At 42.0% G+C, this 72,089-nt stretch overlaps 1 protein-coding gene across 1 annotated transcript; it reads right to left on the reverse strand.

Moving 5' to 3' along the window:
• Positions 1–21,063: 21,063 nt before the first annotated feature.
• Positions 21,064–45,122, reverse strand: LOC142397195 (uncharacterized). Its single transcript, XM_075480538.1, has 13 exons — positions 45,020–45,122; positions 44,813–44,916; positions 44,445–44,717; positions 44,153–44,246; positions 43,985–44,052; positions 43,658–43,876; positions 43,500–43,559; positions 43,295–43,420; positions 43,144–43,206; positions 42,992–43,057; positions 42,724–42,846; positions 42,599–42,641; positions 21,064–21,128 (listed from the first exon to the last, which is right to left on the reverse strand). The coding sequence occupies exons 1-13, from the start codon at positions 45,120–45,122 to the stop codon at positions 21,064–21,066; spliced, it is 1,407 nt and encodes a 468-aa protein (XP_075336653.1).
• Between the last annotated feature and the right edge of the window lie 26,967 nt (positions 45,123–72,089).

Here is a 72,089-nt window from a genome sequence, read left to right on the forward strand (position 1 = left end):
AACTCGATTTCTTCTTATTGGCATTTTATTTAACACAGTTTACCCCCAACCACTAGGGGGCAGTAGTCTTTATTTGACTATGGAGTAAGCCGCAGCAGTAATATTAAACCGCTGCATTCTACCTTAAATATAAAGGTATTTATTTGAATATTAAAACTTTTCTTTATGCCATAAACAGTAAAGTTAAAGCTGCTATAGGCCCAGACTGCAGGGGGGCCTCATCTGTCCCACCTTTCCTCACTTTACTCTCTTTTTCCCCGTTTAACTTCTCAAATGATATTATGTACATGTGACATTATTGTGGTCATTAACTCTTGTTTCCCTGTTCCAACAGAAATCCTTGTTATCCTTGCATTAGCTCTGTTTAGAATTAGAATTGGATTATTTTGAAAATGAATTAATTGGATTTCATTGATTACAGTGAATTGAACTCCAATTGGCTTGAATGGACGATATTATTTAAGTGCCTTGAGATGACATTTATTGTAATTTGGCGCTATATACATATATATATATATATATATATAAATAAACATGAATTGAATTGAATTAAAATCTACAATGATAATAAAATGAGGCTCGATGTCACGGCAGGTAAATCATGATAAGTTTCGGTCTAGAAGTTTGGCATTTGCCCATGTTGTCAGAGTCCTAAACTGCTCTGTAATCGCTCTGCATCTTTTCTAACAAGATGTCGGCTCCAAGCTTATTTAATGAAAGTTAAAAGCTGAATGCACACGGGCACAATAAACACAGTAAATACATGATAAATGATGCTAAGAGCGGGCTGCTCAGGCAAAAACTCCATCTTAGCTTGATTATTGCAACATACTACTGCTATAATAACATTTAAATATAAGATCATAAATAGAAACAAAATAGAACATGTTAACAGCACTCTCAATGGAGAAAATGAGTGTTACACACATTCCCTGAACTGCTTTACACACGGCGTTGGTGCAGGTTTTATTTGATCTGGAAGTGCAAATCAAAGATTAAAAATGCAGATTTCAGTTCATACATCTTACCAAAGTTTCCAAACTTGGAAATCTGACTGAGTTGGAAATTCCAAGTTCCCATTTTTTTTTTTTATCAAATACAGTCACAATAGACACGTGCAACACCAGAACCCACGTTCGGTGGGTTGAGATGTGACAGTCACATAATATGCATAACATACTGAATTATTAGTATTTAATTACATTTAACAGACTTTTCTGTCACATGAAAACATAAAACAATAGTCAGATAAGAGCTGTTCTTAAGATAAAATATCATATATGACTTTTAGATATATAACGGATATTTCTATCCGTTTAAAACACAATTTGTCTCATAACTCTGTAATTTATTCATTCATTGTTTATTTTTCTTTTAGAGGCAGAAAAGAACCCCCAAAGTGTTTAACTTTGACTCCAGTCAAACACAAAGTTTGGTTGGGAACATTCTGGATTCAGCGCTCAGTTAAAGTAATGAATGTTATTATGAGACATGCAGATAAGAAATCTCCACAGGACGACTGAAATGACAGAAACAGCCGGAGTTTCACACGAGCCGTTCTCATGAGAGCTTAATGAGAGCTGCGTGCAGCATTGTGACGGGGAGAGGTTTTTATTTTTGTTGAGGATGAAACAGTTCACACCTTTGAAACCAACTTATTAGCAAACCACCCAGGGTTTAATATTTAACATTTAAAAATACTTCAGTTTTTTTCTTTGTTCTGCAAACAGAACTTCAGTCGGCTCTGCTCTGATCTTACATCTGGTTTTAAATGAAGCTTTTTTTTAATCATTTAGATTTTCTTGATGTGTAAACGCACACACGATCCTGATCATTCTGCGCCGTAAACAGCACCGCTGACCTGGTTAAATTAGAACAATTTTCTCTTGGTTTTAGCCGTCCGCTCAGTCTAAAACTTTAAAAAAAAAAAACCTTTTGAGGAAAAAGTGTCAATATGACTGTGAAACATCCAAGAGGAGAGCAGGTTTTGTAAAGCATCTTGGCCCATATGGAAGCCCATTTCTTTTTTTTCCACTTAGATCTTTAAGCTCGTACAATCGCACAAAACACAATAACAAACAAAGTAAAGAGTAGAAGAGAAAGAAGTAAATAAAAGAAAAAAGAACATTTTGTGGAACAGCTTGTGGGACGAGACATTAATACAGGAAGACATTTCTTCCCTTTCTTATAGTGCTCTTCTACCTTCTACTTTCCCTTGATAAAATGTCCGCTTCTGCCATCTTTTCTCTAATAAACCTTCCCTCAGTCGTAGCACATGAGTCCTTATTTCCTTTATGTTTTGTAGACCAATCTTAACTTTTAATGTCTGAAAACTCTGCAATCCTTATTGTATGGAAGCCCATTTCTACCCATTGAATGTCTAATAATTGCACTAACTAAAGAGTTAACTGCTGAAAGCAGCTAACGCTTGTCAGAAGCTGCATTTGTCTTTCATCTCTTGCAATCACTTGTCAAGAGTTGAAGAAATTTGAATTCTCTCACAAAACACACCAAAGATTTTTTAGCTAAAGGTATGTGGAAAGTGTTTTGGATCATCCAGTCATGATGTGTCCTGCGTATGCTGAGGGTTGGTTGAAGTAAAAAAAACAAACTGCTTTGAGCTGCCTTGATCAAAGAATAAATAAACCAATAGATAACTATATAAATATATCAAATCCAGCTTTCCAGCAGTTTTTCAGCTGATTTCTGATTCATTTCTTCAATTTCAATCATACAACATGAATCATTTTGGGTGTCATTTCAGACCACTGTTATCATACAAAAACTATAATTGCAATAACGGTAATGAAAAAGAGAATAGAAGCAGAAGACCATCTGAGGGGAATATGAAAGTTAAAAAGTTTGAGATAAACAGTAATTCTAACATTTGCTTAGGTGCCAAAGACAAAATCAGGATAAATCAAAGCATTTATGAGGTAAAAGTCTGCAAATGATCCGTGGATCACAGATCATCGGATATTTGTGTTTCAATAAGGAAGTGTAAGAAGTTTACATTGTAAAAAACAACAATACACGTGTGTTTGGTTTCATTTGAATCGGAAGAGGCCTCTTCCAGAAATAAAATCCTGCTGTTATCTGAGTCCCAGATCATCGGCCTCTTCAGCCTGTTGGTTCTCCTCAGAATGAACACTCTGAGGTGGTGATACCTGGAGAACAACACTCCGGTTACCTTTCAGAAGGCAACATAATGAGGACGCATCATTTGATTAAGGCTGACACTCATCTTACTTCCTGCTCCCCAGCACTGATTTTTAGTGCCGGAAACATTCGCCCAGGGCTCCAACAACCCTTTCACCCATTTAAAAACCTCTTCCCTCCATCTGCCCTGCCGCCTCTGACATTTGGATTGAGATTACTTTATTATTGTGGCCAACTCAGTGCATTCTGGGTAAATATCGCAGGTTAAGGTTGCAGAGGGAGCAGCTTGTTTTTACGATGTGAAGCCCGAGGCTGCTACAGCTCTCAAAGCTCTCACTGTACCTTCAAAAGAGGAGCTTTTCAAACTTTTAAAGGCAGCGGCTCGAACACCGATGAATTAGTGATAATAATGTTCGTTTTTTTAAATGTCTGCGCGAGAGTGGAGGCTGTTTCCTAACACAATGTGCAACTTCTCAGGATGGAAAGCCTCTCAAACTTTTAAAAGTTTTAAAAATTAGCAATGTGATATAATGATTTCAGCAGAGCTCTGGTGGAGGGAAAGAAACACGGCTTCACTGAAATCCTGCCGCAAACCCAGCAGAATAGGAAGGCTACGTTTGGGCACTTCAGCACCGAGCCGAAGATAGAAATATGAACACTAACAAGTATGAACAAGTAAAAAAACAACAAATACAAGACGTTTTTGCTTGAAATAAGCAAAAAAATCTGCCAATGGAACTAGTGAAAATCGACTTGTCAAGATTTCTTGAAATAAGATGTGATATTTAGGACTTTTGAGATAAAAAGTGATCTTGAAATTAGCTTAAAAACCTCTTCAAATGTAAAAAAAAAAAGCTTGTTTCATATGAAATCCAACTAAAAAAAATTGTTTTCAAGACTTTTTCATTTAACAAGATATTCCAGATGTATTGTCTTCAAACAAGTCCCTATATCTGGCTGAAATAGCACTTGTTAGGCAGTTGTGTCTTATATTAAGTGTAATGAGATATTTTGACTAGAAATGAGACAAATATACTTGGTAAGACTTTGATTTTTTCCAGTGAATCAGCTGCATGTATTTCTTACTGCTCCGGGCTCCAGTCCCTGTGAGGACTGCTGGTCCTGATAAGGTCAGTGTTTGTATCGGAAAAGGTCCAAAAGGAGGAACAAATATCGGTGTTTGCACACAGACAGAGTCGGGCATCAGCTTCCAGCTCCGGGTCTGATCGTGGGTGAAGCCTCGCTGTGTGTCCACACCTCCACAGCTGGTTGAATTCTACCGGCTCGGGCAGCAAATAACAGTTTAACACACTCGAACCGCTCCGTGTGTGTGTGTGTTGATGTCGCTGCATGTTTCACAGTGTGACCAAACAACTGGGCTTTCTGTTTACTGGGAGGATGCACTGTTGTCAAAGGCCAGTCGCCAGCTGCCACGCTGCTTTTCATTTGACTTCCTCTTTATACTCTGACACCTGCCACCGCCGCCACCTCTTCAGTGGGAGGTTTGATTGAATTTTACAGGGAATACTGAAAGCATGTGGCCCTGATTCCCCACTCAATGTGACAGCCTTGAGCATCACCGGCATCGCATTGCCCCTCGTATCTCTTAAAGAGCCCGGACCATGGCGGTCTCGGTCTGCCGCTGGCAGGATGACATTTCTGAGGGCAGAGAGCGGCGTTGAGGGTCAGGGGGAGAAAGAGGGAGCTCCGAGGGGAAGGAAAAGGAGAGAAAGGAAAGGAAATGTCAGGCCGAGCGGCGGGACCGCCGCGCCGCAGGACGTCCTGAGGGACGGAGAGGAAAGAGCTGGCAGAGAATGCAGGGAAATTTCCTTTGTGTGACATTTTGTCAAATCCTCTAGTTTGCATGTCGTGTCCAAAATCAGCCGAAGCCGTTTGGATGGGTCCAAGATTAGCCTGGTTCAGCATGAAGACTGGAAGCAAAGGGAGACATTTCACCAAAAAGAGAGCAAGTTGTATGGGAAATAATTCACTAAATGAATGAATGTTTTGCCACCTGTGCAATTTAGATACAAATAATCAAACTTGTGGTTTAGTAAATTCATACAGAGCCCTGCATTTGGTCTACAAGGCACCAAACTGCTACACAAAGGGAACTCGTGGAGGGAAAAGAGTCTTTTTTTTCTCACTTAGTTTGTTGTAGCTCTTAACTCGTGAGCATGTGATGTTTGATTGTAAATCCTGTTCAGTAAACAAAGTAATTATTACATTAAATTGGACTTTTTATTGCATTGCAAACATCCAATCCAACAACCTCAGTTGACCAAAGTGCTGTACAGAAAAATAAAAACAAAAAAAATTAAAAGAATAAAATACAAGAATAAATTAAAAGACATACAACAGCTATATAATTTAAAACGATAATAATACTAAACATGTGGCTCCTTTGGCTCTTTGCTCCGTTTCTTCCAACAAAGATCTGGAACACTGACGGCTCTGACCACAGCGCACGTTTCCACCGTGTGACGCTCCATCCCAGACGCCATCTTGCTTCTATCAGCTGTTAATGAATGAGGGTTCTTGATGCAGCGCCGTCTGAGGGGTCAGAGGTCACGGAGGTCCAGCTTAGGCTTGCTCCCTGGTCCTTTACACACTGAAACTCCTCCAGATTCCCTGAATGCTTCAATGATATTCTGCTCTGTAGAGGGAGAAATATGCAAATATTTCTCTGAGGAACATTGTTTTTAAACACGTCATTGTTTTTCTCCCACAATTGTGGACAAACCGGAGATCCTCTGAACATCTTTGACCCTCAGAGACTCAGCCTGTCATGGAGGCTGCTTTTGGATCACAACCACATGTTGACACCTCTTGTTGTTTTTCCTTTAGTCCTCATTACTGGTGTTCTACTTACTTTGGAATATGTTGCAGCTCTGGCACCCAAAAATGCTGCATATTAGCAAATTAGATTAAGTTAATGAGAATATGATACAAAACATCTTGGGTCCATACTGTCTGCAATAGAATTAAAGCCCAATTAAAGGCCCGGTCACACATCCCTCCACGGGCATATCGCGGCCGAATCACGGCCAAAAATTTCTGCCCGTGAAGCAGACGCTGTGGAAAATGTGCAAAATTGGCTTACCCGCGGTTTACCTGTGGTATGCCCGCGGAACAGACGCCGGCGACTGTTCCGCGTCCTTATCGCGGGTGAAGCGCGGCGGTACCACGGCCTACCACGGGTATAATAAAGCAGCCGAACCGGGCTGTAGAAATCATAACCGCTCAAGACACAGTCCCGTGAAGATGGCACCGAAGAAGAAGCAGCGTGCGAGCAAGAAGCCGAGGGCAGCTCAGGTCTCCTGCCAATCCAGTCGCGCACCCAGATGTTCCGGACCACCATCCTCCTCCTCCTTCGTCTTCTTCGGTCAATGAGGAGCTGATGGATCTGTAACACTTGGTTCTGATGCTGCTGGAGCAGCAAGACGAGGTCATTACTGTGACGGGGATCCATGTTCACCCCTTGACGTCTGGAGCACAACTGACGAATGCTCGGCAAATCGCGGAGAAAGGCGTTTGTCCGTGCTTACACGCGGTACACACGCTAATGCACGTGATAACAACGCGGTACAGACGCGGAACAAACGTGTTATGACCGTGCTCCACCCGCGATTACCCGCTGATCCTACCGCGTGTAACCACGTCTTAACCGCGGCCGTAGCACGTCCCAGCACGTTCGTTCCGCGTCTGTACCGCGTCTTTACCGCGTGTGTACAACGTGTACCGCCCGCGATTACCCGCGGTCTAAAGTTTTGGGCAGCCCAAAACTTTTTCGCGCGGCCAACCGCGTGTGAATTTCTTACCGCGTGTAACGACGGGTGAAGTACGGCTGTATCGCGTCTCAATCGCGACCTCAAAGCGTCCAACAGCGTCTACTTCACGGGCAGACAGTTTTGGCCGTGATTCGGCCGCGATATGCCCGTGGAGGACATGTGTGACCGGGCCTTAATGGAAAGAATCAACGTTATCTTATATGTGTATTCATATTTATGAGTTTTATACCATACTGATGACTGATATTTTGCCCTAAACACACAAAAAGATACGATTGTTGTTAATTTTGATGGGAAATAAAGAGTAAGATAATGTTATCATCTCAAGGTGTAGATACAGTCTATTCTAAATAATCTCCCATGATGCACTTTGATAGCCTCTACCTGCTGGGCTCACAGCTCAAAATCCTTTTGTGCCCCTCGCTGTCTGAACATCTCAGATGAAGGGTGTTTTATGTGGAAATACTTAAAGCCCTCATCGCCGTCTGTCAGGCAGGAGAACACTTTGCACGGCAGCGTGCACTTGTTCGTGTCACGGTGGCGGCTCACGGTAACACAATGGGCCGGTGTGGAGGCTGACTGCGGCGCAAATATCAGCTGCCAATCGTCCAACTCGTGACCTTTTCTGTGATTCTTCTGGCAGAAAGTGAGCAGAGAAAACACCCCTCACCTGGAGTCGTGCTCTGCAGCGTACAGGAGAGCTGAGAGGCTCCCCGGGTGTGCGAGGGTCTAATCAACATAACACTTACAGGTTTTATTCCGAGATACACGTTTAAATATCATCTGAGCCGCTCAACAAAGGGAAGTGGATCAAGTTTAAATGTTACATTAAAATACATCACAAAGTAAGATTCTGATAGTTAATGCTCCGTACAAATAGAAGTACCTTTTGCCTGATAATGCAGGCAGTAATCCTTTCATCCTTTCATTCATTCAGCCTCGTGTTTTGTTAGTTTGTTTTTGCATTTTCGGTCCTCTCTTCCATCCCTGAAGAATCTTTTTTTTATGATCAGCTGAATATAAAATGTAACTCTTCAGTTCAATCAGCTTTATTGGCTTTATGAACATCAGTTTACGAAAGGCTCAGATGTTTCCACAATGAGTGAATACGTAAGAAAATATATGTAAACACAACTTCCACTTCCTGGCGTGATGACATCATGGCTGTGATCGAAACCGCATACTTCTCCTACTACTCCTACTAACTTTTTGAGTTAGTATGTGAGTTTGAGTATGCGAGAAGTTCCCGGATGCATACTAGATTCTCCGAAATGTTGGGTATGCATCATGAGGTTACTACTCATTCTCAAACTACCCAAGATGCAACGTAACGTGACGTTGACGATCGTCATTTCCTGTCAAAACGGCAGTTTCAAGCTAGCTACAACGAGGGTAGGTTCACTTCCTGTTTTCAAAACAAAAGCACCAATTGTATCGTAATGGCTTTCCCTATGATAAAAGGCAACGGGTATTTTATTTTGTGAAAATAACCGGAAGTGCGTTGCTCACTGCGGCTAGCTTTAGTAACGCCGAATTCGTGGGAACAAAATTGTAAATAGCCGGTATTTTGTCAGGTTTTCAACACGTTGGGGATCTAAACGACTACTTTCTCGCCTGTAAATGTTTCAAATGTTGCTTAAGTTTACGGAGTTTAGAGCTTAAGCGAAATCAGCTTCAGGCCGGCTGATTTCGGCTCGGGCAGGAGCGAAATGCATTGTGGGTAAACGCTCTGCATTCTGTCTGATCGATGAGTATGCGGTTTCGAACACAGCCCATGTGTAACTGTTCAGCTGAGCTCGTTTTTTTATTGCGTATTGATGCATTAAACCTTAGAATAGTAAAAATGTTTACTTTTTTTTTTCACCGGACTGTACATGACTCTGCAAGATAAGAAATATTTTGAAGAAAGGAAACACAAAGACATTTATTTAAAAATAGAAGGATGTGAGTTCAGACTAAGTTTCAATTTAAGGTTTAAGACCCTTCGTCTTTCCTGGAACAGGTAAGTAATCTGTGGAGGTTCCCAGACTAAATAAATCAACCCAGTTTGGCTTTATTTATTTATCTTAATATTGGTTTGATTTTAGGTTTAATTTTCTTTTTAATGTCTCTTTTGAATCCATTTCAAGGACGAACGTGCACTGATGAACAAGAGATTACTTTTTTAGTTCCCCTTTCTTTCAAAGTTCCTCATTTAACGAGCCGTTCTGATTTCATTTCAAAAGTACGTCACTCCTCAAGTTGACTCCGCCTCCTCTGCTAAGCCCCGCCCACTCACATCCACCCTGCTGTTCTGATGAAGCCAGCTTCTGGTGGAAATGTTCTGCTGTCAGCTGCACTGAGGAGCATGCATCTTCCATCGAGCAGCAGCAGCCTCAGAGGATATAAGAGCCCAGAGGATAAACTCCATCTGAGGCTAATGTTCCAGCAGAGTTAGCTAAAGACTGTGGATGTGCAGCAAACACTTTTCATCCCACTGTTTTAACAACTCGGTCCAGTTCGGATCAGTTCCAACTCTCAGAGCCTGAACTTCTGGAGTAGCTGCTGAGCTCACCTGAAGCGGGGGAGTGTGGGTAGGTAACAGAGAGCTGTAAAAACAGGGCTCAGACAGGGAGCCACTGTGCTTAAATTTTTGGCTACTCTACCCACCTCTGTTTCCTCCTCCTATCCCTCGCTGGCTCCACCGCCCCCCCCGTTCTCTCCACCCAGTTTTGGGAGAGTAACTGTAACTCATGAAGGAAATTTCTCACCTGAAAGCAGAGAGTCGTCCAACCAGAGCTGCATGTCACCGGTACAAACAAGACGGAGAGGGATGCTTCAGCTGCTGCGTGACAGCCATGACCGGGGATGGATGGGTAGCTGCTCCTCGGATCCAGATTCTCAGGTTTAGCTTCGTTTCCCCTGCAACAACGAATGAATATGATTTGTTAGACCACATTAGAAAAGTTGGTGAGAAGAGAAAAATTGTTGGAGTGTGAAGCCCCGCAGGGACGACTCTACCTGAGCGCTTTGGTTACTTCTTTCTTTAAGCTGTCAGTCAGAGCAGAGCTGGAGGTCTTCCTCTTTGATATGTATCCAACAAAAACAAAAACACCTCTACATATACAGCACAGCTTTTCTCTTGGGAAACAGAGCCCCCAGAGATTAAGATCAGATTTATTGTCATGTACATGCAGGGAAACACACAAAATGTGTCCTCCGCATCCCATCCAGGTTGGCACACACATGGGCTGTGTTCGAAACCGCATACTTCTCCTACTACTCATACTAACTTTAACTTTTTTTAAGTTCCCGGATGCATACTAGATTCTCCGAAATGTTGGGTATGCATCATGAGGTTACTACTCAAACTACCCAAGATGCAACGTAACGTGACGTCGCCAATCGTCATTTCCTGTCAAAACGGCAGTTTCAAGCAAGCTACAACGAGGGTAGGTTCACTTCCTGTTTTCAAAACAAAAGCACCAATTGTATTGTAATGGCTTTCCCTATGATAAAAGGCAACGGGTATTTTATTTTGTGAAAATAACCGGAAGTGCGTTGCTCACTACGGCTAGCTTTAGTAGCGCCGAATTCGTGGGAACAAAATTGTAAATAGCCGGTATTTTGTCAGGTTTTCAACACGTTGGGGATCTAAACGACTACTTTCTCACCTGAAAATGTTTCAAATTTTGCTAAAGTTTACAGAGTTTAGAACTTAAGCGAAATCAGCTTCAGGCCGGCTGATTTCGGCTCGGGCAGGAGCGAAATGCATTGTGGGTAAACGCTCTGCAAACTGTCTGATTGATCAGTATGCAGAATGCATATGGTATGCAGTTTGCAAGTATGTAATATGTAGCATGTGGTTTCGAACACAGCCATGGAGACCATTTGCACTGGAGCGGTGGGCAGCCAATCACAGCACCCAGGGAGCATGTTGGTGCCCTTGAGCCTCGGCTAGCACAGCCAGCATGTCCATGTGGGGCCCATAAGGTTTAAGTTTGGGCTGCAGATAAGGGTCCCAAGTGGGTTTGTCCGCAGTTTCCACGGGGGCCCCACCTGTGTTTGCCCATAAGGGTTTCAAGTTGCTGTGTGGCTTTAGTTGGACTTTGCATTTAACCAATTTGAATGTGACCATTTTACTTTGTGTGATGTGTTTATCTGTATTGCCTTTGGAATAATTTAAGGGTTAGGGTAACCCTAACCCCTAACCCTTCAAGTTGCACTTTGAAACCCATATGGGCAAACACAGGTGAGGCCACCGTGGAAACTGCGGACAAACCCACTTGGGACCCTTATCTGCAGCCCAAATTTAAACCTTATGGGCCCCACATGGACATGCTGGCTGGAAAGTTCACCAATCTTTTCAGTCGCGAGAGTTGGAATCAAACCACCAACCTTCTGGTTTATGGACGACCACTGAGCCACGGCCGCCCCATCTGAGCTATAACCTCTTGAAGTTAAAAACACCTTTCAAACTCAGCATAAAGGTAACGAGACAAACATTTAGTGTTCCGTTCCACGTGCGTATGAGACAGATTTAAACCTTTAATTCTTTTTAGCAAGTTAGAGATTTCTGTTCCAGAGCTGTTAGAAATCGACACTTATCAGACTCACTTAACTCAAATAATCCAGGTGACGTAAACTATTGTTGAGCAAGTGGATGACTTCACTTATCTTGCTTATTTATCAAAAGTCCTTTAACCAGTCGCACTTCCGTTCTCTGAGTACACTGCGGAGATAAATGAAGGCCCCATAGTGCCACTGATGTGTTGCTTTCACCCCGAACAGCAGCAGAGACGGTATATAAAGGCTAATGTGTGCATGTCATGAGTTCTCCTGCTGCTCCCGAGTACGTTTTTCTACTTTCTGTAGAGTTGCACTCAATTCATTTAGCCAATCTCCCTTTTCTCTGAAGTCGCCCCTGCACCATCCAGCAGCTCCTTTCCCGATGCATTTACATTCTCTTACAGTCTCAATTTCTTTTTTTTTTCCTTTCCTCCCAGAGTCCAAAATCTGGATCAGCAAGAACACCCTGCGAATTCTCAGCACTGAAAGGATGTCTCCTGCTTTTTTTTTTATCTGTCTCTACACTTTGAGTTTCACCACAAAGGGTCACGTTTTGTGGACGCTGTATGAAAGACACGTGTAAATTTGATTGGATCTCAGGTTCTTCTCCGGCACGGAAATCTGCAGCGGAGACAGTTTTAACGGCGACGTCGTGTTTGAAGCTACGATTTGAAAAACAAGTAGTTTTTTTTTTTTGCAGAAGAAGCCAAAAGTAATAAATAATGAAAGGAGAAAACTCAGGGCTGCCATTGTTCCACTTTGGGCTTGTCACAGTTTCATCAGGACTTATTGTATTGAAGACAAAACCATCGAGCCCATTGATCAGTAAATCAGATTTCTGTGCCCCGCGACACAAACACAGATCCATTGTTTGTCGGGACAATGTGGCAGTGAATGATGAGCTGTGTTGGTAGCAGCACGGATACACAACAGTCTGCATAACAATGGCCTCACAGTCGCAGCTAAACTGAAAGAAAAGAGAAGAAAAAACTCTCCACAGTCACATCACAAAACGCCGAAAAGTTTCTGAGCACAAATTAGACGTCAGAGAGCAAACGTTATAATTAACTAAATACTCCAAGGCCATGAAATTTTCCATTCTCAACCTCTGCAGAAAAATAATTGCGGTTTTATTTTCAGCCTTAATTAAGTGGCTGAGGCTTCTTACAAGTGTAAAAATTTAATCCCTTTTTCTAAATCCTATATAATTTAATGTGAGAGAAATCAAATAAATAAGAGGCTCCGGCTCTTCTGTGAGAGGGTTTGATATGGGTGATTAGGTGAGCAGGGCGTGAAGAAGCCCATTAGGATTGCACGGTGTCATCACAGCAGCTCCGGGCGGCCCCCCTAATCCACTCCTCAACCTCCGCCGCCGCTCGCCATTTTCCCTCCGACGGCAGCAGCGGCCTCACAGAGACGGGCGGCCATTGATTGATTTTTATCCCGTTAAGGAGACGGGAGGCAGATAAATGCCGAGGTAATGAGAGGCAATTATGAGCCATGAAAAGCTTTATTATAGAGTGAAAGAGTCCTCGTGGTCAGAAGCAGAAAAGCTGAGTCTTCAGAATAATGAGCGTTCACGGCATCGGCGTACAGGTCAGGCGTTATAAACGTGTTTACTTTGCAGGAACTCAGGTGGATTTTAGGCTGAAAGAAGATTTGTTTGAGCGTATGAGTTTCTCCACAGCCGAGGACGACAGTCAAGGATAAGGTGACAGGATTTGAATAAATAAAAGGGTTTTAGGGGACTGTGGAGCAATTCTGGTGTTGATGACAAGCAGCTTCATGCGACTGTTGCCTTAAAAATCTGCTCTGTTAAAGGGATAGTTCGCCTCTTTTGACATGAAGCTGTATGACATCCCATATTAGCAACATCATTTCTGAACATCTTCTTACCCCCTGCTGCGTCCTGTGAGCAGAGTTCCAGCCTCGTTTGGTGTTGACGAAGGTAGTCCGGCCAGTTGGCTGGGGTTTAAAAAATAAAGCGTTTTGCTTCTCAAAACAATATGCGTTCAAAAGAGTAATACATTTGCATCACAAAATCGTTGTGCAGGAAAAAGTCAGACCTCACAATCGTTTGGCGCTATTTTCTCTCCCTTCGTATCACTGCCTGCTGTGCAGACCGAGCAGCAAACAGCGTAACAGGCGCGGCTGTCGGCAGGCGGCAGCAGGCAGTGATACGAAGGGAAAACAAGTGGAAAACATAAGGCCGTTTCCAAACTATCTGGAGTCCATCGTTCTACAGAGAGAAAGATTATTCACAGGTGGAAAACATTCAGGACAGCTGTCAATCTTCCCAGGAGTGGAAGTCCCAGCAAGGTCACCCCAAGGTCAGAAACCCAAAGAGCTACATCTCAGACTCTGCAGGCCTCAGTTAGCATGTTAAAGGTTAAAGTTCAGGACAGCACAGTTAGAAAAAGATGGCTTAGGAGCAATGAACCAGGTCTGGTGCAGCCTTCAAACCTCAGCTTCTGTTTCTGAAAGTCACGGCTCTCTGTGTCTGAACGGCAGCTCAGATCAGCTGCTAAGCCGAGGTGTTTGTAAATCTCCTCGCTGCTGACGCCCGGACTGCCTGGAGTTGAGCTGCTGAGATGTACATTATGCTTCTACTGTTGTTGTCGGACACCCTCCGGAAATGAAGCCGATGAATTTTTTATTCGAACCACAAAAAAAAAGTCATGAAAGGAATTCCCAACGATGTAAGAAAGCTCAGAAGCACTTTTGATCGGATGTTTAAAAGTTTGATCAGAAGTCCGCGTCGTCAGATGAGCTGGGAAGTGAACAACAGAACATTTGGATCCGGCAAATAGAATAAAGGAGGCTAATACACAAAGACGAGATGAAAGAGGAATCAAAATGTTTCCGTGTGAGAAGTTTGGGATTTTTTTCCATCCTAACTGCAATTTGAATGAATGAATAAATGCGGCTCTGTGTTTGAGGTAAGAACACATCTTTGACTAGACAGGAGGAGTGGAAGTGGCAGCTTTAATTGGCACATCCGACTGTTTTTGTTCTGGATTGGCAGTCGAGCCTGATGGAGTAGAAACCGTCTGACGGGGCGATCAGTTGATGTGGAGCCGGCAGCAGTCAGACTGGGAGCTCGGTCCATTACTGCTGCAGACAAACTGCTGCTGTCAGCCCGACAACAAAACGAGAAAAAGGAAAACTCAGCCGCATCAATCCTGTTCCCAGAAACCCTCACCCACTTTATGGTTGGGACATCTGCTACATAAGACTCTTAATGGTCCGGCTGTGCAGCAAACATCTGAAAGGGAGCCTTGACTCGTCTCCATTGGGTGAAAACTGCATTTAGCATTCATGAAAGATTCGGCTGAATGTTCTCTCAGCTTTAGCTTCTCTTTGAGTTACAGAAAGCGGTTCGCACGCTGTGCATCTGCTCCTCGCAGCAGTTTGCAAAGCATCTCGTGTAAATTATTCTTCCCTGTTTTGACTTTGAAGTCAGAAAAGCACAAGAGACCCAAATAGTTGATTTTCATGGTTTGATACGACGGCAGGAGAAAGTTGAATGATTTCTGCAGAGGTTTTTGAACATCTGGGTTGTAAAAATAACTTCAGAAGCAGAGTGATCATCTACTCAAAGACATTGTTCAGACTGCAGCCGAATCAGAAGTGCTTTTCCACACTTGTGACGCAGCTTTTCAGCGATGCGCTCCCAGTTTTGCCCGCGCAGAAGACTCTCTGCAGACCATTTATTTCAGCTCGTGTTATTCTCCACGCTGTCCTTAATACGTCTCTCCTGACCGTCGCATTGATTCTACTCGGTCAGAACATTTAAACCGAGACGTATCAGTAGGAGCCATTTGTTATTTTGTAATTTTTGTCTCACTTATTATTTAGTTATCTTTTGGGGGTTTAGTTTGGGGAATACACCTTTTTTGGTTGTTTATGATATTTAGTATTGTTTGAGTTAATTTGGGTATTTAATTATGCTTTTATTTTGAAAGCACTGGTTAGCTGGGGCGCACTGGGAGAGTTTACTTATATGGGCGGGCAGTCACAGGTGAGGAGGCACCTGGGAGGGCTGATGTTTTTTTTACCAGGGCAAGAGAGGCGGCAAAGGCCATTGTTCTTTGTTCGTTTGCTTGGTTGGAGCAATAAAGCTAAAGAAACCTCATTTTTTTGCCTGGACAATGGACTCATTTTACCAGCTTAAATTCACTCCCTCTGTGTCTCAGTGGCTGTTTGATTTAATTTAGTTTATTATGGTTTTGACATTTTTTTGTTTTAATTATTGACACAAGAGCACGAATAGCCATTACAGTATCAGTAGAAATATCTTACAAAAACTAATATTTTTCATGCTTCGATAACGTCATCATATGGCAGCACCACCTGCGAGGCCACATACCAAAACAGTTTTTACTTTACAGACTGGTCAAAGTCAAAGTCAAGTTTATTCGTAGCACATTTCATGTACAGAACAGTTCAAAGTGCTTTACATAAAATAAAAGCATTGCAGCAGGGAGTGTAAGAAGCATTAAAAATACATAAAAGAATATAAAGAGAAACAAATAAAATAATTAAAATTAATTAAAACTAGATAAATTAAAAGATATCCTGCAGATTTCATGCATAGACACATGAGAACAGAAATGTCTTTAACCTGGATTTAAAAATGTCTCCATTTGCTGAAAGTTTAATCTCCACTGGCAGTTTGTTCCACTTGTTTGCAGCATAACAGCTAAATGCTGCTTCTCCATGTTTAGTCTGGACTCTGGACTGGACCAGCTGACCTGAGTCCTTGGATCTAAGAGCTCTGCTGGCTTTATATTCTCTGAACAGATCACAGATGTAAACCATCAGCAGGCTTTTAAAATCTATTCTGTGACTGACTGGAAGCCAGAGTAAAGATTTTAAAACTGGTGTGATGTGTTCAGATCTCTTAGTCCGGGTTAAAACTCCAGCAGCAGCGTTCTGGATGAGCTGCAGATGTTTAATGCTCTTTGTGGGAAGTTCAGTTAAATGAGCATTACAGTGATGGAGTCTGCTGGAGATGAATGCATGCATGAGTTTCTCCTGGTCTTTTTGGGAGAGGAAACCTTTAATTCTGTTGATGGTAAAAAGCTGCCTTGGTGACAGCTTTGATGTGGCTGCTGAAAGTTCACACAATGAGTCGATCTATGCTTCGAAACAGTTTGAAAGACAAGGAATTATCAAGAAAAATAAGACAAACTCCTACAAAAAGAAGCGCTACGTTGAGCGAATGAAAACAAACAGAGTCGTTCTGTTCTATTTCACCCTCAGGTATCTTGTGTATGGTGATGATGCTCATAAAAATGAGATGTTTCATTAGCAGAAAAACCCATTCTCACTCTGCTTGTAAGGAGCCTTGATATGCATGACACCAGTTATCCTTCTGATGCAAGGCAGGTTCATCTGTACAGCACAATTCAACAACAAGGTGATTCAAAGTGCTTTACACATTAAAATAGTAGAAATAAAAAGCACGAATTAAATTTTAAACAAAAAATTAAGAAATAAGAACAATAGATAAAATCAGAAGTTAAAATGTGATTAAGTTTTGAAACTCGAGCTTCAGATTTGGAGCTTTTTCAGCAGAAACCACCGCCTGTGCCCTGCAGCTGCAGTCAGTCTTCCAGGTGAGAACTCATTTAGCCTGTTTCTCCGTACGCCGTTGCTGTCGTCTAAGGAACAGGTGAATGTCACTAAGATTATGTGCGTGTTCAGGCTGGGTCCAGCATTCACCGTATGAAGTTTGGGACAGATTGGATAATGTATGTGGGAGTTATAAGCGACTTAATTTTTTTGTGGCAAGTGATGGCGAGTCATCGAACTTTGAGGCCTCGCCACGCCCACACTCTTTAAGTTTTGAAAAAGTTTCTCCATGACTCCCCCCCCCCATATGTCTTAAGAGTAACCTAGCCAAGTTTGAAGCCTGTACCATTAAATCTGTAGGAGGAGTTCGATCATATACAAGGCGTGCAATCGGGCAAAAATGGCACCCTAAAATGCACCGTCCATCCAAAATGGCCGCCTTCCTGTGGACGTGGGACCATGGCGGCAAGAGACTTTTTTTTGCGTCTGGGCATGATGAATGAGTGTACCAAATTTTGTCGTCCCACGCGAAACTAACCCCAATGTGGGGACCATTTTGGACCTGGACAAGTCTGGTATGTTCCGTGTGCCGTTGCTGTCGTCTAAGGAACTTTCAAAATTCACTCAATTTTTAAACTTTGCAAATAAAGTTCAACTTCATGTCTTTTGTTTTTTTGTTGTTGTTTTGTTCAAAGTACGGACACAGAAGATATTTCCTTTCATGCACTTTTGGAACTGATCCTGGGAAAAATGATTGAGTGTCAGGAAACCGAAAAAAAACAACAACAACCGAGCCTTTCAGTGTGAAAAAACCCAGAGACCTAACAAAGCTGAGAGGTGCAGCTGTGTGTGTGTGTGTGTGTGTGTGTGTGTGTTTTCACTCAGCTTTAGTTTTCCCGTTCTGATGCTTTATTTGTTTTCATCTGCCGCCAATCCAGACTCAAGGTGATAAACATGGAAATAAAAACCCGCTTTTGTATCTTTTCATATCCTGTTTAGAAGCTGCGCGGCCTCTTTTCTGTGAGCGCTCACGCAGCTGAAAAACAAGGGCACATCACACAATAATCCAGCTTCTCAGGGTAGATGTGACAACTCGCTAATGGCTCGAAAACATCCATCATCCACGAGTAGGACTTTTATAGGCTTATAATGAATGCAGTTTAAAATAAAAACACATCATTCATAAGGTGAGAACTTTTCAAGGTTTTTTTTAATGTCTTGCTTCGATCAAACTGCAAATTAAAAACAGTGCGATTAAAAGCAGCCGATAAAAAGTTGGCTGTGGTTGAAGAGCCTCACACACACACACACAGTACATTTTAACACACATCTGTCGCATCCCTGGATTGCAGTCGTCTTCTCTTTAAATGTTTCTGAGAGACTGAAACTACTTCAGTTCCCTGCATACTTACAGAAAACAAATGTTGCCTTGTGTGGCCAATCACACCCATAAAAGAGTTTTTCTTTACATTTAAAAATTAAAACAAAGAACAATAAAAAAAAATTGAATTTTTTTATTATAAAACAGATTTTGTCAATCTTTGTTTTTTCTTTTCAACATTTTTTCATTTTAAAGAGAATGAGCATTTTTCAGTTATTCAACATACATATTTTTTCTTATTTTCTTCCCACCATGCTGCCTATACAAAAAAATAAGCTGAATAAAATAAACATAGTGAGTGAAAAGCACACCCCAAATGTTACACTAGAAAAAAAGTTAGACATGAAAATATACAAGATTAAAGTAATAATAATAAAAAAGACAAAAATGATGCAAAATCAAAAATAATAAAGAAAATAAAATAAAGAAAAAGTGGATATTCAGGACAGTACCAGTGATATTTGCTTTCTTTAATGGTCACTACGCAGGTCTTCTGAGGTCTCTGAGTCTTTATTCCCGTTTACTTTTCAGTCATGTGGGAGGGCTTCAAGCTTCTCAAAATAAGATAAAAGTGGGGCCCAAGTTTCATGGAATTTTTGGGTTGATCATCTAGGCAATATTTGATCTTTTCTAACTTAAGGAATATAATCAGGTTTTTCAACCAGAAGGAGGCTTTGGATGGATGCGCTGATTTCCACTCAAGTAGGATTCTTCTCCGGGCAAGGAGAGTTGAAAAAGCACAATTTTTATTTTATTTGTCATTGGTATACCCTCCCCTGGGTATAAAGCCATTTCAGCACTGGGTTGGATATCTCTGTTAAAAGCTTTAGACAACGTTTGAAATATCGTAGTTCAAAAATTGTATAGTTTAGTACAGGACCAGAACATATGGGCCACGTTGGCCTTAGCTATATGACAACGCTCACGTGTTTCACTGACATTAGGATAGATCTTAGAGAGCCTGACTTTACTATAATGGATATGATTGAGCCATTTACTCTGTATAATGCACCATCCCAGGTTGCATCGGAGATATCTATTCCAAGTTCTCCTACCCAATCTGCTCTGATCCTGTCAAGTGTCACTTTGTTGAGTGGCTTGATACTATTATAAATTTTTGAGATAAGACCCCTACGGTGCATGGGAATTTGCAGAATGATATCTATTCCTTTTTTTGGAGGTAAATTAGGGAAACATGGGCTAATGGTACGAACAAACTGGCGAATCTGAAAATAGCGGAAAAGTTCAATTTGATGGAGAAGGCATCAAAAGTAGCAAAAGTTCCATCTATATAGAGGTCAGTAAATTTGCTTAAGCTTACCCTCTGCCACTGAACAAAGAAAGGATCTAATTTGGCTGGGAGAAAGAAATGATTATTGTAGATGGGACTATAAAGAGAGAAGTCTGTCAGATTAAAATTTTGTCTTAATTGTGACCAAATTTTTAAGGTGGAAATTACAATAGGACATGAGGAGTATTGTTTAGGAGAGAGGGGTAGCTTCGAGGTAACTAATGCAGGGAGTGATGGTGATATATAGGCATTAATTTCTGATTTTGTCAATATTAAAATATTATTAATTAAACATTTACTTAGCACAGATGCTACAGGGTTGTCATGTTGTCCAATTCTCCTCTTCATGATGCTCCGTACATTTTCAATAGGAGACATATATACATATGTGTCTATGTATTTGTTCACTTAACTTTCGAAAGCATCCATTTGTTGCTCCTACGGCTGCCCAGAAAAAGATGGACGGACATTTCCAGTATTTCCAGCATCCAGCTGAGCCACAGCCAGTCTGTCTTCCAGCTCTGCTCACATTATTTTATGGCACTCGGCTCGACGGGGAGCAGAATGCCTCAGAGCCAAACTGTACCTACTGCTGGATGAATTTCCAGCTCTGATAATATTACATTTCCTTTGTGAGAGAAGGAAATCAGTATTCTAACCCAAAGCAAAAAATATGATTAATTGCTCTCAGCCCGAGTCCAGGCGCGAGGGTAATAAGCCCAACAGGAGGAGTTTCTCTTTTCAGGCTATTCAGCTCTGCTCGCGTATGTGCAAATACATTTATTTTAATGTATGCACTACATTAGAAATATCCACAGAAAATTGAATTTGGATAGTTACATGTGTAAGTACTAAACTCATTTCAGATGAGGCTAAATGAGACCAGAGAGAAAGAGAAAAGGAGAGTCTGCAGCTCTTTGATACGCTGAACAAATAGCCGCAGTGAAAGCTTCCATTTTTCTCCCGCTTTTTATGTGCAGCGGTCTCAAATGCCATAGCCGGGGAATCTTTTCATTAGTTTCTGGCTCAGACACACTCAAATAAATGCAGCTTTTTTTTTCATTGTAATGTGTGTTAAATATTTCAGAGATTTCCAGGTCCTTTCACAGTGAGTAAGATGGAGGTCAGAGCAGCGAGGAGAGTTGAAGTGTGAGGCGGATCTGCTTGGCTGAATGTTTCTCCCACAGTGTTATCAGAAAGCAGACAATGTGCCAGTGTGCTCGGCTGTCAGCGAGTCCACAGAGCTGCATGTTCAGTGCTGATGAAGAACCTCCTGAAGACAGATTACACTCAAGGTAAGTGTGCCGCTGCACTCTCTACTCCGGGTCACCTCCGATGTACACACCATCAGTTCTAGTGTCGGCTTTAATCTGGCGGTTCGCTGCAGGTGAAAGGGAAGCAACATCCGTCTTCAGGGTTTTTGAGAATTCTCGGAAGTCAATAGCCGCATTCCCACTGTAGGAACCTTTTACAGTTCCTGTAATCTTTTCAGGAACGGGGACGTTTTTTCCCGCATTCGCACATACAGGGACTAGGTACCACGGCCCTCAGTTCCTGAAACCATTTTAGCTCCTTCTCCGAGGCTGGGACTGTGTTCGAAACCGCATACTTCTCCTACTACTCGTACTACTCTGACTTTTTTCCCGGGTGCATACTAGATTGGCCGAAATGTTGGATATGCATCAGGAGGTTACTACTCATACTCAAACTACCCAAGATGCAACGTAACGTGACGTCGCCGATTGTCATTTCCTGTCAAAACGGCAGTTTCAAGCTAGCTACAATGAGGGTAGGTTCACTTCCTGTTTTCAAAACAAAAGCACCAATTGTATGGTAATGGCTTTCCCTATGATAAAAGGCAACGGGTATTTTATTTTGTGAAAATAACCGGAAGTACGTTGCTCACTACGGCTAGCTTTAGTAGCGCCGAATTCGTGGGAACAAAATTGTAAATAGCCGGTATTTTGTCAGGTTTTCAACACGTTGGGGATCTAAACGACTACTTTCTCACCTGAAAATGTTTCAAATGTTGCTAAAGTTTACAGAGTTTAGAGCTTAAGGGAAATCAGCTTCAGGCCGGCTGATTTCGGCTCGGGCAGGAGCGAAGTGCATTGTGGGTAAACACTCTGCATACTGTCTGATTGATGAGTATGCAGTATGTAGTATGTAGTATGCGGTTTCGAACACAGCCTGGGGCTGTTCTGGTTACCATAGGAACAGCTCCATCCTTCGTCTCCTGACTCTCTCTGTGAGCTCTTCCAGCCTCCATGTTAGACGCCCGATGTGATCGTCCATGATTAATATCACCATCATGCAGACCATGAACACGGTGGCCTCCCCGCTCTCCATGTTAGCTTCTTGGTGGTGTTTTCTTCTTCTCTCCTTAATTTTCTCGGGTTTTGTTTTGTTCTGTTTTGTTGTTGAATGTGGCGCCAAAGTAACACGTCGCTGTTGCAGACGGCTGCGCCGCATCAGTCCCTATCAGGGTCCTGACTCATGTGAGAATGCAAACTGAAACAGTTCCCCTGGAGAAGGGCAGTTATCAGAACGGCTCTGTCCGAATGCGGCTATTGATGCTACGGCGATCGAGCAGTCAAAGGAAAAAAAAAGTACAAATTAACAAAGTAACTGGGTCTTAAACAGCTCAGTCTCACAAGTTCTTACATTCCCTAAGTTCTGGTCTGGTTTGTTCATCCTGGGTTGTGTTCAGAACATGCGCTTTGGATCAAAGATTTATTTTGTGAAAATGATTAGAAGCATTTCAGGTTCCCGTTTCGGATGGGGTCCAAATTTAGGTGTAAACTCAGTATTGTTGTGTGTATACTAGGGCTGGGCAATGATTAAAATTTTAATCTATTTAATTACATGATTTCCCTGATTAATCACGATTAATCGCATTTGTACTTAAAATCCAAAAATGAATCCAAAAGTAGTGTATAGCTTTTAGCATTTAGTTTTATTTTAAATGTGCTGCCATATGAATGAAAGTGCCATAACATTTGTTGTGCAAACACAATCAAATACGAGAAAATGCACACCTAGTTCCCAGACCACCATCTCATCGAGATTGTGGACGCGTCAGCCAGGCTACTACAGCATCTCTCAAACCAGAAAGGGAAAGTGTGTCTTCTTCACTGAGGGAAGATCATGTGATCATGTTTGAAAATGTGAGTGGAGCTGCAAACACGTTCATCTTATCAAATTTATATTATAAATAGGGCTGGGCAACGATTAAAATGTTTTATCTAATTAATCACATGATTTCCCTGATTAATCACGATTAATCGCATTTCCGTAAAGAAAATGCGATTAACGCAAAATCCAAAGATGAATCCAAAAGTAGTGTTTAGCCTTTTGCATTTAGTTTTATTTTAAATGTGCTGCCATATGAATGAAAGTGCCATAACATTTGTTGTGCAAACACACTTTTAACATCAGCATCTTTCTGTAGTTTTTATGTAGAAGCCTCGCTCCACTGTCTGTTTCCTTGAATGACTTGCTGCTATCAGTTGTGTGTTTTGCCTTTAAGTGATATTTTAGACTGGAACTACTACGCTGAGAAGACAATTCAACTTGGCAGTGTTTACAGATGACTTTGGTTCTGTCGACTCCGCCGTCTGGAATAACTTTTAAAGGAAAATGGCTGAGTAAATCAAGTAGTGGGTTGAGCAGGCGCCCCATGTACAGAGGCTATAGTCCTCCCTGCAGCTGGTGAGTCCAGCATCGGACGGTCCTGTGCTGTGTGTCGTTCCACCTCTCTCTGCCCCCTGCTTCCTGTCTCTCTGATCTTTAAAGACACAATAGTCCCAAAAAATAATTTAAAAAAAAACAATAAATGCATTAATGCGCGATAAAATATCTATCGCCGTTAAATAATTTGCGAGTTAACGCGATAATAATGAGTTAACTCGCCCAGCCCTAGTGTATACACATTGGAACAGATATCTACCATGTTTTCCATCAGATTTATCATGCAATACGTGTTGTCAGTACATTCAAATCATTGCAAATTGACATACACAAGCTTACATCTACTCCTATCTTTTGCCCCAAACAGAATAGAAAGGGGCTGTTAATGACATGCAACCGACCCATGTTTTTTCATTATTTTAGACTCGGTGTCCTCTTAAACAGGTGTCCAGCAGAGGCCCACAAACATATACTTTCCACCACTAAAGATGGAGGCTCTCAGGCAGGAGACCTGTGTCTGGCTGTTGTTCAGGACTGTCGCCAGGGTCAAAGCGCGCACATAAAGGCGCCAGATTGATTGAGAAATGTGGCACAGCTGTGCCAATCAGCCTCACCTGGCACTGTTCCCTGAACCAATCTGCTCGCCCTGCGTCCCTGCAGCTGAGTGAAAGCCACAACTCAGCAGACAAGTCAATGAAACAATCAAAAATAGGAATAAAGCATGTTTTTTTGCTTTGGTTTGATTCTACAAAGTGTTTCACATCTACAAACCTGCTCAAACAGCACTACTCATTCTACACATACAGCAGTTTTTCCTCTGTTGTACACACGTTCGTACTGGTGAATGCATCAGGGGCATCGAGGAGTTACAAATGAAAATGTGCCATCATTGGTGACCTCAGTTCAGGAATCATGAACAGAAAAAGACTACTGGATAAATAGAAGTAACAGAGACTGCTGATAATGTTCAAAGGACCCTGCAGACTGTGGAACTATAAGCATGTCTGCAAGGTCTTTCAACAAGGTCGAAGCAGCCATCCTCACCAGCCACGTACAGCACAGCAGTGGAAATAAGAGTCCAGAATATTTATAGAGTTTTTTTTTATATATATATATATATATATATATATTAGAGGTGAGTTATTTTTATAATTAATTCTTCACCTCATCATATTTGATTTGTTCTAAACACAATCTGGAGGATTTAGAATTTACACACATCTTGCTGCACGGTCTTCCATTATAAATATCAACCCATGTGGACAAAGGCTTATGCATACATAAGTCAGGGTTGGTGGTTGGAGTGGAGCTGACCCAAACATGGACCCAAACATGGACTTAAACACAGACGAAAGCGGGTGAAAGAATTACGAATGTTTACCGAACTAAATCAAACCTGAAAGTGCTGCACGGGAAGGTACACTCGTGAAAAAACAAGAAAGTACACTTTCCTTTGATTCCAAGGTTTTACGTGTCAGGATATGACTCTTATCAGGTTTTAAAATGAGGTGAGGACCACCTCGTATTCCACTGGGTCATTATTTTAGACTGTTCTCCCAAATATATCCCCATGGGCTGAAAAAACCTATAATTCTGTTTGTAGAATCAGTCACCCTCTAGTGGCCATGAGAGAAACTGCACGTCAAGAGTTAAAACCTGGCAAAAAGAATGTATTTTAGTCCAAACCATGATCGCTTTCTGACTCCAAACAAGTGAAGTTTTCAGCTAAATCCAACCAGGAAGTGAAAAAAAAAATGGTCATATGTCGGTCCTGAACTCATAAAAATGATTGAAAGCGCTGTGCTTTTACAGCTTGTTGAAGAAAACGCTTGAGAATGACGTCTGTTCTGTTAGAGATATGCTCGTATAAGTTGTATTATCCTCATCATACTTAGAAGGTGGAACGTTACATAAAGCGATCGAGATGTTGGGCCACATTTGGAGAAAACCAAGCAGCATATCAGCACAAACACCTCATACCAACTGTCAAGCACGGTGGTGGAGGGCTGATGGTTTGTGATACAGAAAACTTTACACTGGGTGGACACTCAAATGAATACAAAACTAAAAAAGAAAAAACACTACGGAACTTGGCACAAACAATGAAGAATAACTGGCAATGAACAAAGGTAATTGTGATTGTAAGGGCTATATGTTTGGGGGCAAAATGCAACTGGTAGGGGCTACTGACGTAACAGCCTGAAGTGAAGAAGTTATTTTACCCTGAACAGAAAACTGGGATCAGCCCCAACTGTAAGCACTTTTAAATCCAGGTTAAAAACATTATATATATATATATATATTCTTCTTTGATTGCTTTTAACTGTGTGTTTTAATTTTTATTCAATTTTTTTATTCTCTTTAAATAGCTTGTTTTTATACTGCTTTATGCTGTTCTTGTTAAATATTTTTTTGGGGCTTTTATGCCTTTAATGGACAGGTCAGTTGAAGAGAGACAGGAAGCAGGAGGCAGAGAGAGGGGGAATTGACATGCAGCACAGGGCCGTCCGATGCGGGACTCGAACCGGGGCCAGCTGCAGCGAGGACTGTAGCCTCTGTACATGGGGCGCCAGCTCAACCCACTACGTGACGGACCACCCTATGCTGTTCTTTTAAATGCCTTGTCTTCATGTAAAGCACATTGAGTTGCCGGTGGTATGAAATGCGCTATATAAATAAAGATGCCTTGCCTTACCCATGGAGCCTGGCCCTAACCCTAACCCTAGAGAAGACCACAGAACCTGGTTCGGACCAGTTTTAAATGATAACGTAGGGGGTGGCATGTGGTCCTGTGACTCCTAAGGTGAGTCTGGGTTCCGGTTCAGTGCATGGGGGGGGGGGGGGGGGGGTGAGTATACAGAGTAAATCGATACAACATGTGGTTGAGGCGGTGAAACAGATGTAAAATGGACTCTTTTGGAGCAGTTATGTGAGTAACAACACGTATAATGCAGAATATAATTTTTTGGGAACATTCGAGGGAGCATTTTTTTGCGTTTTGGAATATTTATTGATGTTACAGGCTGTTAGAAAATGAGCTGGAAAGCTTCTGGATATCAGCCATCGGGTCAGTGCTCTTGCAGGGCTGGATTATTCACACATTCGACCTCCAGCTCACAACAACAACAAACAGCTCACTGCTCGCCGCTCGCTCTGCCTGACGCTCGGCAGATTGGACGATTACGGGTCGTGACACCGGCGGTTCGGCGCTAACGTTCATCTCACATCTTCTCCGAGGTCAGAAATAGACTCCACGTCTCAATAATTCTCCCTCTATAGAGAATATTTGACATTTCCGTCACACTAACACTCTTTCTTTTCAAAGATTACCTTGTATTACACAGAGCATAGTGCAAGGTGACAGTAAGAGTGAAAGCAGATAGAAAACAGTTTCAAGGATCAATCTGAACATTTCTTTATGTTTACTGTGAGGGATCATCTCTTCCCTTTTCATGCCGAATGAATTCAGACTGAGATACATGACCTGTTTGTTTGATTTAGATTACTTCCATGTGTTCAATGGCAATTTCCAGAGGAAACATTTTGAACCCTTCAGTTTAGTTCAGACAGTAATAATGATAATGTTGAAGCATGTTTTCAAAATGTATGAACAAAGCACCCTTTTTTTTAACCTCTGTAACCCGATACCAACACCATCTTTCTGGAGTTTACCTGGAGCTAATTAACTGGCAGGCAGAGGTGGGTAGAGCAGCCAAATATTGGACTCAAGTAAAAGTAAAAAGTAGTCATCCAAATAATTACTTGAGTAAGAGTAAAAAAGTGCTCGGTGAAAAAACTACTCAAGTACTGAGTAACTGTTGAGTAATGTCTGATTTATTTGTGAACACAAGCATTCAATCAGACAGACAAAAATACTAAATAATCATCTTTAGGCTAATTAGAGTTCATCCAATTGATAAAATAAATTAAAATGAAATAATTAATTACAAAATAGCTTAAATTAAAGTAATCCAGGTAAATTCAAGAACTTCAATTAAAAAATAAAAGAGACTTAGGAAATGTTTAAAACATATGTAACCCATATGTAACCTAAAAAACAAACATTCACCTATCCATGGGGGAAAAAACGAGTTTAGGAAACTTACCGCTACATGTTTCCTCAAGTTAGATGTTGAGTTTCTGCTGAAATGTGCGTTTGTTTTGGTTGACACAGAAGACACATAATGTAGCTGCTGTTTCTCACTCTTTGTAAGGTAAACATGCTTTCAGTATGAGGCCTCGTCTGCGTCTTCATTTCCCACCGTTGGTTCTGACATTTTTCATCTGTTTCTTTGTTTGTTTGCTACGACTGCTAATGCTAAAGCTAACCCGTCCCGCCGCTGAGATTGAGTATGGTCACGTGACCAGACTGCACGGCTGCGTCTGATTGGTGGAACACAGTCAGGTGGTAGAGCCTTTGGTGGAAGTCTCTCTCTCTGTCAGAATAAAACATTAAAATGAGGCGTACGCGGGGGGATAAAAATAATGAGGCGCAGAATACCAAAGAGGTAAGAAGAAAAGTAACCAGCTCATTGTAGCCTAATGTAGCGGAGTAAGACGACAGTTTCTGCTGCACACATCTACTCAAGTAAAAGTAAAAAGTATAGAGATTTAAAACTACTCCTAGAAGTACAATTTTTTCAAAAACTTACTCAAGTAAATGTAACTCGTTACTACCCACCTCTGGTGTCAGGCGAGTCATGGTTCCCCGAGTTAATCATGCACCTTATACTTATCAATTGGAGGAAAAGCACAGACCTTCAACAGGGAACTACACTGCATGCTTATGTTGTGCATTGTCCCAGTCTTGCACTGTACACTCACATAAAGCCCGATTTCAGTGAACAGAGTGTGCAGATGTTTGCAGATGTTTGCGGAACAATTGAAATATATCCGGGCATGCAGACAAAAAATCCCAATGAAGTAAAACTCTGCCGATGGTTCATTCAAGCGCAAGCTTTGTGTGTGCAAAGCAGAGGTTAAGTGGGATTTTTCCACAGTCTGGGAGCTCACACTCCACCTGCCGCCTGCACAAACTTCAGCAGCAAGATGAAGAGCCGAGATCAAAGCGAAGAAGTGTTTCAGCGGCATCGCGCTGGAAGTATTCTGAAAACGTCGACATCAAGTGAGGCGCGGGAAGACATCTGAAAGTGCATCCATCACTCAAGACCTCCCCCACAGCCGGCATACACACTCTGTTGACCCTCCAAAGTGTGTGTGAGTGTGTGTTGTTACAGGCTCACATCCATTTGTTTTCAGTTCAGGTGGGACAGTTTAACAAGAGCCTTTCAGTGGAGCGAGATACTCACTGCTGGAAAAAAAATCTAAATCTTACCAAGTATATTTTTCTCATTGAGTATCTAATTGCACTTGATATAAGACACAATTGCCTAACAAGTACCATTTCAGCCAGATATAGGGACTTGTTTGAAGACAATACATCTTGAATATCTTGTTAAATGAAAAAGTCTTGAAAAGATCTTGTTTTGAGTCACATATCATATGAAACAAGCTTTTTTTTTTTCATTTGAAGAGGTTTTTAAGCTAATTTCAAGATCACTTTTAACTCAAAAGTCCTAAATATCACATCTTCTTTCAAGAAATCTTGACAAGCCGATTTTCACTAGTTCCATTGGCAGATTCTGTTGCTTAATTCAAGCAAAAACGTCTTTTATTTGTTGTTTTTCTTACTTATTTTTGGAGGGGTATTTTTTCCCAGTGCACTGCTGGAAGATGATCCGTGCAAACGTCTCCATGTCAGCTGAAAAAAAACAGACTTGAATTTACATCGCTGTGTATGATTAGTTACTTGAATGCATCGTTATAGTGGTAACATGTTACCGTGGTCCCACTAAAACAGAGTCAGGAGGTTTTTGACTATCTTATGTCACATGTTTTCTGCCATTGATTCTTTTGTTGTGGATGTGAGATGCATTTCATTGCCTATATCAGTGACATGTGCAGTGACAGTACAGTTGAACCTAATCTAATCTAAAGATGGATAATTATCCTCTGTGATGCAACTGAATGACACATTTTCACACCAAGGTGGAGCCAAACAAAGTGACATGGTCTGTAATCCCTTTGACCGCCCAAATATATACCCCCAAGCACAGAAAACGTGTTTTACTTTCTGAAATGCGTTCCCTTTAAACCTCCGTGCTGCTGTATACAGTTAATATCAACAACTGCACACGAGCAGAGAAGAAACCCTTCTGTCGTTATTGCTCTGTTCCTGAGGAATAAGGCTGTTTCCTCTTCCAACACTGCTTTGTCTCTGGCAGAGAGTCACTGAAAGGTAAAGCCTCACAGCAGAACTCCAGCCTTTCATCAGCATCGTAGTCTGAAATAGTACAAACTTCAAGTACTGCTGGATTCCCTGTAGGACGCAATAAAGAAGAAGACGATAGAACGGTTCTCATCTGCACATTGGCCACATTGTTCCGCCTCTTTTCCTCTCAACTGAGAACTTTTACCTGTGTGCAATTAAAGGCAAACACTCAGTCGCTCTGATTTAGGCTATAAACAGAAACCAGAAAATTTCACTATCGAATCTGTGTCCCTTGGCTGCAGTTTCTCTATATTTACATTCAGATATCTGAAGCAAAAGTGTTACATTTCAGGTGTTTTGTCCTGAATCTTAGCTCGACACACTGATGAATAGGTTTAAACTTTCTCTCCTTTGACCTTTCCTGTATTATATGATTGACTTTAACGTCTCTCAAAGAAGGGGACTGAAACATAAACGATGACAAACATTTTCAATAGCTGCTCAACCCACTACGCCACAAACCACCCCTGTTTTATTATTAGGCCCGAGCAGCTAAGCGCTGCGAAGGCCTATTGTATCTGTAGGATTTCACTATTATTATTATTCTTATTCTTTTTCTTCTCCACGCGGTTTCGCGAATGGGGATGCCTGAACGTATTCGAAAACTCCCGAAACTTTACCCAAAATTGTCCCCCGCGTGAAACTGCATGTTTTTAATGGAGTCGAAAGTGGGCGTGGCCAAACTGCTCTACAGCGCCACCTAACGTGAGATAGACCGAACCGTACGTCGTAGAGATCTGAAACTCGGAATGTATGTAGATCGCCTCAAATCAAGAACAAAAGTCTCTTGGAGGTATGCTCTAAAACGTACAAGGAGGCGGCCATTTTGGGTCAAAGGGCAAATTTTGGCCATTTTTCATATTTACACACCTCGCAGGAAAATTTTCACGCCCCAGGGATTTTGAGCTACGGACTTCATCTTTGGTCAGTATGCAGTTAAGGGATGGGGGAACAAAAGTTATCAGAAGACTTGAGTTTTTGAGCATGTTTAGGGGGCTTGGCCAAGCGACGAACTTGGCGTACTCGCCAGTGTAAACGAAACGCTATAACTTTCACCTAAAACGTTCAATCTGCACCAAACTTGGTATGAGTCATCCATGTTGGATGCATGTCAATCCTATGTGGTCATATGCTGACGTCATCTAAGCCCCGCCCCCTCAGAACAGGAAGTCACTTTTTTTACTTGGAAAGTTCCATTTCTTGCCCCCTTCACCTAATCAACATGATCTTGTGTTAGAATACAGATAACACGTTGGTCTAACTTGCTTTAAAGCACCAACAGTTTTCAGTTGAAGGCGTGGCTCTGGCGGCTTTGTGAAGTCAGACATCACGCCGTTACCATACGTTTGGCTCTAAATTCTACAGTTTTTAGCTGAGATGCACCAAACTCACTGGGATTGATCCTCATCCGCCCCCCAACAGGTGTGCAGTCCAATATTTGATGGGCGTGGCCTAATGCCTCCACAGCGCCCCCTAGAACATCTAAAAACATCAGCCCCAAGCCATGCTTTCACCGACAATCATGAAACTCAGCACACCTGTGCGTTTTAACAAGAGCAACAAAAGTGTCTCGGAGCCCTGGTCCACACACAACAGGAAGTCTGCCATTTTCGACCAAAGTCACCATTTTTTCTCTTAAACAGACGTTGTATTTGAGCTAACTCCTCCTCCAGCTTTTAACGTGGACACTTCATATCCGCTGAGGAGAGTCTTGACACATTGAAGAGCAAAAGTTATCAAAGGGTTTTGGCTAGATCACAGTATGTGGGTGTGGCTACGCTTCAAAGTCTTACCTTTCGCCAAGAAACATCATGATGGAATAACTTCCACATGCAAGGTCATGGCTCTGAAAACTTTGTGTGTCTTAACAGACCAGCTGTAATCACATTCACATCGTCTTTGCTGATGTCACTAAGCCCCGCCCCTTTTGAACAGGCAGTGAGATGCGTTTTACATTACTCCTAAATTCCTGCAGGTTTAAAGTACTGTTTGATGACATTCACCAACACGATGCTGAATCCTATCACCACTGGCTTTAGCCTGTGGGCTGGCAAATTCTAATCCCCCGCCATTTGCATACGGTTGGCTCCAAATCTCAAATGCATCATTCGATTTGCACCAAGCTAGATATGAATGACCTTTGTTAACCTCTTAAGACCCCAATAGGATTATATTACAATGTGACTCCAGTGCACCCCCTATATCATGTAAACAGCTATATCTGCACCATATTTTTTTATGTATCATTAGGAGCACCGCCTCACATTGGTGTACTACACTGTTGACGTCACTAAAAGCCTCGCCCACTCAAACTTTTACGACATACTTGAGTGACTTCTAAAACCTCTCCCTGGATATCAGATAGGGTTGAAACCATATTCATTAACTCTTTATAGACACATGATATGTTGAATAGCCTTCAAGAAGTCCTCGCTAATCCGTCGTCACAAAACAGGTACTGACAGTCACTCCATTTTTCAATTTGATTTATTAAAAAGACAGTGCATATTAATAACAATACATCTGTAACATGTCAAAGTTAGCCAAAGGCTAGTTGTCATCTTCAGTCCTGATGAACAGTTTTACAAAAGCACCCTTAAAAAAAAAAAAAAGAGAATGTTAAACAATAAATTCATCAACAATTAAGAACTCCTGTCTGGAAGCTGAGATATCAGTCCAACTTTGAAGACATTCCGCTTGTGTCATATTGTTGTGCAGTGAAGGCCTTTTGAGAGATTCAAATACTCTGCCTCGTGCTCGGGTGCAGGAAAGGCGTGACATCATTGATGACGCCACTGGAGGTGCAGTGTTGGCCCTTTTGCAGTCACAAGGTTGTAGCGTTGTTCAGCAGTGACACTTTCTGTGTCATAACAGACCAGAATTAATCACATCGACACCAACAAAAATCCTACAAGAATTTCTATTATGCTCATGTTTCTCATAACTTCTTTACATTGGCACAACACATATTTGAACGCACACTTTGCCAGTCCAGAATTTAAAGGTTTTCTACTTGTCATCAAAATTTGTTCAAACTTGTCAGCACAAATCAGCAGGGCAACACAGGGATTTGAACCCCGTCCCACAAGTGGGAGTACCAATACCATTGCCTTTTGCTTTTTTTTAATGCTATATGACAAGGTAAAGCAAAACTTGCATTAAGAACAGCATGCTAATTTCTGTATGTTAACTTATATTAAAAGATATTTAACACTACTTTCAAATATATTTCTGTGGAAGTTAAATAAATGCCGTCTTAATGCAAGAAACGAAACCTTTATACAATAAAGACTTTTGTTTACTGTTAAATAGAACACAAAATTTATGCAAATTTCATAACATAGGTAATTAAAGTGCTTAGCTAATGCGCCACCTCCGGGACAGGCGGAAGGGCCACTATTAGTTCCCGTCTTAGTCTCTGCCTTTGTCTTCAGTCCTGACTTACTGAGCGGCAGCTCCTTCCGTGCACAGAAGTATGCATTGGGATGCTTCCTCCTGATGTGAAGTTAGAGCCCCCTTTGGGACAGGAAAGACACGGGGCAGGTCACAGGCAAATCGTGGCAAAGAATCCCCCTCTTGCCTGTGAGCTGTCACATCGTTCAACTTTTTGGGATTCAGAATTGTCATTTTTTAAACCTTGTAAAAATACAGAAAACAAACTTCATTTAAAATAAAAACTAATAGTTACATAAATAACATGTACAAAAATACTCTTCCCCCTCCAATATACTCTCATCTGTACTTAAACCCCCCCCCCCCCACAAAATAATTATTTCATTAAAAACATCAGCTTAAAACCACACTCCGGTGTTGTTCGTTTATATGCTGTGTGCAATGGAGTTGTTAAGCTCCATGAGAATGTTTGTGGATTTTTATGTACAGTGTGCAATGGTAGGCCGAGGCCACCTTGTTTATCAGTGCTAGCTGTCGTCTGTCCCTGTTCTGGTGTCGTGTTGTTTCCCTGGTTCTGTGTAACTTTGTTATGTTGCTCGGAGGGTTTAGAATAGTTACAAAAAAAAAAAAAATAAATACAAAATAAATACTCCCCCCCCCCCAAATATACTCTCCATCTGTACTTCAAAAACTAAAACAAATAATTATTTCATTAAATAACTAAATCAGCTTAAAACCACACAGAATTCCTTCATGATCACTAAAATATGTTGGTATTACCACTGCTTCTCCCTCATAAACATCTGATTTAACATAGATGTGATCTATTAAACTACCCTTTTCAGTAGTTGCTTCCTGGACTATTTGAGCATATCCTCTGGTTTTAACACAATTTAAGATAGTTGATGACTTTAAAATATCATCATTAAAATCTCCCATCAATGCTATTGTTCCAGTTGCCAATTGCTCCAGCCAGTCAAGCATCTTTACCAAATTGGTTTTAAATAATGACAGAGGATACTGTGGTGAGCGATAAATTACAACCATTTTAATGTTAACATGCAAAAAGTTATAAATTAAACACTCTAAATTAACCTGTGGTGGCTTTAAAACCTCATATTCCACACCATCTGCAGTATAAATGCCAACACCGCCATGTTGTTGGTCTTGCAACCCAATCAACGATGGCTGGGTACCATCATACGATAAACGTCGGGGACAGTTGTTGAAACTGTAACCATCAATCTTTACCGTATCAGCTTGAGGTTCAAGAATCCATGTTTCTGTTAAAGCAATACATTTAGGTTTCCATTGCTGAGTACAAAAAGCTAAATCTTTAACATGTCGATTTAAACTTTGGACGTTCATTAAGAACACAGTAAAAGCAGATGTGTGAAATCTGCTGAACTGTGCAGGTCCACACATCAAAAGGGGTGTCATACTCTGGATAGCAACCGTAATATCATCCTTACAATAAATCCTTTTTTCATTAAAGTCTTGAATGGTCAAACCAGAAAGACTCCTAACTCTGCTTAGAGCAACATAAGCTTGACCAGGTGCAAAGATTTTGTTTAGACAAACAACAGCTTTGTCTACAGTTAAGCCTTGTACTTTGTGTACCGTACAGGCCCACGCCAATTTCAGTGGAAATTGTCGTCGCAAGCCACCTTTAACAGTGGCTCTTTCCTCCTCGGGTACAATAGGTGTGGAACCAACCACATCTGAGGACCCATACACACACGTTTTCCTTCTGTGGATGCCTACATGATCGTCATCAAATCTAACATAAACCAATTTAGGAAACTTGTCCTTTTCTGGTATTATGATATCTGTCACAGTGCCACAAACACCGTTAACCAAACCATCCCCGACATCCACGTTTTTACACAGCATAACGCGTGCACCCTTACCCAACAACAGAACCTCTGACAAACCGGTATGTAAAGCTTTAGCGTGACTCCCTTGCAACAACCGCAATTTGCCTGTTTTTTTATCGTTTACAGAATCCTGTGCCTCAATTTTCACATATTCTGGGCAACTCTCAAACAACCGTTTCATATTATGCTCATTTACTTGTTCATTTGTTGCAAATATATGCAAGGCTGAGCTGACCTCACCCGTTTCACAAACTTTTAAAACGTTTATGTCACAAGGTAGCATAGGGGTCTCTTTGGAACGAGTCCTCATCCGGTTTAACAGCTGGGAAAAGACTAAATCTTTTTGCCGAACTATTTCCGTTAGTTCCACAACTTTAAATAAATCAGACCACAAGTTGCTGCCAACTCCATCAGAATACAACGGTTTGCCTTTGACAGGAGGTAACTGGAAGAAATCTCCAACTGCCACTACACTAATGTTTCCAAATGAGCCTACGTTTCCCGTTTGTTTGATCTGCCGCAATCTACCATGCACATATGATAGCAAATTGTGATCTACCATTGATATTTCATCTATGATGAGAATATGTACATCACTATATTTCAGACGTAATGAATTGAGCTTCTCTTCTCCCAAAGGAGTGTACGGTAAGCGTACATCAATTCCAATAGAAAATGTTGTGTGAATTGTTGTTGCTTCCAAATTATATGCAGCAATACCTGTAGGAGCAGTCAATAAAACAGGTGTGTTGTCAGGGTATTGACACATTGGTGACAATAATCGTTTTGATTCATATTCAATCGCTCTGATCAAATGACTTTTACCTGTGCCAGCACCTCCTGTAATAAAAATGTGTAACGGTTCAGGATTTTTTCCATTTACCTTGTCTAAACACCATTGCCTGATTTGGTAAAAAACAGAGAACTGTCTTTCATTCAAAGATCTAATTAATGCTAAGCCTTCGATCCTAGTCAGCATGTTCTTTTTCTCAAATGCATTTCCCTTGGAAGATGAACTTAAATCTGGGATGTGTTCTTTTTCATCACTCAGCATTGCTTTTATTTCTTTCATTCCTTCCACACCCTCCAACCGTTCCATCTCCACTTCAGGACACAACTCACACCATGCATTTTCAAGCAGTACGTCGCCAACCACCTCATCTGCTGCCTCCAGGTTAAAAGATTCCACTTCGAATTCACTTCTATTTAAATCTACGACAGACTTCACTAAATGTTTGGTTCCATCAATAAATTTAACCACACCAACTCTATAAAATTGTTCAAATCTTTCACAACCTGAAGGCTTCAGATCACCATCAACGCGATACGGCAGAAATAATTGCATTATGCTTTGATAAAACTTTTCTGGATCTTTGGTCTCTGAAAAACGCGCATAACGAACAACTGATGGTTGTGTTCGACTTCTTTTGGCCACAAAACCTAAACCATTATTTAATTTCACAGCAGATTTACATTTTTCGTTCTTGGACAGAACCCGATAGTCAGATGCAAACTTTGCAATGCACATATCGTTAAAAATGTCATCTTTTGGACGATTTTTATAGCGATCAACCAAACCAGTCATCCACATTTCCTCTGATCTGAGATCATTTGTAGCTGCCTTCTGTCTCAAAACAGAAATAGGTAAACTCATTTTCACAATGTTGTCACCAGTTGGAATAAAAACAACCTTCCTAGAACACTCCTTTAAATGCATACTGGTTAGTCGATACACCGCTTCCTGAGCACAGACGTCCCGATTATGTAGATATACACTACCAAGCTTCTTTAACGCTTCTTTAGCACTAACATTGCCATCTCTGGATGCTTCTCTCTGGGCATTTCCTAGCATGAGGCCAATTTCTCTCTCACTTTTTGACATATAAGAAACTATGTAGACACAACAAGCGTATGCATCTACACAATATTGAATATCGAGATTAGCATTCCATGCTTTTAACAGCGGCGGGCTATACTGATTAATCCAAATTTCATTAATCTCCCTTTTCAAAACTACATGTGTATGTCGACTAACTCGTTTATAGACCTTTTCAAATATTTCTTGATTTATACCCAGTCTTTGAAAAATTTCTTCTACAGTCCTATAGGGACAAGTTTCATCTGCAAGGAGACTCTTCACTTTACTTAGAATCTCCTTTGCCTGATTCTGAGCCATAGCCTCTTTACTTGCACAGGCACACTGTACATTGCTGCTTGATTTATCCAAATTACATGTACAAGTATTATCCTTATCTTTTTCACTACGACAAATAAACGTTCTGCTCGATGCAGGTCGGGGAAAGTTAAAACGACAAACTGTATTTTTCTTTTTACATGTTTTTGAGTGATGTTTTGAATGCTGCTGAACAGATGTAACCACTTCAAACAATGGTTCGTCCTCAGATGGAAGTTCGCATGTTATATACTTATCTATAAATTCCACAACTTCCTCATCTGTGTTTTGATCTAAGATTGGAGCCCCAGAAATCCAGAAAAGGCAATGACAATGAGGAGAACCACGTTGCTGAAACTCAACACGGTAGTAATAGTCAACAACTTTACCAATGGGATTAGCAGGAGACATGAGAACTTCTCTTAAGAAAACATGCCATCGAAAGTCAAACATCCTGGCAGCAGTCACAGGATTTCGACGCAACAGTTCACATTTATCTGCCCATTCCAATTGTTCAGCCGTCTCTGTTCGCCCATCCTGTTTCAAAAGGGTATATAAAAGATTAGTCCATCTCATATCTGCTGATGAAAACGACGCAAACCAAGTAGGCTTACCCAGCTGTTTAACACAGGCTAGGATGTCACGTTTTGCAGACTGCCAAAAAGCTGGAGTCCCTCTAATGGGTTTTAGGAACCGATAGCCATCATCAAACTCTAACAACTTCTTTAAAGACTCCTCGTTTTTCAACAAGTCACCCAAATTCTGGGATTTACCACATTGCCCTTTACGCAATGCTACCGACACATTAGAAATAACCTGTTCCAATTCAGACATGTACTGTGCATAAAATATATATTCAACGTTGGATGAAAATCTACCATCTGCATGTAAAAGCCTGTTATTAAAATACCGAAACAATGTTAAACGATGTGACCTGTTTGCATGGTAAGTATTTTGTCCAGATGGAAATAAACCAGGGAAGCACTTTGCTTCATTTTCTGGATCACTTAGTAATTTTACTGGATTATTACCTTCACCAGGAGCAACATTTAAAATGTTATCCAAATACTGATCCAAAGCTTCCTGGCCTATGTCAACGGGCATGAGACATGTATCTTGAAACATGCAATGCTGCTGTCGATCGTGCAACAGCTCTTCAGTCTCCTCCAATTCTTTTTCAGAAATGTCAGGAATTACATCTTTCTCCACTACATCATCTTCATCTCTACAAAACTCATTGATCCAATTCTCATTAAAATCTATATCTTTATAATATTTGTTAAACTGTTTTAAATACTTAAGTGCTTCCCGTACATGCAAAGTATCAACAAACTGATACTTATAATGACCTTTGTAAGTTAATTTACGCTTTAATTTTACAGCAAGCAAAGATCCTTCCATATTACTACGAGGCAATACATTACATGTTTCAACAATATTTGCTGGAACACAAGTCACTGGTCCATGTACGCCATTTTGTCCCCCTTTGGGTAAAGCCAACATTTTCATAAATGGTATATGTAAAGCTATTAAATGCTGTTCTAAACTATTTAGACAAGCCAATTGTGGAGGGATAATATCAACGTTTAAATTGTTGGTCACACTTTCTGGTGGCATTACACCTTTGCTAATCTTGTAATGACAGGTATAACAAATCATCAGTTTACCTCTGGATGACTCTGTCAATTTACATTGCACAGCACAACTATTGTCACATTTGTGCACATAATCTTCAGAAATGCATTTTGCTGCAATTATAGCACTAGATTGACTTTTGGAATAGAAATCTTTCCTACACACTAAAACTTGATGTCTAAACAGCAGTCTATGACAGACACAGCAGACAAAATCAGGCCCATCTTTAACCTTATCTAAAAACTCTTTGATAACAAAGTCAATTTCTTTTAACATTTCCTTACGTTGCTGTTGATTTAATTTCACACGCAAAGAAACCTTTTTCTTATGTTCTATGTTACCATGATACCTTCTTCTACCAATCTCTTTTAATTTCTGTCTGTGCTGCATATTAACCTTAAATTTCTTCTTACTCGTTGCCTTTACATTTTCTTTATGCACTAAATTAAATTTATATTTCTCTTTACTCAGTGCCTTCACTTTTTCTTGATGCACTGAATTAAATTTGTATTTCTCTTTACTCAGTGCCTTCACATTTTCTTGATGCACTAAATTTAATTTATATTTTTCTTTACTGAAAGTCTTACGCTTCTCTTTATATAGTAAATCTTTTTTATATAATATTTTACTCAAATTCTTAAGTTTCTCTTGATACACTAAATTGTTTCTATATTTTTCTATAATTAACGCTTTTTTCTTCTGTTGATATATTGTATCAAATTGATATTTCATCCTCAACAATGCCTTTACTTTTTCTCTATGCAACCAAACTTCCCTGTACTTTTTTTTTAAGTCTGCAAGCTTTTTCTCTTTATAAGACAATTTTGAATCATACATTACTTTATTTTTCAATTTCATCTTGTCTTTATATTCCAAATCACATTGGTAATCCATCACTTTTTTAAACGCAACTCTCTTCTTTAAATGTCTAGAACAAGTATTTGAACCAGTTGTTTCTGTGCTGTCATTTGTTTTTTTTAATTTTCTTCTCCACTTGTATGGTGTGTCTGATACATCATTAACTTTACAGAAACCATAGCAAAACTCTTGATCACCCTGCAAGACACAAGTAATAACCTCAAAATGACAACCGTCACATTTCAGATAAATTCCTTCATTAATACCAGTGGAGCTTGTACACCCATATTTTACCCATTCCTTGCCATTATGCACATACAAATTCACCCCTAATGCATTTGCAGTTGCCTGTATTTCTATTTCAGAAGCTTCATGTCCGACATACTTCATACAGGACTTCTTAACATAGTCAGACACAGAAGAAAATCCTTTACCAACCAACCGTTTACCCTCTTTGTTCTTCTCCAAATAAGAAACAGCAGCCAGTCGTACTCTGCGATGACTCTTCTGGGAACCGCTTAGTACTAGAGACACTGCTCTGAAAAAACTGTTACCATCTTTTACAATCTCTTCAGTCTTACACACACTACCCAAAGGCCCAGAATCCGTGGATCCTTGTGTGTCCTGTTTCACAAACGTAATATCATACTTGTTGCACAAAGCTTTGGAAACATCTGTACACACAGGATTAAATGACAAATGTTTATTACCATTATGAATAATGACACTATCATCATCCAGTACATAACTGTTTGCAGTTTTTGTACTTTCTAAGACAACATTAGGTTCATTTGTTGTCTTATTTCGAACACTATACCCTTGAGAAATTGAGACCCTTTCCTTACAATAACCATAACAATGTTGCGTTTGCTTAACACAAACAACTGTCTCGTAATGGTTACCATGAATATTTTGTAGATACACACACTGATTTGATAACTGACCAGCAGTACATTTATATTCAAGCCATTTATCAATATAATATGTAACTATGTTCACACCCAAACAGTCTGCTGCAGCTTGAATTTCCACCTCAGTTGCCCATGAGCCAACATATTGCATCCTTGATCTTTTAATATACTCATTTATAGAGGAATTTTCATTTCTCAAAATGTTACAATACATTTGAGGATTCTTTTCTAACTGTTTCACTACAGCAAGTCTAATTTTCCTGTGCCATTTCTGAGTCCCACTTACAGCCTGACTAACAGCCCGGAAAAAACAGTTTCCGTCCCCGACGATGGGTTCCACCTTGCATGGGATCCCCAAGTCCCCAACCAAGTCAGATGATGAGTCACCTTTCTCGCATTCTACGTTCAAGTGTTTGCAAACAGTTTCTGACACCACTTTTGAAAGAGGATTAAACTTTAACGCTCTAGTCCTCACATTGGTGACATACACATCTGAAGTTACAAGATCTTCATGAGTTTCTTGTATCTTTTTACAAGATGTACTTCTCTGAGGCTTCTTTTGCCCTCTAGATTTATCTGTACACAAGACTTCCTGAACGGAGACATGTTTTAACAAATTACTGCCAAATGGACTAAATGAAGTCTCATTTCTGTGCATGTCAATTTGCACACCACTAATTTCAAATTCCTTGGGACTGGTTCTCTTTTGCCTAGCATATCTCTCAATATAATTTAAAACATCATCAAAGCTGTTTAAATACAAAACGTTGCTTTTCCCTGAAACACTTACCATTCCATTACAATCACGTGCATGGGAATCTACAACGGCATACTTTCCATTCTGACTGATAAGAGCGCAGGTACTTCCATTTATAGTCAGAACACAAGTTTCATATGTGGCGCACATCTTTTGCAATCCTTCACGGAGAGTAGTGTGCGCACCAGAATCTATAAACTCACTCTGGAAAACATCTACATGTCCAGCAACAAAATCTCCATACATCACATCTAAAGTACACCCGTCAATATCAACCTGCTTCGGCAAGTCTAAAACACAGAGCGTTTCCTTCCTACCACTAATCAGATTGTTTTCCCGCAAATAAGTGTACAAGGCGTCACCTCTGACAACAACATTATCTAATGTGTCAGAATGCCATGAAAAAACACTATCCATCTTGTGCTTTGCTAAAGCAACAAGAGTCACAGCTGCACACTGCAGTCCCCCGTACTTAAACCGATCATCGCCCTGATGGAATGATCCTCTAACTGATTCCTGACTACTTGAACTGGCACCATGACGTTCGTCTGTGACCTGCCTGTCAGCAATGACTGTGGTACATGCTTCTAAACCAAAGCTACTCTGTTGTACAGAAATCGCAGACATGCCATACTCTGTCGCATTTAATGATTTCCGAAGATTCATAATGTGAATCATTAAATCATTGAAGCAAGTGTTAAATACCACTACAGATGTACCCGTTTCTGATGCCAACCCCTGTAAATTTCTTGTTCCACAGTCCACAATGACAAAGTAAGATTCATGATGGATAACCAAGCTACATGAACCCTCAAGATTAAGAATGCACATTCCATTTCTCAACAAATACATCTGTAACTTCTCACTAAATTCCTCCTCCAGATTCAAATTAAATTGACCATAACTACTACCCCCAATTAGTACTTTCCATTTTTTACCAAAAATAATCTGTCGCTCCACCAACTTGCAAAACTCTGGCTTTGTGCCTCTCTGAGGTCTTTCTGTATCAATATATTCTGCCAACTTCTGACCTTCCGCATCAACTGCATCGACATCCGATGATTTCCAAGTGCAAATTGGAGAAGTTTGGTGTTTTATAGCAGCTACAACACTACTGGACATTAAAGTATTGCTAACAGACTGATTACTATGACTAACTGTTCCTAAAATAAGAGAAGGGGGGAACCGCTCTGAACACCTGCAAGAACTGGAGTTAACACACTGACCTCTTGTTTGGCTGCACTCGAAATCCACCGACACCTCAAGCATCTACAACGACATTAGAAAACATAATTTCTTTCATTTGTATTCATTTCTTTATATTTACTACCAAAAATGTTGTTATACAAACCTCCCGGTCAGAAACGAGCTCGGACGGACAGACAGACACCAAACCAGGACAGTCAGACGCCTCCCGAGGATGGGGAGAACGCACCACATCGCAGACATCCACCTGTTTGGATGTTGCCTCAACCTATAAAACAAAATTACATTAACTCATCTGAATTTAAACCAAGATTCCAAATAATTTAGACCAAGTGTTTTCAGTAATACACTTTAAGGTTTCATATTACTTACATATTTAACATAATAAAAAGCTAAATATGGACCACACTTACATTCTTCTTCACAGACACGAGCCCCACACCAACAGCGGCAGGAGTTACGCTCGGTGTGGCTGAAACCTGAAAGACAAAGACAAATAAATTAATTATGAACAATTATCCTCATTGAAGTTCTGAAAAGTTAACTCGCTTGAGGTTTTACAAACCTGCTGTCTCACACGCCTAGTCCTTAAGACAGCTGGTTTCTTGACACGTTCCACAGGCTTCATCTATAACACAAACAACATGTCAGATCTGTGTCTTTTCTAAAAGACAATACTGAGACTATATTTTGAAATACACTTTGCTGCAACTTACCTCGTTGCCTGTGTGAACATCTGCCACTGCCATTGGAGAAACTTTTTCCATGGCAACCAACAACTCAGGTGAAAAACGAACAGGATTCAGGGGGATGTAACACTCCTTCAAAACTGGAGTAGCAATCTGTTACACAAAAATTGAAATAATGAATATACTAATCACATTAAAAATGCTTTACAACAAGTGGTTGTGAAACACTCACCTTATCAGGAACCACCCTTTCCATGGGTGAATCAGAGTCAGATTCCCCCGAATGGCTCCTCTATAAAAAGAACACACAAAAGCCATTTCAGAACATTACACACCAACTTAAATCCCATCCTTGCATAAAAGTACATTGGGAACAACAAGCTTCCTTACCTTCCTGCCGTATCTCACGGTTGTCCACTCTGGAGGCGGTGGACGTGGGACTCGTTCCACTCCCTTCACAACCACACGCGGGACAAACCGTGGCTTATACGGAACAGCTGCCTGACTCGTGGCCAGTGGCTTGGGTGCAGACAGCTCCAGGAACTGATGCGCAAACACCCAAATGCGATCACTGAGGATGCGCATCCCCTTGTTGTCGTCAAGGTGAATCTAAACCAAAAAAAAGGTATATAAATCAGCAAAACAACAGACAAGTAAAATAAGTATTGAATATAAATTCTCACCACTTTCTTAACTTCAGAATAAGATTGTACTTACTCCATCATAACTCCACAGATCAACGCGACTTAGGGGGAAGTCCTCGGCAATGGAATAAAACGGCATCTCTGAAAAGAAAAATATGTATAATTATACAAACATCCTTTTCACCAAAGAAAACTGCCATCAAAATACTGGAAATGAACTCAGAATTATTTTACTCCATACTTAGATTTGCCGAAACACGATGATACTCCTGCTGGAATAGCTCCTGTTTCTCCATGGATTCCGTCAAGCGTGGAATCATACCGATACAGAACACCTAGAGGAAGAATTGCATTATCAAATTACTTTATTTACAAATACATCAACTACTGATGCTTGGTGTTTTAAGTTTTTTTATTTCTCTTTTGTTATGTTTATTCTTCTTATTCCTTTTTTAATGTGAAGCACATTGAATTGCACTTGTGTCTGAAATGCGCTATAGAAATAAACTTGACTTGAAAATAAAATAACACACCTTAGTGCAGTGCTCACGAACTGCCTCAAGGTACAACTTAAAGGCCCGTCCTGCCTCTTGGTGGTTGATGCTGGACGTGAGGTTGTTGGATGGAGCAAAAACGCAAATAGCGTCAGGACGACGAGGAAGTACGACCTTCTCAACCTCCTTGCGCAGCTGATCTGCGTCAGCCCCTGGAGTCGACATGAAGCCAAAAGATACGAAACCTCCTTGCATTTTAACAATGCCATCTGCCAAGGACCGCAAATGGGACGCCCCGATAACAAGAACCAGCTATGGGAGGAAAAAAAAAAGACAAATTATAGCAAACTGACAATAAGCAATCCATTTCTACATTGTATATTTGAAAAGCATGAAAATTTTCATACTTTCTTATCAAGGCTCCCATCCGGAATGACCAGCTTGTGACGACGCCCAGTATGCTCGCTGATTGGCCATTCGTTCGCTTTGTGTCGCCGCCCAGTTCCGCGGCCTATAAAGGAAAAGATATATATTAATCACTGAAAACAATATATATTAGCACACAGAATATACAAATACTCTCCATTCTTTAATAATATATAAATGATACTCACGGCCAACAAAGTCACTGGATGGCGTTGGTACGCCAATGCGCTGAACAGGCAAAGCCTCAGCACGGCGACGAGCAGCTTGAGATCTACGACTAGTTCGTGGCATCTGCAAATTGACATTAGAGAAATATGACAAAAACATAAGGGATTACAGCACAGTCTCAATGATGAGAAGACAATATACAAAAAGACAACTACTAAAATCTGTTAAAAATACATATATATACAAGAGCAAATACTACCATTTATCCTAATTATGAAAGTAAGCAGTAATGTTATGTTGACTGCAAATGATTTGAAAGTTTTCTGCACAGTGAAAGCCAGTAAATACATAAAACCATTGAAAAGGAACATTCAATCCTCATGGATAAACATGAAAAAAAAAATTTAACTAGGACTGCACTCTCCAACTTATGATATCATGATACTTTTAACAAGTATAAAAGTTTTAATATATATATATATTTAATAGTATAACAGATAAAACCAAGCTCCTCTGCTCTCTATTGATCATTCCAAACATGAAACAAAACAATGCAAGCCCTTGCAAGCCCCCTGGTGTGTGCGCGCTAACTGGTGTGAACTCACGTGCACAAACTCGTCCACAGAGGGGGAAGGACCTGAAAGTTGTTTAATTTCGAATTTTCCGACTTTCAGGTCACTCCCCCTCTGTGGACGAGGTTGTGCACGTGAGTTCACACCAGTGTGCGCGCACACAAGCTAGGGGCAGACTCACGCTCAGCTTGGAACACGTGGTTGGTGACTGTTCTGCTCAGATAATAGAGAAATAATAAACCTAACGTGACTGGTTAAAAACAGCCGGGAGCGCTCGATTTTTGCAAGCATGATTACAGGCTTTAGAGAAAGCTACAGAATTCGGGAATTTTCCTAAACAGCCCATTTAATATTCTACTTCCAGAATCCCAAAACAGTTCAAGCTAATATGACTAAATAAAGGTTGCCGACGGCAGCTTTAAGAGGTATGAATCAGCCTTTAGTTTAAATAGCTTATCAAAATCAGTCACTTATTTTTAAAACAGCAGCACAAAAAAAAACAAAAAAAAAACACAACACACCTTTGCGGCTTATTAAAAGAAAACTCTGGTATTTTCAACATTAAGCCTCTTTTCTGAGTCGTCTGCAATGTTTTAAAACCCCCCTCAGCGCTTTTTTGATGTAGGCCATGTTTGTAGTTCTCTCGCACCAGAAATGCTGCTAGGTGTATTGCATTTCCAGTGCGAGAGAACTACAAACATGTCTTCCTTCTCTCAGAAATGAGGCTTAATGTTGAAAATACCGGAGTTCTCCTTAAAAACGCATGTAATTTAAATACCGTCTACATTTGCTACACAATTATCAATAAAACAAAATCCTTTTAAATTTCAACCGAAGAAAAGTGAACAGACTGTATTGAAAATCGTCGTAGTACAGCGCCCCGTCCCTATCCACCATGTTGGCAGTATGCTAGCTAAAAACGCCAATTCTCCCCGTTCGTTTACATTGCAGCCCTTTGTTAGCAGCCATGCTATTAAACGCAGCACGAGGCACGCAAGCCACCGACAGCAAGCCACCGACAGCGACCCAAAAAACACAGTATTAACGCCCTTACCTTATACAGTTAATATTACATTAATTCATTCTTTCGTATATTCTCTTTACAAAAAGATTGATAGTTTCAAACTGAGTAATTTTTAATAAACTTCAAAGCATTAACTATCAAAACAGAATCACGGTCAACCTTAACTTATTAAAACAAAATAACTTAACAAAACTTACCTCGGAAAGATAAAGTCCAACAATCGAAGATTTGCAGAAAAATGAAGAAAAAGCGTTCAGCAGTTTTTCAACTGTTTGAAAACTTTAAGCTCATGAACGTCCAAGACATTCATGAACTGAGAGCGGTTGACCAAACCCAACTATTTAAACCAGGCGCGGCCAGTCCCAAAAGAATCACGTGATACAGAACACAGGCTATAGGAGGGTTTCACATGACGTCACAGTGCTGCATCGCGAGTCTTAACTATGAATATAAACTCTTTGACACTCTTGGTTTCCAATAATAATCTGTAGCCTAATGGATATTTCACATGTTTCTGAACCACATCACATTTTATGACGCCGGTTCGAATCCAGCTTGTGACATTACTTAGAGGGGATAGAGAATCCAAATCGTCTTTTTCCCGTTTTTGGTGTTAGTCCTGAGTCTCCCCGCTGTGGGGAGTACTCATGAAGTGCCAGCAAGTGTCAGAACCTCTGTTTCAAGTACTCCCCTTTTTAATATATATCCCCCTATCCATTTTTGTGAAAAAGTGACGTAACTTTTTCAGCAATCGCGCCCCCCCGCACCCAAGTCCACAGCCACTCCGTTTCAGACACGCCCCTTTGGCGAGAAATAGGAACTTGTGTACCTTCCGAGGCTGTAAAAGCGGACTACGATCAATACAAATTCTTCCCCCGGAAAGCAATGTTCGCAATCAATGGCTTTTATTTATTTTTAAAAGCTTCCCCAACCGCGGAGTTTTCCTTTGCGCTGCACTGCGCATTTCACTGACTACAGTTTCACAAAGCTCCGTTCCGAGCAGCTCATGGTCAGTTCCGACAGGAACAGACCCAGACTGCAGCAAGCTGTGCGCACCGCTGAGAATGTGATGGGCTGCAGCCTCCCATCTATCCATGACCTGCACCTCTCCAAGACTATGGAGCGAGCAGGTCGGATCACAGCTGACCCTTCTCACGCTGCACATGGACTATTTGCACCACTCCCCTCGGGCAGGAGGCTTCGGTCCATTCGGACCAGAACCTCCCGTCACAAAAACAGTTTTTCCCCCTTGCAGTTGGACTTATGAACACTTCATAATCACCTCATAACCTGCCCCAGTCACTTTACCATCATTAAAATTGCACTAATGAAGCTGCACTGTTGTTGCTCTGCATAGGCTATTGGATACTGTGTATTGTTATACACACCTTGTACATTTTATATTCATACATTTTCTATTCTTTATTTTTTATCCTATGTTACATGTTTGAACCTTACGCCGCAGCAAATCCCTAGTTAGACCTTCGCAACTAGTGAACACTGTTCACTAACAATGGCAATAAAACGAATTGTGATTCTTATGAAACAAGCAACGGAAACTTATATTTCATAATGAAGTTGCCAGATAAGCTCTGAAACGACGGAAAAAAACGCATTCTAAACCCAGCATAGTAACAGCTGTTTCAGAGAAATTTTTAGGGGGGTTCTGAGCCATTACATACCCAACCAATTTTTTGGGGATACATATCACATCACAGAACAAGGATTAATGCCCCATTCAACCATTCTCTATCACCTTTAATTATTTATATAACAGACAGTTGTTTATAAATGACTTCAGTTTTACCAGGTGTCCAAGTGTTCAATCATGAATTGCAAACTTATAAAATCTGATAAAACATGATTTTATTCAAATACGAGATTTGTCGCACGCTCCGCCCGGTGGACGGGTGCGGGAGACGCGTGGCGGCGTCGATGACCACGTCGGGGCGGCGGTGCCGGCGGTCAGGCGGTCGCCAGGCCGGAGCTGCGCTTGTTACCATGTTAGATTGCTTGTCGCGGGTTCGAACCCGACTTGAGACGTCCCTACATGTGTATTGTTAAAAATTATATCTGTTTTTCCTGGTGTCCATGTGTTAATTCATGTGTTCCAAAACTTCTAAAATCTGATAAAAATGATTTTTTTCAAATACAAAAAATACTCAAAACTGTTATTTCTCTATAATGTGGCATATTGAATATTACACCACATAGCTTATAGTTTAACCCACTGCACAGGACTGAAGCAATGCATAAAGTTAAGAAGTTTTCAATAGATGAAACATATAAAATGTTAGACTTATATATTTTTATTACATTAATATAATAATTCCAAACCAAATTTGTATATTTAAAACAATTGCATATGTTAGCCTCTAAATCTCACATGCATCATCCAATTTGCACCAAACTAGATATGAATGACCTTTGTTAACATCTAAAGAGCCCAATAGGATTATATTGGAGTTTGACTCCAGTGCGCCCCCTAGATTATTTAAACAGCTATATCTCCCTGAGACATCATCCGATCTGCACCATATTTTTTGTGCATCATTACAAAGCAACACTTGACACATTGGCGTTGTTAATTTTTTACTTCACTAAACCCCGCCCCCACAAAACAGGAAGTGACAGTAACTCACGTCAGGAAGGTGAGATATCGCTCCAACTTTGAACACGTGCCGCTGGTGTCGTACTGTCGTGGACTGAAGGCCATTTGGGAGATTCGTCGCACGCTCCGCCCGGTGGACGGGCACGGGAGACGCGTGACGACGTTGATGACCATGTCGGGGGGGCGGTGCCGGAGGTCAGGCGGTCCCAAGGCCGGAGCTGCGCTTGGCTGCGAGGGCCGTTATCACTGCTTGCAGTTCTTGTTAGGCCCGAGCAGCTAAGCGCTGCGAAGGCCTATTGTTTCTGAAGGATTTCACTATTCTTCTTATTATTATTATTATTCTTTTTCTTTTCCGCACGGAATCGCAAATGGGGATGCCTTAACGTATTCGAAAACTCCCGAAACTTTACCCAAAATTGTCCCCCGCGTGAAACTGCATGTTTTTAATGGAGTCGAAAGTGGGCGTGGCCAAACTGCTCTACAGCGCCACCTAACGTGAGATAGACCGAACCGTACGTCGTAGAGATCTGAAACTCGGTATGTACGTAGATCGCCTCAAATCAAGAACAAAAGTCTCTTGGAGGTATGCTCTAAAACGTACAAGGAGGCGGCCATTTTGGGTCAAAGGGCAAATTTTGGCCATTTTTCATATTTACACACCTCGCAGGAAAATTTTCACGCCCCAGGGATTTTGAGCTACGGACTTCATTTTTGGTCAGTATGCAGTTAAGGGATGGGGGAACAAAAGTTATCAGAAGACTTGAGTTTTTGAGCATGTTTAGGGGGCTTGGCCAAGCGGCGAACTTGAGGTACTCGCCAGTGTAAACGAAACGCTATATCTTTCACCTAAAAAGTTCAATCTGCACCAAACTTGGTATGAGTCATCCATGTTGGATGCATGTCAATCCTATGTGGTCATATGCTGACGTCATTTAAGCCCCGCCCCCTCAGAACAGGAAGTCACTTTTTTTACGTGGAAAGCTCCATTTCTGGCCCCCTTCACCTAATCAACATGATCTTGTGTCAGAATACAGATAACAAGTTGGTCTCACTTGCTTTAAAACGCCAACAGTTTTCAGTTGAAGGCGTGGCTATGGCTGCTTGGTGAAGTCAGACATCACGCCGTTACCATACGTTTGGCTCTAAATTCTACAGTTTTGAGCCGAGATGCACCAAACTCACTGGGATCGATCCTAATCCGCCCCCCAACAGGTGTGAGGTCCAATATTTGATGGGCGTGGCCTAATGCCTCCAGAGCGCCCCCTAGAAGATCTAAAAACATCAGCCCCAAGCCATCCTTTGAACGACAATCATGAAACTCAGCACACCTGTGCGTCTTGTCAGGACCTACAAAATAGTGTGGGCGTGGCTTAATGGCACATTCCAATCCCTCGCCGTTTGCATACGTTCGGCTCTAAATCTCACATGCATCATCCGATTTGCACCAAACTACATATGAATGACCTTTGTTAACCTCTAAAGAGCCCAATAGGATTATATTGGAGTGTGACTCCAGTGCGCCCCCTAGATAATATAAACAGCTATATCTCCTTGAGACATCATCCGATCTGCACCATATTTTTTGTGCATCATTACGGAGCAGCGCTTCACACGTTGGCATTGTACATTTCTGACGTCGCTAAACCCCGCCCCCACAAAACCAGGAAGTGACGGTAACTCCTGTCTGGAAGGTGAGATATCGCTCCAACTTTGAACACGTGCCACTGGTGTCGTAATGACGTGGACTGAAGGCGAATTGAGAGATTTGTCGCACGCTCCACCCGGTGGACCGGCGCGTGAGACGCGTGACGGCGTCGATGACCACGTCGGGGCGGCGGTGCCGGCGGTCAGGCGGTCGCAAGGCCGGAGCTGCGCTTGGCTGCGAGGGCCGTTATCACTGCTTGCAGTTCTTGTTTATTTTATTATTGTAAAAGTCTGCTGCTCACAGGCTTTTATTTTGTAAAAGTCTGTTGCTGTCTGCTGTGGAACAGGAAAAGAAAGTAATCGGCGGATCCACCAAACATGGAGAAGGGTACGGAACTTTTACTCGGCCATTTTCATTTTAAAGTTCTTCCAGACGGCGGAGTTGAATTGTCTTCTCAGCGTAGTAGTTCCAGTCTAAAATATCACTTAAAGGCAAAACACACAACTGATAGCAGCAAGTCATTCAAGGAAACAGACAGTGGAGCGAGGCTTCTACATAAAAACTACAGAAAGATGCTGATGTTAAAAGTGTGTTTGCACAACAAATGTTATGGCACTTTCATTCATATGGCAGCACATTTAAAATAAAGCTAAATGCTAAAAGCTATACGCTACTTTTGAATTCATTTTTGGATTTTGCGTACAAATGTGATTAAAGGTAGGGTAGGAGATCCTGGATTTTGAGTCCAGCGAAGCTGCATTCTGAAAATACACAGGTAAAAAGTCCCAACCCTTTTCTTCACTTTCCCCCGAAGGCACGCCTCTAGAGTACATGAACGCGCACGAGCACTAAACTTTTCATATTTGTGTCAAAACTTTTAATTAATTGGTTGCAATGAGGGTGTGAAGAGTATTTCAAGCAATATGTAAAAAAATGTTCCAGAAAAAGATCCCCTACCCCGCCTTTAAAGCAATACTATGTAACATTTCTACCTTAAAATAACAGCTTGAAAAAAATTGTGCGGCTAGAATGAGTTTTAATATTACAATTGGCCTGTCTCCTATGCCCTTCGGGGGTTTGAGTTGGAAAAACTGCGCTATGTAACTTTGCTGGAGCGGCCCGGGAGCTGAGCGGAAGTACTTCGACTTGCTTTCTGGCACACCTACCGCAAAAACAAATAGACCCCTCTCACGCTCCCAGGTACATTTGATTACTCTTACCTTCTCGGTCGACATAGCTTGCTCCTTCTAACTCCTCGCCGGTTTGTCAACAAACGTGAAAAGTGAAAGTGAAAGGGTGTTGTATTTACGACAGTGTAACCGTACATTACCTCCAAGCCTGTAGGGGGAGCTCCAGAGTGGGCTTTTTGAGAAGTTACATTGTATCGCTTTAATCAGGGAAATCATGTGATTAATTAGATTAAACATTAATCGTTGCCCAGCACTAAATTATAACACAAAGTATTGGTGGATGGAGCTCTTGATCATTTATACATCTACAAATATACTGTAGGCTATGAGTGGGATAGAAATGGTAAATGTGGGATCTGCTTCTCCGTTATAACACAAGATGTCAACACGCTTTTTCCACTTTTTGCACGCAGCACATGAGCTCCTGCCTCATTATTTTTAGAAACACAATATTACACTTTATTACCAGGTACATTTTGACATCAAGCTCAAGATGAGGTCATGATAACAGTTAATTACCTTTTTACTTCCAATATATCCCTGGCATGAATGGAATTATTCACACCTAAACAACCGGCGAGTGAATTTGGGGGGCGTCCGCGGCCCTTGAGTCGGCACCTGGAGCCGTGGGTCGGTCATTTCTCAGGTTGAGACTGTTTTCAGGAGATGTGTCGTTTCAGTTCAAGTCTGCCGTTGAAATTTATGAATACTCGCAGTAATGAAGCTCACCCACTTTGTGTTCCATTGTGTGTCCGTCCTCTCCCTCTGTTCGCGGCCTTATCTGCTCGCCACCAGGTTATTAGTTCTTTTTGCCATTGCCATAGCAACAAAGCGCTGCGCCTGACTCACCGCCATCCATTATGTTTCAGAGCAGGGAGAGAAGGGGAAATAGATGCAGTGGAGAGAACAGGATCAAAGCAGCTCGGTCACTACGGCGACGGCGAGGATGAAAACCAACAGCAAGTCTCTTTCTACTCCAAACCATAGTGGACCCCCCCAACCCACCCCTGTGTGTGTGTGTGTGTGGTCGAACAAAGCAAGCTTGAAATTGGGAGTGTGTGATGATGTCGCTGTAAGTGTGACTGGAATGCTGCTAAAATGCTGCTGTGATGTGTTAGTGTCCACATTGTGCCGCAGTTTTGATCATTATTCACATTCCAGGCAGACGCACGGACCCGCGGCCCCCCGTCTCCACGCCGTCGGGAGCCCCAGCGCACAGCAGCAACTCCGCAGAGAAATGCTTTTCCCAGGTTGCTTTGCAAGAACCAAGGTTTATTTTTGAGGCAGTTTTCTTCTTTCCGAGCTTCCACTCCAGACGCGTGGGAAGACACAAAAGAAAAACTGCCTTTAAATTACATTTTTGTTTTGTTGATTTGTCTTTTTCATTAAAAAAAAAGTTCAATTCCGGAGCAAGATATTCTTTTAATGACATCCCTCTTTGAAAAATCCCCAAAGCCTCTCATGACAGCCTACATCAAATTAAGAGAGTTAATTTAGTCTGAATTTATCTCTTCCACGGTTGCTCTTTAATATTATAAGTGAAAGGAATTTGATTTGAATTTATTTGCAAATAGAGACCTTTTTCAAGCAAAATGAACAAAGTTTCACCAAACTGCACCCGACAGAGCAAAGTGTCTCGTGTAATGATTCATCTCTAAATCATAGAATAATCTCCGCCGGTTCTTTCTGTGGAGTCTGCATGTTCTCCCCGTGTGTGCGTGGGTTCTCTCCGGGTTCTCCGGCTTCCTCCCACCGTCCAAAAACATGCATGTTAGGTTAATTGGTGACTCTAAAATGACCCTAGGTGTCAGTGTGAGTGTGCATGTTTGTGCGTGTCATTTGCCTCTGCGATGGACTGGCGACCTGCCCAGGTCGTACCCTCCCTCTCGCAGCCACACCTGGGACAGTCTGCAGCCCTGGATGATGCATCCGTCCATTTTCTACACCCACTTAACCCAGTTCAGGGTGCAGTTTGATGCAACAGTTCAGCTCGTGTTGAAATACCGGGAGAGTGTCAGATTTCAGCAGCGTGTTCAGCAACAGATCTAATAAACTGGGGTTTGACATCACGTCTGAGGTTAATACCTGAGATTCACAGCTGCTGTTTCTCCTGAAAATTCTCCTTTTGCTGAGCTGATGATCTCAGCTGGTCGACACAGACAAACAAAGCTTCTGCTGACAAAAATGAACATTTTCTTCTTCGTTTGAATCCCAAACATTTAGTTTTGCACATTTTACAAATGTCTGTGGACTAATATCTACCTGTGCCCCCCCCTAACGCCGGGTAAGCATTTGTAGCCAAATCAACAGTGTTGAACACCAGAGGTCTTCAACAGGGGGTCCGCGGAGGTACTGCAGGGGGGATCGCAAAATCTTTGGTTGATTAGACGATTTTTTTAGAACATTTCTTCTTTTTTTTTCAAACAGTTTTTTCTCACAAATTGTGTGCAAACGTGTGGGATCCACAGATGGTTTGAGGATTCATTGTCCCATCTACATGCATGTTTAAAGTTAAAATCTGTGGATTATTTGAATAGCTGTGTTGTATGCAAGATGTTTGTTTATAAATGGCAGTGGCACGGCCACCCTGTACCTTGCACATGTTTAAAATAAAAACATGAATATATTAACCTGTGTATTATTTGAATAGCTTAGTATTGAATGTACAATAACAGAGTAGCTATGTTTATACACGGCACTAGGCCCCGTTTAATATAAAAACACAATTGTATGCCATATAAATAGTAGGGGGGTCCCTGGCCTGAAAAACGTTAAAGACCCCTGGTCTACACCATATGTTTCAAACTCAAGGCATCCCGCCACTGGACTGCAATGTTTCCAAATCGATACGATTTTCCCAACAAGTGGAATTGAGAAATACAAATAATGATCCCAAAATGTGCTTCCATCTGCATCAATTTTTCTGTTTCAAGAAAGATTGGAAGACGAATACGTGTTTGTGCTTCAAGGAGAAAAAACGGTATGTCTTTTGTGTTCTGAGGCGGTGGCGGTTGTCAAAGAGTACGATCTACGTCCGCATTCTGAGACCAAACACGGAGCTCAGTGTGCCAACATCAAGAAAAACAACAAACTGCCAAAGAATTAAAAGGCAAACTGCGATCGCAACCACAAACAATGCGTCAGTAAAAGCTAGCTTTGTTTGATATTTCAAGTTTTAACAAAGTAAATGTCAGAACTTATGTTTGATGTTATTTTTCTTTATTCACTTGGATAGTTTGATCGTTGATTGATGGAGTGATGTGGGTTTCATAACCTACAAAGGATTTATGATATAATAACAGAGCAACAAGCAAACATATTTTTTACATCTGTGCAAATATATATGTAATATTTGTAACTTTAATTAGTAATAAATTAAGAGTCATTTAAATTTAAGGAGAAGTTACATTTATAAGTTACATCTGGCCCTTTGAGGGCAACGGTTATGCTGATGTGGCCCTCGGTGAAAATGAATTTGACACCCCTGGTCTACACTGTTACATAGCAAGACATCAAGGATGGATGGTATGATGGATGAGACCAGGGAGGCAACAAATAATGACATTGTCACCAGGGTTGTGAATCGAAACTATATCTGGTTCCGAGTTCAAGTAGAACAAAGAGTTTTAAGTCTTTTCTCCAGAGAAGAACCGTGGACAGGTCCTGGAAGAGCGCTTGATGTGTTCCACAGAGACGTCAGGGCCTGTGTGTTTGATTACTTTGGACCTGCCTGCCTGACTATAATGAGTATCAAGGTAAATTTGAATAAATGTCAGTTTCAATTTAAATGCGTTTTACTAAATTTGAACCCGCTTTTCGACACCACGACATTTTGCAATGTGGACCAGCGCAGCAGTTGCATCTTCTGGTGTGAGATCGAGTTGTTTATCACGTGGAACAACATCTGTGGCTCCACCTGAGGCAGCACAGCACTCAGCAGAGAAGATACTGTCACCCTTTGGCATCAAACTAAAAAAAAATAGGTGGAAAAACTACAAATATGAGATTGAAACTCTTGTTTATCTTTCAGTACTTCTGCTGTGGGTCAATCATTCCCACATTCAGCGGCTCTGACGCCAACGGACACATATTTCATGATAAATCTGCAGAATTTGATGCCCTGTGAGAGAGCGGTTCTTTCTGCTGAACCATACTGCATCGTAAACAGTGTTTGTGTTATTCAGCCTGCCTGAAATAATAGAAACTGTTTCTATTCCTATCCGGGAACAAAAGCTGCTAAATCCAAAACAACCTTTCAGCTAAATCAACACCCCTCTCAGACAGTTCTGGATCTCACAGGAGATGAAATTTCATGAAGGTTTTAGCTAATAAAGTGCCACAAGAGTGTGTGTCGCTCATGAAATGGGCAGAAGTTGGTCATTTAGTCCAAAGTAAGGCAGATTCAAATGAACTAAAGTCACTGACTGCACGGTTTCATGGATCTTTAAAAGATTTCAGGGTGTTTTTCCCATCCTGGTCCCTGTTCTCATTAAACAGTTGCTCACACAGCGTTATTTTCTTCATTTCGTTCGGCCAAACACGACAAACGAAGCAGCTCTCATCTCAAGGTCACCGTCGTGTCTTTATAATGTGCACGTCTGCAGACCTGTCTCCTTGATCATTAAAGAAGCACAAACGAGTCCCCCGACTGCATGCAGGCCAACCGTGAAGTGGCGGAGGTTTGTTGTGACACGTGGATGTGAGCTGCAAGCTGCCCGATTCAGACAAAAGTTTAATTACAATCTCAGATGTGAAAAAGTGAGGACAGAACATGCACTGCACTGGCTTCCTGTCGCTCAGAGAATAGACTTTAAAACGACTCTGCTCGGGTACAAGTCTCTTCATGGTCCAGCTCCAAAGTGCATCTCTGACATGTTAGAGCCACATGAACCAACTCGGGCTCTGAGAACCTCAGGGAGGGGTCTCCTGCTGGGGCCCAGAGTCAGGACTAAACAAGGTGAGGCTGCGTTTCAGTTTTATGCTCCTAACATCTGGAACAGTCTTCCAGAAGATGTGAGACAGGCCTCAGCTCTGACAATGTTTAAATCCAGGCTGAAAACACTTCTGTTTAGCTGTGCATATAGATAGATTTTATTAAAGACTCGTAGTCCAGATCACAAAGAAAAACAATCAATAATAAAAGTACGTAAAAAAGAACATTGTTAAAAAAAAAAAAAAAACGCTCCTAATCTTTTAGGAGGCAATCATACCAATGTTTCCAATATACAGAAGTATATCTTACTGCACTATATTTCATGTTAGTCACCAGTAGGATAATTCTATTATTCGACTCATTTAGCCGGTAAATAAATTTATACATAAGCTTCCTTAAAACAGCCAAAGAGCTGACATTTGCAGACACAAACAGTTCACTGGCACTGCTCCATCTGGGCTTCTTTAACAAAAGTCTTAATGCATCATTATAAGGCTTTTTTTTTTAATTGCACCATAAGTGTGCCGTATGACACCTGAAAGTGTTTTATCTGCACTCTTCACTTTTAAATTAATTAATGATTATTTTTATGTTTTAATGCTTTGATTTGCCTTCATGTGATTTCATGTAGCTGTAAAGCACTTTGAATTGTGCTCTACAAATAAAATTGCCTTTTCCTTACATCGAATAAACACCTGTTATGAAGCATGGAGGCTGAAAGGAGAACAAAACTATCTTTCATTCTTCCTGCTGCCTTATCATGAAACACTGATGTCAGTTTACATTCATTCTTTTGTATTGTTGGCCTCTGACTCCACATCCTTCATATCGGTTAAATTCATGATTAAGGAAGGAATATTTGCCTTGAAATGATTCAGTAATCTCCTTTTAGTGTCCCCGTAACTCCAGATGCTGCTGCTGTCGGGTCTGTTCTCCTCACTTCTATAGGTTTTATGAAGGCGTGTGTGTTTTTAATGCACTTTGAGAACTGCAGCGTGTGTTTTAAAGCCCCCAAAAAAACCACCTTTTCCTCACCAGGCTGTGCAACATCCTGCAAATCTCTGTGACATTTCATTTTCTGTCCCACAAAAATGAATAAAGGACGTTTCTGTCTGCAGAAATGACTGCGGAATCGAAAAAAGCCAGAAAATGAAGGGAGCTGTAACTTGAATAGATGCTCATCAGATGATCTTCTCATCGGTATTGGTTTCAGGTTAAGTGTGCTCTCCGTGCGCAGCTGCTAATGTGCTAAAACTGGATTACCACATATTCATATCACCGTCGGTGCCTCGCAGGGATAAAAGCTGCGGATTTAAAGTTACAGTGTCTAACAATAACAAGATATATAAGAGAAGACTATTATTCCTTTCCTAAATAAATGTTTTTATTACCTTAGAATGAGCTTCTTATATCTATTTGTACAGTAGGTCCTTTAGCACGGGGTAATAACCATATTAACGTCATAAAGGGTTTGTAGAAGAAAAAAATGCTTGCAGGTGATGTTTAGTTTGAGGATACACATCTGTTGGCACCAGGTCAGTCACATGATTGGGTATAAAAAGAATACTTCATAGAGGCAGAGTCTCTCAGAAACGCTGAACAGAGGTTCTGCAGAAATAACCCTACATGCACGAATTATGTTCCTCAGTGTAGGATCGACTGTGATCATTCTATCATCTACAGGACACAATATCATGAAAAGTTTAATCTGGAAACATGTCTGTGAAAAAGGGACTCAGCTGATAAAACACAGTTCACCGTAACGTCCACACAGATGCAGGTTAAAGCAGGTGGAAGACCCAGGACTGCTGAGCAGCTCGAGTCCTCCATCAGGCAGGAATGGGACAACATTCATACAACAGATCCAGCTGCTGGTCCCCCCCAGTGCCCAGATGTTTACAGACTGTTGTTAAAAGAAGAGGGAATGCACGGACCCGTCCCAACATTAATGAGATGCCACTGAAATCAAGATAAGCTGATGTTTTTCATGAAGATTTGAAATGTTTTCTATGTTCTTGTCAGGTTGGGGTGGTGAGGTAGGACACGGATGCGGACTTTGAAAAAGGCAAACTAGATTTATTTTCACAAAAACAAAGGACAAAACAAAAGCGCGGCTGAGCCGGATGACAAAAACCTAAACTGTGGAATAATACTTAATACAAAACAAAAGACTTGACATGGCATGGATAGATACTTAACTTAATGAGACGGCGTGGCGTGGCGTGGCGTGGCGTGGCGTGGCGTGGCGTGGCGTGGCGTGGCGTGTATCACAGGTGAGTAGGTAACATGGGTAGGAACGACAGGATCTGAAAAAAGGACAGGAGAGACTGGAAACTAAATAGGGAACTGGGAGTGATTGGTGACTGGGTGCAGCTGGTGGGGAATGAACAGGTGACATGAGTGAAGCTAATGAACTCAACATGGGAAGTGAGGGGAAAACAATGGCAAAACTGAAAGCAAGAACTCAAAACCAAGACATGAAACCTAAAACATGATGAAACATAAAACTAAAAACATGGCAGAGTCCCGTGGGCGTGACAGTTCTGTTGAGAACGAAAACATCGGGATGTGAGATGTGCAAAATGATCACATTTTACACAGTGTCCAAACTTTTTTGAGAATGCGTTACGTTAATCTTGCCATAAGGAGGCAATTAACAGGTTAAATAGACGAAAAAGTAAGGGTGAAATGAAGAAAGAAGGTGAATAGAGTCAAAGATATTGGGGGAATCAGTATATTAGCATTACTGATCGTTGTGGGGGATAGTTTGAAAGCTGCAGCTCGAAAATGAATCACAAATAGCTTTAAATTGTTCATGGTAGACTCTGCTGTAAACCTGTGTTCTGATAGAGGTTTGCCTCGGGTGTGGAAGTGTCGTGAGCGAGGTGGATGCCCGTCTCCCCCGTGCCTCCATGTTGCAGGACACGACGTCACCGTGAATCAGAATGGTCTGCTTCAATGTGACAAGTCCCCCCCAAAAATACAGCAGGAGGAGGAAACGGATCAGTGAGCAACATCAACAAAGTCCGTGAAGCATATGGAAGGTGTCAGAGAGGAAAGTGGAAGAGGGAAAAACTCAGGAATGCTACTTAGAGCGGAGCTCCGGCACTTAGGCCCAATTAGAATGCATATTTTAAGTGGAGTTAAGCCTGGTGAAATATTCATGATGTGCCCCCATGCTGCTGCAGGAGGAAGAGGAGGTGGAGTGATCAACCTCTGGGGGGCGCCATGCTCCCATGGAGTGGCGTGAGGATGTGAGCGTGGCTGCAAACAGACGGAGCAGAGAGCATGAGAGGCAGGGAGGGATGATGGACAGACAGACGCACGGAGAGGATCTCTGCTGATGCTCTGATTCGGAGTGATTTATGTTGGAGAACAACAGAAACGGGCTGGGCTCCTCCATCAGCACTCTCACAGTCACGGTTCAGCACTGGTGACACGCTGCGGCCTCCAGTCGCTGCTCATTAGAACACAATCACAACAGCAGAGGCTGCAGCCGGTTTTAGTTCTGTGCGACACAACGCAGTCGCTTCAGATTCCCGGCACGTCAGAGCTGAGTGACAGCACGGAAATACGCATGAAAGAGTGCAAAAAGTCCACCTGAATCATCACACATGTGCTTATTTACATATGCACCTGTCACAGAGACGGACCGTTAGATGTGCGGCTCGTCACCTGCAACATGAGCTGAACACAGTGGGTGCAGAAGTTACTCCAACACATTTAGGTTTTCACAGGTGGTCCAGATCCCTGCAGCCAGCAGTGATGTCAGCAGAGGTTGCATGTGTCACACAGCTCTCTGAGCAACACAACTGAGTGAAATAACCTCAACCAGCAAAGGAAAAATGCATGAAGACAGCCTCAGTGAAGAGGCTTTTTTTTTTCCTAGGTCCAAAGCAAATTAAAGTACTGTGAGTAACACCCCAAAATCAGAAAAAATATTTGTAGTTTCAGTTCTGCAGAGCCACATCAGTGTGGTCGGACTCCCGTTGCAGCGTAGTCCTGAAGAATTTATCTTACAATCTTTACTGAATGCTCCATCAACATTTTCCATCAGCGTCAAGGAGGAGAGCCTAGGAAAAGACGATAAGAGATAATAGATAACAGACTATTCAACCGGACGCATGATTTGATCCAAAAGCAGCCTCCATGACAGGCTGAGTCTCTGAGGGTCAAAGATGGTTTGTCCACAAATGTGAGAGAAAACAATCTTCCTCAAAGAAATATTTGCATATTTCTCCCTCTACAGAGCAGAATATCATTAAAGCATTCGAGGAATCTGGAGGAGTTTCAGTGTGTAAAGGGACAAGGGAGCAAGTCTAAGCTGGACCCCCGTGACCTCTGACCCCTCAGACGGCGCTGCATCAAGAACCCTCATTCATCAACAGCTGATAGAAGCACACGGACAAGGGATTACTGTGGGAAACCTTTGTCCAGCACCACGATCCAGAGTTCCATTCACAGGCTTTACTGTGCAGAGAAGAAGCCTGATGTTAGCCTGATGTTAGCCTGGTCCAGAGGCGGCGTCCACTTCTCTGGGCTCGGAGGCGTCTGGGATGGAGCGCCACACGGTGGAAGTTTGCAGCCTGATGTGTTTGCAGGAGAGATCGGACGAAATAACACGTTTTATCTTCTGGGTCACTGAAGAAGGCAAAGTAAACCATGCATGCTTTCCCTTATGTTCATCAATGTAAAGAAAAAGTAAGCAGCTCACATGTCTGAAAAAAAAGCACAAAAAAAGGAGAAGCACACAGATTATTCATGTGCTCTTCTATTGAGAAGCAAACTGCTCCTCAGGTGAATATCTGCAGGGACGATATGTTCAGATATTTACGATCAGCTGTCTTGTCAAAGATAATTATGAAATGTTTCAGTGTGTTCTTTCATTTAATCCCAACAGGTTTTAAATCCAACAATGCAAACTGAAACCAGCAACTCAGAGGCAGACAATGCTTTTTGGTTCCTTCTTTGTGTGGTTTCTGTTCAAAGACTTCGTCTCCTGAACTCTGTCCATTCAGCCAACGTACCGAGATGCCCAAAGACCTGTGACACCGCGGCGCATCAGTATAGCTGTCGATAGAAAATTCTATCTTCACCTCTCTGCAGTGCAGACTGTCCGAATCGCCCGGTGAACCTGCAGGCATCCATTTTAAATATAATCTCCAGACTGTTTTTACTGCCGGACAAGCAGACATTTAGCTGTAAAACTAGGGCGAGTTAACTCGTTAATTAACGCCGATACATATTTTATTGTGCATTATGGCAGGTTTTTTTAATTTTTATTTTCTTATTATTTTTGGGGGGCTTTTGTGCCTTTAATGGATAGGAAAGTTCAGAGAGACAGGAAGCAGGGGGCAGAGAGAAGGGGAACAACATGCAGCACAGGGCCGTCCGATACGGGACTCGAACCAGGGCCAGCTGCAGCAAGGACTATAGCCTCTTGTACATGGGGCGCCTGCTCAACCCACTACGCCTGTTTTATTATTGTAAAAGTGTGTTGCTCACAGGCTTTTATTTTGTAAAAGTCTGTTGCTGTCTGCTGTGGAACTCGCCTAGAAATCTAGACGCCCCTAGCGGCCACAAATGGAATTTGCTCCAGGGCTAGTCTAGTCACTTGTGGTCGTTTTGCGAGGTTCCAAATCAAAACTTAATCGAGCCAAACAAATCGTGAGGAGCGGGGTCAGAGGCCGGGCTACCTAGTGACGACAGAGGTGCGACGTTTCAGTGTGTAGTTCCAGAGAGAGGTAAAAAAAAAAAAAAAAAAGTCCCAGAGAGAGGTAAACAATGGCTGCGCCCGGCAAACAGGCTTATATAACAGCTATATTGCCTTCCATTAGCTAGCTCTCTTTAGATTTATAGGGAAACGAAGTAAACTTACATCTGAGAGCAATCCCCAGTCAATTGCGAGCATGATGTACCGAAGACGGCGGGCTGAACGGCAAAACCGGAAGTGCGTTGCTCACTGCGGCTAGCTTTAGTAGCGACAAATTCGTGGGAACAAAATTGTAAATAGCCGGTATTTTGTCAGATTTTCAACACCTTGGGGGTCTAAATGACTACTTTCTCGCCTGAAAATGTTTCAACTGTTGCTAAAGTTATATATTTACAGAGTTTATAGCTTAAGAGTAATCAGCTTTTCAGGCCATAGACTACAAACCACGATGTACATTCCGTCGCGTTGACTACATAAAACTTCTTCATCGCTCTGATTGGTTGTTGCGCCATCCTATTCCGTGGCGTTAAACTTGACAGACAGCCGTTTATCCCGCCCACACTGCTATCCAGCGTCACTAGACCCCTGTACAGCTTTTTGCTGTACGGGTCTGGCTTGCTAGGCTACTGTGGAACCGGAAAAGAAAGTAATCGGCGGATCCACCAAACATGGAGAAGGGTACGGAACTTTTACTCGGCCATTTTCATTTTAAAGTTCTTCCAGACGGCGGAGTCGACAGAATCAAAGTCATCTGTAAACACTGCCAAGTTGAATTGTCTTCTCAGCGTAGTAGTTCCAGTCTAAAATATCACTTAAAGGCAAAACACACAACTGATAGCAGCAAATTAATCAGGGAAATCATGTGATTAATTGGATTAAAAATTGTAATCGTTGCCCAGCCCTATGTAAAACGCATACATTTGGTTTCTGTTCTGGCTTTTATGCAGAAATTTGGCTGAATCCAGCTGTAATTTACATTCAGTGATCATCTATGTTCTCTGAGGCTGAGCATGTTGCGGGACCAAAGCTGAACAGAGCGTGCCCTTTAAACCCCGACAGGGTGCGCTCTCTGGAGCCTCTTTGTGTTTCTGCTCGAGGGTTTTGATGGTGTGGAAGCTGCTGGGGGCGTTGACCTCACTGTGACAGGCGGCACGGAGCAGACACTCAGCTCAGACAAGGGCAAAGTGACAAAAAAATTCATGCTTTCTGAGAACTTCTCAAGGTTCTCTGTTAAAAGTGTTTATTTCGCTCTACATTAGGACGTCTAACCAGCTCGTCCTTGGCTGCCTTCTGTACAGAAATCACACGACTGTCTGAGATACAAATGTTTGACATGAATTTGCTCTGATTTTTCAGTAGAAAAAGGGATTCGGCCTTCTGTTCTTTTCCTTTTTTTTGGTCTTTTATTCAGACTCTTCAGCTCAGTTGAGCTAAAAGGATCCAAACTAAAGCATCGAGTCCAGCAGCAGACGGATTTTCACCTGATGTGAAAGCATCAGACAACCTTGTTGACTCTACAACCTTTTCTACTCTGTATCTTTCTTTCTCTCTCAAGTCGCAGTCTGTACGAGCAACTCATGCATGCTCGATTGGTCTGTTTGCTTTGTGGATTCAGGATCCGTGGACAGCTGTTCCTGTTAGGTTTGATTTTTTCAGTGGTTGCTCTGATAGATGTGCTTATTTTGGGAGGTTCTGTTGCCTACTTTTACCTCGAGGTAGCCACAGCTTTCTGTATGTTTAAGTTGATATTCTCCATCGCGTTGTTTTTTTCTTTACGACGGCGACAACAACAGGAATATCGTCTCCTTTGACTTCCGGGTCACGACCCCGGGAAAACATCTGGAGCATGCGCAGAACGCAAAGTCTGATTCACCACGTGCTTCACCGTCTGCAAACACGTTTAATTTGACTTTCAACCGAGTTATCTCGGGGTCTTAATCCGATCCGATCCAATTTCTTGTCAGATTAAGGTGTCTACATGCACTTAATAACTCAGTCTTATTGTAATTTAGCCAATTATCTGATCCTTTCAGTGCCATGTGACCCCACTCACTCATATCCCAGGTAAGCAGGCAGCGTAAGGGGGTCTTGCCTCAGGACCCCTACCTTTCATGCGGTTTAGGGTCAGGATTCAAACCCTGTATGCACCCATTTGAAAGGATGATGTGGCATTCTGTGGAGTTCATGGTGGAGTCAATGACTGCAAGGTGAAGGGAAGGAAACACTAACAAACACGGGGACCACTCGTGCTAATCAGAAACTTCCTCCATAAAGGGACCAACATCAGTGGGTTGGTTTGGGCTATAAGTGAAGGCAGACATCAGAACACACCTGAGCTCCTGTGATGGGGAACAGTGTCTTTGTAAACTCCTCGCAGGCTGGAGTGAAGTCAGCTGCCAAGAACAGAAAGACTCTCTGCAGGTGAGACAGCAGACAGCTGAGAGGCGAGCATGTCGAGCTGCAGAGAGCAGAACCAGGCCAGACAGAACAAATGCAAACGTGTTGTGTTCGAAGGATGACCGAGACCTTTCGACTCAAACAGCAGGAGCTGCTGCAGGCTGAGAGAAAGACACAATGACGCAATGAAGTGGAGCATTTACTACTGCAGACTGGATCTGTGTCAGTTCATCAGGGCTCTGAGACAAGCAGACGGGATGGTGTGATCTCAGTCCCCGGGTGTCTGGGCCTCTTGGCATCACATATCAACACATAGCTGAAGAGCTATTTTAAGCTTTTTTCCTTCTTTCTTTTTATTAAGAACTTTTGTATCCTAAAATGAGTGGAAATTAAATGGGAAAAATGGTTCCAGACATGACTTCCAACTTGACTATGGGTATCAAAACAAACAAAAGACTTAGTCATGTCATGACTTGACATTTACTCAACTTGAGCGTAGCATGGCGTGAAGGGTGAAAGGATTTCACCAAGGCTGTGTTCGAAACCGCATACTTCTCCTACTACTCCTACTAACCTTTTGAGTTAGTATGCGAGTTTGAGTATGCGAGAAGTTCCCGGATGCATACTAGATTGACCGAAATGTTGGGTATGCATCATGAGGTTACTACTCATACTCAAACTACCCAAGATGCAACGTAACGTGACGCCGCCGTCGTCATTTCTTGTCAAAACGGCAGTTTCAAGCTAGCTACAACGAGGGTAGGTTCACTTCCTGTTTTCAAAACAAAAGCACCAATTGTATCGTAATGGCTCTCCCTATGATAAAAGGCAACAGGTATTTTATTTCGGCTGGGTTCGAAACCGCATACTACATACTGCATACTCATCGATCAGACAGTATGCAGAGCGTTTACCCACAATGCCCACAAAATACCGGCTAAATACAGGAAGTGAACCTACCCTCGTTGTAGCTAGCTTGAAACTGCCGTTTTGACAGGAAATGACGATTGGCGACGTCATCTTGGGTAGTTTGAGTATGACTAGTAACTTCATGATGCATACCCAACATTTCGGAGAATCTAGAATGCATCCGGGAACTTAAAAAAAGTTAAAGTTAGTAGGAGTAGTAGGAGAAGTAGGCGGTTTCGAACACAGCCTTTGTGAAAATAACCGGAAGTGCGTCGCTCACTGCGGCTAGCTTTAGTAGCGCCGAATTCATAAAAATTGTAAATAGCCGGTATTTTGTCAGATTTTCAACACGTTGGGGATCTAAACGACTACTTTCTCGCCTGAAATTTTTTCAAATGTTGCTAAAGTTTACAGAGTTTAGAGCTTAAGGGAAATCAGCTTCAGGCCGACTGATTTCGGCTCGGGCAGGAGTGAAATGCATTGTGGGTAGTGATGTGGCGTTTGAAGCGAGGCCTCGGAGCGTGTGTTGAGCAAAAAGGGGCGAGCCAGATGAAGCGTTGGTTCGAGGCTTGTATCGTTTCCATAAAAATCACGTGACTGATGACAAACGAGGCCTCGGATTCAGTGTACACGTCACTGATTCATTTTGAGCGTCACTATCGCATAAAAAGGGTTTGAACCTTGCGGCACTTCGAGGGTTTTGAGTTGGCGTTTGGTATTGGTGAGAGGTAGAGTGTGCGTTGGTTGTATCAGAGTTAGTGGTTAAGTTCAGTTATTATATCAGTCATATCATCTATTATTATTATTATTATTATTTTACTGCATTAGAATATATCGTAATTAGGTTAGAATAGTGTTAGAATAGTTATATAGGATATGAACCCTCGTTTTTCGCGGGGGTTACGTTCCAAAAAGAACCCGTGATAGGCGAAATCCTTGAAGTAGTAACCTTTATTTTTTTTTTTACAAATAACTACTGTACTGTAAAATAATAATTTTAATCATCAATACGAACTGAAGGCTTCAAATTGCGGAGATCAGCACCGCGACCCGAGTCATTGGATTGGAACGGGAGAAAATAAAAAATGATTATGAAAAAAAATAAAAATTACAGTGGGACAAATAGTGACTCACGTGTATTTCACTGCTCTTCTGACTGAGCCGCTGCATCCTGACTCCACTCTAGCGTTTTTTTTCTTCTAAAGCCCGCGGTGCAGGTGTGTTTTTTCGAGAGAAGAACATAGTTATCGGTAGTAGTTGTCGCTCTTTTTTCTTCTGGGCATATTAAACCGCAACGTTATTGACACACATTTTTTAAAATAAAAACCAATAACTTATATTTGTCTTGTTGCCCATACTGTTTGGTTGCAGTTTATTCCTGACTCCCAGTCCCATAAGCACTTTCATACTCCCAGTTCCAGAAGCACTATAGTCAGTATACATCATTGATATATTTCATTTGAGTGATCAACACCATAGCACTCAATAATACTTCCATATATGCAGTTTTCACACATTTATTTTCATTGAGACACAGTGACAACAATTGTTTATTTTATATTGCAGGATGCTCTAACTCAGGGTTAATTTAGTCTGTCATATATTCCTTTTGCACAGCAGGTGTCACTAGAGAGACCGTTTCAATGAGGCTTCGGGTAATGAACCTTTTGGCGAACCTTTGGGCTGGAAAGCCTCATTGGTTCATGAAGCCTCGTTTTGCCATCATTAATTGTGGGTAAACACTCTGCATACTGTCTGATCGATAAGTATGCAGTATGCGGTTTTGAACACAGCCCAAGACTGTGAGAAACCAGAGAGCCTAAATACTGAGGGAACTAATGAGTGAATGGATGCAGCTGAGAGAATCGAACAGGTGTCGCAGATGAGCTAATAACCTGAACATTGGGACTGAGGAAAGAGAAACTGTGAGGAAAACAATGGCAAAACTAAAACTAAACATGAACTTAAAAACTAAGACGTGATAAAACACAAAAGAACTAAACACATGGGGAAAACCCCATGGACAGAAACTCCTGCTGATCATCCATAAACAAAAACCCTCTGGTGAGTCAGAGTTCAGAGTTTCAGCTCAGCACTTAACATTGTCCTTCACTGTCCTTCACAGCATTGTTTTGGTTGATAAATCTAATTCATTCAATGTGGATTGCTCTAAGAGGACCCAAATTAGGACTCACAAGTGGCAGTTGTGATGACAAAACAGTTCATTAAGGAAGAAACAGCCCCAAACACAAGCCAGGAGTTGGCAGCAGAACATCAGCAGGTGCAGAGTGAGTGATGAGGAAGTTGCACCAGAGAAAGCCAAAGATGAAAAAATACCGGGGGAAGTAATGACAACCCAAATGCAAAATGTTGAGCAATCAGCAAACTGAAAGCTGCTGTGAAACAAGAACAGAGTTATACAATAAAACAGGAGGTTGAATAAATCAGAGAACATCTCAAACTCCACAGAAACAAAATAAACAACTAAAAACCATCCGTGGGACACTTAAAGTGTTCATTTCTGCTGTTATTCTACTTTTGCAGCACCTCTTAGTCCCGATAGGAGGAACTGGTGTTGTTGGTTGTTTCCTGACCTGAATGGAAAATCAGATCATTTGTACGTTTAAATCATCGGAGCTCTGTGTTGGAGCTTAAATGACCTTTGGTTCGAGTCAGCGGTGACAAACTTTGTTGTAAAACTGCAGCGGCATAGAAAAAAAGTCACACGATAGGTAAAAACATCTGAAAAGAAGAGTGGAGGTGATGCATCTGGATCACACATCTGTCCCTCTTTCAATATTTCATGATGAAAACAATCCACTGTTAGGAGTTTGTATCTGAATAACTTTTCTTTTTCTTGTTTTGGCATGTGAAATGTGGTGGTGCCGGCCCATAATGCACTGTGCTTTATGGGAATAAGAGTTAGAAATAGAATAGAAAAATATTTTATTCATCCCCCAATGGGGAAAATTTAAAAAGAAAAGTTAGTTAGATAGAAAGAATTTTGAACAATTAATGAGGTCCCCAACAAGTAAACTTCAATATTCATTACATGCTAACATTACATGCTAACATAAATTGCTAACATAACATGCTAACATAACATGCTAACATAAATTGCTAACATAACATACTAACATTACATACTAACATTACATGCTAACATAACTTGCCAACAAAACTTACTAACATAACATACTAACATTACATACTAACATTACATGCTAACATAACTTGCCAACATAACTTACTAACATGACATGCTAACATAACTTGCTAACATAACATGCTAACATAACATGCTAACATAAATTGCTAACATAACATGCTAACATAACATGCTAACATAACATACTAACATTACATACTAACATTACATGCTAACATAACATGCTAACATAACTTGCTAACATTACATGCTAACATAACTTGCTAACATAACATGCTAACATTACATGCTCATTGTACGGTGGGAGGATGGTCGTTTTCCACAGTAAAAACTTAACCAAACATGTATTTCTTCATTTTATAGCAAAGGAAACTCAGCACATTTCTCCACGTTTGAATAAAACATCTACACAGTTGTGGAAACAGAACCTTTACAGGGAAGCATGACATATTTATGTTGTTTCTTTCTATGCACAAGGCCAGCTGTATGCTGAACAAGTGGTTGAAATAAAGAAGGTGAGACAGTCAGTATCTCTGTCTGTGCAGTGAAAGCAGGAGGGAAGTCAGCGTCTGTGAGCTGGATGTGTTCAATCACATCTGTGTGCTCCAATATTATCAATACACAGAAAAGACGGTGCAGGTCGCGACTACCTGCATGTGGAACCATTTCATAGAGTAAACGGGATCTGCACAGCTGCCTCAGACAGATGAATGTGACGTGCAAAGGGTTACGTGTAGAGTAAGAAAACAGGCGGCGGCCGTTATGTCAGTAAGACAGTCAGAAACCGAGAGTTTCTCTGGGAGTCACAGATCTGAAAAACAAAATGTATTCAGAATAACTTAGACCTGCTGGGCTCAGAGAGCGGTACATGCAGACATTTTATAGGGAAACGAAGCAGGCAGACCTGCAGTAAGGCAGACAATAAGAAAATACAAGCAGGTCGGAGGATTTCTCTGCTTCATACAAGACGCAAAAAGGCCCCTCTGTGGAACCAGCTGCCAGTTTGGGAGGCAGAGCCTTCAGTTATCAGGCCCCTCTCTGTGGGACCAGCTGCCAGTTTGGGAGGCAGAGCCTTCAGTTATCAGGCCCCTCTCTGTGGAACCAGCTGCCAGTTTGGGAGGCAGAGCCTTCAGTTATCAGGCCCCTCTCTGTGGGACCAGCTGCCAGTTTGGGAGGCAGAGCCTTCAGTTATCAGGCCCCTCTCTGTGGGACCAGCTGCCAGTTTGGGAGGCAGAGCCTTCAGTTATCAGGCCCCTCTCTGTGGGACCAGCTGCCAGTTTGGGAGGCAGAGCCTTCAGTTATCAGGCTCCTCTCTGTGGAACCAGCTGCCAGTTTGGGAGGCAGAGCCTTCAGTTATCAGGCCCCTCTGTGGAACCAGCTGCCAGTTTGGGAGGCAGAGCCTTCAGTTATCAGGCCCCTCTCTGTGGAACCAGCTGCCAGTTTTGGAGGCAGAGCCTTCAGTTATCAGGCCCCTCTCTGTGGAACCAGCTGCCAGTTTGGGAGGCAGAGCCTTCAGTTATCAGGCTCCTCTCTGTGGGACCAGCTGCCAGTTTGGGAGGCAGAGCCTTCAGTTATCAGGCCCCTCTGTGGAACCAGCTGCCAGTTTGGGAGGCAGAGCCTTCAGTTATCAGGCCCCTCTCTGTGGGACCAGCTGCCAGTTTGGGAGGCAGAGCCTTCAGTTATCAGGCCCCTCTCTGTGGGACCAGCTGCCAGTTTGGGAGGCAGAGCCTTCAGTTATCAGGCCCCTCTCTGTGGGACCAGCTGCCAGTTTGGGAGGCAGAGCCTTCAGTTATCAGGCTCCTCTCTGTGGAACCAGCTGCCAGTTTGGGAGGCAGAGCCTTCAGTTATCAGGCCCCTCTGTGGAACCAGCTGCCAGTTTGGGAGGCAGAGCCTTCAGTTATCAGGCCCCTCTCTGTGGAACCAGCTGCCAGTTTGGGAGGCAGAGCCTTCAGTTATCAGGCCCCTCTCTGTGGGACCAGCTGCCAGTTTGGGAGGCAGAGCCTTCAGTTATCAGGCCCCTCTCTGTGGGACCAGCTGCCAGTTTGGGGGCAGAGCCTTCAGTTATCAGGCTCCTCTCTGTGGAACCAGCTGCCAGTTTGGGAGGCAGAGCCTTCAGTTATCAGGCCCCTCTGTGGAACCAGCTGCCAGTTTGGGAGGCAGAGCCTTCAGTTATCAGGCCCCTCTCTGTGGAACCAGCTGCCAGTTTGGGAGGCAGAGCCTTCAGTTATCAGGCCCCTCTCTGTGGAACCAGCTGCCAGTTTGGGAGGCAGAGTCTTCAGTTATCAGGCCCCTCTCTGTGGGACCAGCTGCCAGTTTGGGAGGCAGAGCCTTCAGTTATCAGGCTCCTCTCTGTGGAACCAGCTGCCAGTTTGGGAGGCAGAGCCTTCAGTTATCAGGCCCCTCTCTGTGGGACCAGCTGCCAGTTTGGGAGGCAGAGCCTTCAGTTATCAGGCTCCTCTCTGTGGAACCAGCTGCCAGTTTGGGAGGCAGAGCCTTCAGTTATCAGGCCCCTCTCTTTGGAACCAGCTGCCAGTTTGGGAGGCAGAGCCTTCAGTTATCAGGCCCCACTCTGTGGAACCAGCTGCCAGTTTGGGAGGCAGAGCCTTCAGTTATCAGGCCCCTCTCTGTGGAACCAGCTGCCAGTTTGGGAGGCGGAGCCTTCAGTTTATCAGGCCCCTCTCTGTGGGACCAGCTGCCCAGTTTGGGAGGCGGAGCCTTCAGTTATCAGGCCCCTCTCTGTGGAACCAGCTGCCAGTTTGGGAGGCGGAGCCTTCAGTTATCAGGCCCCTCTCTGTGGAACCAGCTGCCAGTTTGGGAGGCGGAGCCTTCAGTTATCAGGCCCCTCTCTGTGGAACCAGCTACCAGTTTGGGAGGCAGAGCCTTCAGTTATCAGGCCCCTCTCTGTGGAACCAGCTGACAGTTTGGGA

This window comes from Odontesthes bonariensis, chromosome 13 (assembly GCF_027942865.1).
Source record: "Odontesthes bonariensis isolate fOdoBon6 chromosome 13, fOdoBon6.hap1, whole genome shotgun sequence".
NCBI lineage: Eukaryota > Metazoa > Chordata > Actinopteri > Atheriniformes > Atherinopsidae > Odontesthes > Odontesthes bonariensis.

Excerpts from the sequence above, each read along its gene's own strand:
- LOC142397195 (XM_075480538.1), bottom strand. The coding sequence starts at position 45,122 with ATGCCACGAACTAGTCGTAGATCTCAAGCTGCTCGTCGCCGTGCTGAG. Across the intron at positions 44,718-44,812 it reads ATGGGAGCCTTGATAAGAAA|CTGGTTCTTGTTATCGGGGC; the intron begins GTATGAAAATTT and ends TTCCTCCCATAG. Across the intron at positions 42,642-42,723 it reads AGCTCGTTTCTGACCGGGAG|ATGCTTGAGGTGTCGGTGGA; the intron begins GTTTGTATAACA and ends ATGTCGTTGTAG.